At 34.6% G+C, this 72,089-nt stretch overlaps 2 protein-coding genes, 1 long non-coding RNA gene and 1 pseudogene across 3 annotated transcripts; 1 reads left to right on the top strand and 3 right to left on the bottom strand.

Moving 5' to 3' along the window:
- Nucleotides 1-4,988: 4,988 nt before the first annotated feature.
- LOC150025125 (uncharacterized) lies at nt 4,989-8,516 on the bottom strand (annotated as a pseudogene).
- A 553-nt stretch (nt 8,517-9,069) lies between these two features.
- Nucleotides 9,070-10,264, bottom strand: LOC137821505 (uncharacterized). Its single transcript, XR_011082820.2, has 3 exons — nt 10,130-10,264; nt 9,904-9,978; nt 9,070-9,127 (listed from the first exon to the last, which is right to left on the bottom strand). It is a non-coding gene; the product is annotated as an uncharacterized LOC137821505 (long non-coding RNA).
- Nucleotides 10,265-24,657: 14,393 nt separating this feature from the next.
- Nucleotides 24,658-25,563, bottom strand: LOC150025124 (RING/U-box superfamily protein). Its single transcript, XM_090295928.1, has one exon. The coding sequence runs from the start codon at nt 25,242-25,244 to the stop codon at nt 24,855-24,857; it is 390 nt and encodes a 129-aa protein (XP_090152054.1). The 5' UTR covers nt 25,245-25,563; the 3' UTR covers nt 24,658-24,854.
- A 21,969-nt stretch (nt 25,564-47,532) lies between these two features.
- LOC137822111 (uncharacterized) lies at nt 47,533-48,788 on the top strand. Its single transcript, XM_068627012.2, has 2 exons — nt 47,533-47,846; nt 47,975-48,788. The coding sequence occupies exons 1-2, from the start codon at nt 47,533-47,535 to the stop codon at nt 48,786-48,788; spliced, it is 1,128 nt and encodes a 375-aa protein (XP_068483113.2).
- Nucleotides 48,789-72,089: the final 23,301 nt, after the last annotated feature.

Raw genomic sequence — 72,089 nt, 5'->3', positions numbered from 1 at the left:
TATTGAGTACCTTTAATTGTTTGCTTTAATTTCTTGAATCTCTTTCTAAGTTGTCATATTATAAATCCTTTTGGTGGTACTGTTTTCTTTCAATTAAATTTGTTTCTTGCTTTTATTTCTTGACCTCTCATTTTGGGTGCTGGAATTTAATTCTCTCTTGGTGCTTATGTGCATGGAAATTGACTTGGTTTAAGGTTAAGCCCTTGTGAATAGGTGCTGGAAATTGGAGAATTAAAGCCAACTTTCTAAGGAGGAGTCAAAGCTAAGGCGAAACAAGCTTCTTGAAACAAACACTACAAACACCTAGAAGATCAACAATCAAGACAACAAAGAAAGTGCACTAACCAAAAAGAGGAACAACAAAGGGGGGTTTTCTTATCTCCTTTACAACTTGGTTTATTGTTAATTACCTCTTTCAAATTACGTTTTAGACGGTGAGTGTGTCTTCAAGGGATCAAAGTGTCCAAGAAGCCTCACCTAGGGCCGAATAGCATAGTCATTTTGCTTAGTAATTTGTTGCTTGTTTGAACTTGTATTTCTTTTGTTTTGGTAGAAACGTTTTGCATGTTTAGTATTGTTTAATTTTGTGCTATACCGACTAGTTTTGCTGCATATCTAGCTTACATAGTTTTCTTGCTTTTTGATTTCTCAACTTCTTGTGTTCTAAGTGTTCTACTAAGAGAAAATTCTGTGTGAAGTCATTGGAGGAAAAGTTTTTGGCAAGGAAAAGGCTTGGTACTTAAGTAGTCCATTGTGACTCACCTCCCTTACCTGGAAAACTCCCTTCTCTAACTTTCCTAAACTTTCTCCAAGTAAAACACCTATATACACAAAGTTCTAGCCATGTCTTCTTCTCCTCATTCTCCAAAGTCTATGGAAGTGAAGTAAAATCTTTGAAAACCCTTTTAAAAGAGGTATCCCAAGCGGTACAATTAATTTCCTTTAGACAATTGGAGAATGAAAACAAAATTAATGAGTTGGCTAGAGCTCAAGAAGAGAAATCCCAAAAATCTCAAAAATAAAAAAAAACAAATACTCATGCATCACAAAGTATTGCAACTCTAGGGGAGGGAAGCCTTAGAATTAATGATTACTATCAACCACCCCCTAGAAGAACTAGACAAAGGGAGCAAGAGAGCCCAAAGGAAGTAAGGGTAGACCTACCCTATTTCTATGGTAAGGAAGACGTAGAGGCCTACCTAGATTGGGAGATGAAAGTAGAGCAACTCTTTGCTTGCCATAGGGTGAGTGAAGAGAGGAAGGTACCCTTAGCAACCCTTAGTTTCCAAAGCAATGCCATGTATTGGTGGACCTCTCTAGAGAGAGACCGACGTCTTCATAGGGAGCCTTCCATAGAATATTGGAATGACCTTAGGGGAGCCCTAAGACGTCGCCACATACCTTCCTACTACCATAGGGAGTTGATGGACAAGCTCCAAAGACTCCAACAAAAGAACTTAAGTGTGGAAGAGTATAGGCAGAAAATGGAGCTCTACATGATGAGAGCATCCATTAGAGAGGAAGAAACCACCACCATATCTAGGTTTCTAAGTGGGCTCAATCTTGAAATAAGGGATAGAGTAGAACTATTACCCTACCAAGACTTGAATGATTTGGTTCAACTTTGCATTAAAGTTGAACAACAAAATTTGCGCAAAACTTCAAGTCAAAGGGTGGGTTCTTACTCCAACTCTTATCCCAAGAAAGACTTTAAAAGGGAGGGTAGTACACCTAGAGATGAACCCAAAGAGACTACCAAACCCTTAGTGAAAGATGCCTCCACCCCATACATCCGTGCTAGGGACACCAAATGTTTTAAATGTTTTGGAAGAGGGCATGTGCAGGCACAATGTCCAAACCAAAGAATTTTGTTTTTAAAAGGAAAAGATGAATACACAAGTGGTGAAGATGAACCTAGTACCCAAGAAAAAGGGGAAGGAGAAAGGATAAATCCTTTGGAGGGGGACTTATTGATGATTCAAAGAATCCTCCACAATCAACCTAGTGCACCCATTGAGACACAACGAGAGAACATTTTTCATACTAGATGCAATGTTTTAGAAAATATATGCTCTCTTATTGTGGATGGTGGGTCATGCTGCAATTGTTGTAGCACTAGATTGATTGAAAAATTACAACTACAAGTAGTTCCTCATCCACAACCTTACAATTTACAATGGATCAATGAGGATGGAGAACTACGTGTAGACAAACAAGTGGAAATCGAGTTTTCTATAGGCAACTACAAAGACAATGTTTTATGTGATGTAGTACCTATGGAAGCTTGCCACATCTTATTAGGTAGACCATGGCAATTTGATAAGAAAACCTCACATAATGGTCTAACTAACGAGATTTCTTTTATCCACAAGCATAAAAGGTTTGTACTTAGCCCTTTACCACATTCCCAAGTGGTAAAAGACCAAATACAAATGAAACACAAAAGGGATGAAGAAAAAATATAAAAAGAAAAAAAATTTGGGAAACAAAAGACGTGGGAGAATAGTGTTCCTTCCCACAAGGTCATTCAACAAGTCAAGCATATTAAAAATACCTTTACAAACATGCTTCTTGTTGAACAACCTAGCCTTTCCTTTTGTCAAGGAACACTTGCAAGCATGAACACAAAAGAAAAGTCCTTACAAGAAGCTTGCATAGATCAAGATGGAGAACTCATGGGACAAAAGAAAGTTGATCAAACGCTAGAGCTTTTAAGAGGAAAACTTTTGTCACCCATGAGAAAAGAAGTTCAAAGACATTACTTTAAGTACAACTCATGTTTTCAAACTACACCTAAAGTAAAGTCTCATGAACTCTATACTCCTTCACCTTTTGCAAATGATCCTTGGGAAGATACAAATTTCATTTTAAAACTCCCTAGGACAACAAAAGGTTTTAATTCAATCTTCATGGTTATGGATAAACTCTTCTCTAGAGAAGTGATACATCTTCATGGTTTATTTTCAAGCATAGTATTGAATAGAGCTCCAACTTTCGCAAACCATGATTTGAGGATTTCCTTTGGAAAACTTGCAACTAAGTTGCACATTTTAAATGCTTATCATCCTCAAACGCATGGTCAAAATATTTTTGAAAATATAGCTCTTTCTATTATGCCTAGAATAATCATGAAGTGCACACACAATTTTAGAGATGAGCAAACATACCATCAAGTAGTTCACAAAACTACTTCTACTTTTAAAGTTATGTGTGTGCTCAATCATCGTTCTTCTTTTAAGTTGTTACCATCTCCTATAGGATTTATGCCTCAAGAGAAGGTAACCACAAATGACCATTTTAAAATACAAAAGATGATTAGAGGCCACACACAACCCTTAAAAGAGAAATCTTGTCCAAGGTTGCCAACACCAAAAGACAAACAACAATGGCAACCTAGTAAAATTAATTTGCAAACTAACACCTATGCTTTATTTGATTATTTCTATGGGTGGACGTTTGATCCAGGAGGACAAGCTTTGAAGAAACAAGATGCTGCTATCCGAGATCAAGCCTGAAGATCTGAGGATAGATCTTCTCAAAAGAAGGAGGAGATGATGGACACCATCCAGCCACAACCATTCCCCTAAGCAAAAGCATTGGATTTGAGGACAAATCCTTTTCAAGAGGGAGGGGATGATGGAAGAGGGCCCAAGCTCACCACACTATGAAAGCCAAAAGACTAAGACTAGCTTCACAAAGGAGCGTCTAGCCTCTCAAAGGAGCGTCTAGTCTTCCAAATGGAGCGTCTAGCTTCACGAGGGAGCGTCTAGCCATGGCTACATAAGGAGCATCTATGAAGAGTCCTAGACCGTCTAGCTTCACACACACACATGAGCCAAGCTACGGTTTTAGGAAAAGAAGGCTTTGTTGCATAAAGGCCCATTAGGGGTACTTAGTAGATAGATAGTGTAGAAAGCACTTTGTGAAGGAAACATTCTAGAAACTAGGTTAGTGTGGCCGGTCATGGATTGGCACATGGCTTAGCATTTAGATTTAATTTTTGGTTTTCTTTTCTTGTAATTTAGCTTACAAGTTACGTCCACAAATAGCTTATAAATAGGAAGGCTATCCCATTGTATTTGACAAGTTTAATTGAGTATTGTTATGCTGCCCATTTTGTGCACTAGCTTTACTTCTCCTAGAAATCTAGGCTATAAACTTCACTCCTTTCACCTTTCTCCATAGAGCTGGCCGAACCTCTCTAACCCATACTCATCATGCACCTTCAAAGCCATCACAACTCCTAGGAGGGCTTTGTTTCACTCACCCATTGCTTCCGCCTCACTTTCACTACCTTGATTCAAGAAGAACACATGAAATGCCATCAGGAAAGGTCCCTCCCAGTTGGACGAGAACTTCCCTTCATTTTTTCTCGCATCATTGCGCATTCTCCAGATGAGGTCTCCCTTCTGGAAGCTCATCGGCCAGACTTTTGTGTTGTATCGCCTTGACGCTCAGATCTTGCAGGCGGCCTCCCGTATCCAGCTTTTGTCACGAAACTCGCTTACCAAATCGAGGTTGACCACTAGGTATTTCTCGTTTAGGGTGAGGTTGAACATCTGCCTTCATATGGTGGGCTTACCCAACTCGACCGGGATCATGGCCTCAGCCCCTTATGTCAAGTTGTACGGTGTCTCCTTCGTGGTGGTCTGGGGGGTGCATCTGTACGCCCAGAGTACTTCTATCAGCTCCTCGGTCCATCGACCTTTTGCCTTGCCCAGGCGCTTTTTCAGCTCATACAGTATGAACTTGTTGACGGCCTCGGCCTGCCCGTTGGTTTGCGGGTTTTCTACCGAGGCCATGACTGACTTGATACCTAGGTCGTCATAAAAGTTCTCTCTGATTGTCCATCAGTCTGAGGATGATATGCTGAACTAAGTCTGAGTTTAGTCCTCAAAGCTTCTTGAAGTGTTTGCCATAATCTGGAGGTGAATCTAGGATCTCTATCTGAAACTATGCTGGAAGGTACACCATGCAATCTGACTATTTCATCTATGTAAATCTGGGCCAACTTCCGCATAGAGATTCTCAGGTCTATAGGTAGGAAGTGTGTCGTCTTTGTCAACCTGTCCACTATGACCCAAACAGAGTCATGCTTCCTCAAAGTACGTGGTAAGTGGGTAACAAAATCCATTGAGATACTATCCCACTTCCACACTGGAATGTCTAACTGAGTTAACATGCCTCCAGGTTGTTGATGTTCAATCTTTGATTTCTGACAAGTCAAGCAAGTAGTTACAAACTTGGCCACATCATTCTTCATGTCATGCCACCAATAAGACTTCTTGAGATCTTGATACATCTTGGTCATCCCTGGGTGTAAACTGAGTTTGCTTTTATGACCTTCAGATAACACTGTTTGCTTTAGTTCATTATCCTCTGGTATGCATATTCTATTTCTGAATCTCAAAATACCATCCACTCCTAAAGAGAAGTATTTAGCTTTGTCAGTATTTAATAAGCCCATGAAATTCTTCAATTTTGAATCTTCCAACTGCTTCTCTTTCACCTTCTCCAGAAATTCATTAGTTATGACAAGTGTATTACAACTAAAGCAATTTGAAGACATGGAAACCTCCAAATTCATACTCCTGAAATCTTCGATCAATGCTAGCTCTCTAATCATAAGCGACGACATTTGTATCTTTTTACGACTCAACGCATCTGCAACAACATTTGCCTTCCCAGGATGATATATTAGCTGGAAATCATAGTCTTTTAAAAAATTCAATCCATCTCCTTTGCCTCATATTTAACTCCTTTTGATCAAACAAATACTTCAAACTTTTATGATCACTGAACACATTAAAACTAACTCCGTAAAGAAAATGTCTCCATATTTTTAAAGCAAAGACAACTGCTGCCAATTCTAGATCATGAGTTGGATAATTTCTTTCATGCACCTTTAACTGACGAGAAGCATAGGCAACAACTTTCTTATTCTGCATCAGAACACAACCCAATCCCTGATAGGAAGCATCACAGAAAACTTCAAAAGACTGATTGATATCAGGGATTGTCAATACAGGAGCATTAGTCAACCTTCTTTTCAACTCTTCAAAGCTTTTCTCACATTGTTCAGTCCATGCAAAAGGATAATCCTTTCTAGTCAATTGGGTCAAAGGAGCCACTATTTTAGAAAAGCCTTCTATAAATCTCCTGTAATATCCTGCTAACCCGACAAAACTTCTAATTTTTGTAACTGTTTTAGGACGTTCCCACTGAAGTACAACCTCCACTTTAGAAGGATCTACTGATATTCCCTGTGCAGAGATGATATGTCCTAAAAATTGTATTTCTGACATCCAGAAGTCACATTTTGAAAGTTTAGCATATAACTGTTTTTCTCTCAAAATGTTCAGGACGGTTCTAAGATGTTCTGCATGTTCTTCCCTTGTACGAGAATAGATCAAGATGTCATCGATGAACACTACCACAAACTTAACAAGAAAAGGTCTGAATATCCGATTCATATAATCCATGAAAATAGCTGGAGCATTAGTCACCCCAAATGGCATAACCAGAAATTCATAGTGACCATACCTTGATCTAAAAGCAGTCTTCTGAACATCTTCTGCTTTCACTGGAATTTGGTGATAACCTGAGCGCAGATCTATCTTAGAAAAGACAACTGCCCCATGCAACTGATCCATCAAGTCATCAATTCTAGGAAGAGGATATTTATTCTTTATTGTTAACTTGTTTAATTGTCTGTAATCTATGCATAGACGTGACGAACCATCTTTCTTCTTCACTAATAGCACTGGAGCTCCCCATGGAGAAACACTAGGTCGAATGAATTGCTTCTCCAATAAGTCTTCTAGTTGTTTCTTCAATTCACCTAACTCCGCTGGTGCCATCCGATATGGAGAAATTGACATGGGGCCTGCTCCGGGAATCAAGTCTATTGCAAACTCTATCTCTCTTTTACGTGGAAGTCCAGGAATCTCATCAGGAAATACATCCATAAACTCCTGAACTACAAACATATCTTTTTGTACTTTATCAGTAACTATAGAACAAGCCAAGAGCATAAAACATTCTGCACCTTCTCGTATCTCTCTCTCAAACTGATGAGCTGAGATAACCTGCATTCCTTCTAATTTAGGGAAAATTAACTTCTTCCGACCACAATCTATAAGGATATGATTAGCAGACAACCAATCCATTCCCAAGATAACCTCCAAATCTTTTAGAGGTATACGAATCATGTTGATCTTGTATCTCTGCCCATTTATAATTACTGGACACTCAGCACACATGGAAGAAGTTACTATAATACCTTTTGTTGGTGTAGATACCACCAACTCAAATTCTAATTCTCGGACTGGCAACTTAAGTTTCTTAGCACAATCAAAAGATATAAAAGAATGGGTTGCCCCAGAGTCAAACAATACAGATAATTGTGTTCCAAGGATAGAACAAATACCTCTAACAAGGCTATCAGACTGTGAAGCTTCAGCTCCACTAATAGCAAAAACTCTGCCAGCAGCTTTGGGTTTTTTATTACTATTTTGTTGTACTTGCTGCACTCCGCCAGAATTTGGAGCTCCCAATTGGACACGACAGTCTTTTGTTGCATGACCATACCTGTGACATCTATCACATGTCACATTTGACACTGGATGAGGGCAAAATCTAACAACATGTGGCCCACCGCATCGAAAACATCTGAAACTAGGTGGTGATTGAGAACTGAGTCTTCCACTGCTATAAGATTGAGGTCTGAAATAAGGTTTCTTTCTATCTTCCTATTTAGGTAAGCTTTTAGAAGGTCCTCCCACTTGAGGCTTAGCAAGTCTGCTACTATTCTTCAAACTCTCCACTAGTTTTGCTTTCTCCACTAGAGCAGGAAAATCTCTAATGGACATAGGAATCACCACTTCTTTAAGCTCTTGCTTCAACCCAAACTCAAATTTTCTACATCTCCAAGCCTCAGTCATGGTCTGGGTGTAGAATCTAGCTAGGTGTTTGAACCTAGTAGCATATTCAGTGACTGAAAGATTTCCTTGTTCCAGCTGCATGAATTCAATTTCTTTTGCATACCTGACACTATCAGGAAAATACTCCTCCAGGAATCTTACTTTGAAGTTCTCCCAAGTGGCATCTTCTCCTTTGTCTTCCATCATTTGCTTCATGCCTATCCACCAGAATTCAGCTTCTTCAGTTAGTACATAAATGGCATAGGATAACTTTCTCTCTTCCGGGCATTGAGTAGCTTCAAAGATTCTTTCTATGTCTCTCACCCACTGGTCTGCTCCATCTGGATTTACCTTGCCATTAAATTTGGGTGGATTGTGTCTCAGAAAATCCTCCAGACTAAAGGTATGGGGTTGTTGATGAAGCTGAGATGCTTCTGCTGCTAATCTAGCTGTTTCTAATTGATGAAGGGCGGCCTGATGCTGTTGTGCCATAGTAGCACTCTGTTGTTGCAAGGCTGTTGCCATCATCTCTATTGCCCGAGCTAAGTTGGGCATATCTACTGGTGGAGGAGGAGTAGGTGGTCTACGTGCCATCTACTAAGCACATAAAGAATTGAATTAGAAATTACTAAAAATTTTCAACTACATCTTTAAGCCAAATTAACTTCAAAGAAATAATCATACGAAACAAGTAAAAAACCAATCAAAACTTATCCCTAAAATGTACTCTAGCTACTTAGAATTAAGATAGAAAATAATCTTGATCTAGTCATGAGTATGCACCCTCACCACTCTATCAAGATTCTTTTCATTCTTAATACTTTCATCTTTATTCATAACAATTAACTTGACTCGAACACAACAAGATTTCAAGAAAAACAACTTTGTCAAACATCTTATTAGAAACTTTTAACTAAGTCTTGAGGCTAGACGTAACCAAAAATCTACACGCAGAAGAAACAAAATAAACCCACTACCCTCAGGTTATCCTAAGGATGAACCGCTCTGATACCATTAAATGTAACGCCCCATAATTTACATATAACTATTACAATAAAAGTTCTACCAGTTTCTATACAAACTTGGAGTTTTTCAAAACATTCCTAATACATGATTAGGATTTATAGAAATACAAATATTTACATATCCACAGCTCAAAATAAAACTTTGTAACCTCTAAGGCTCTCCTGCACCTGTATGGTCATCTGCTCGTGTACATAGTACAGTCATCGCAGTTCAAACACAGCAAGAAAAGCAAGGGTAAGCTACTGAAAATAGAATTTTATAATATACACACTTAAATCCAAAGAGAAAACCAAGTTACATGATCAATTTCTCAAAATTACACAATCTTCTTCAAATCCCAACATTAAAACAATCACATAGATCTCACATGGATCTACACCTCCAGAATATTCAACAAACAACGTCTTCCGGAAGACCCGTATTAAGTAAGTCCTACCAGAGACTAACACCTGATCCAAAGATTACCAGCGAATCCAACAGAAAGGATCAGGGTAAGTTCAATACAACCCAAGCCGTGCATCTCATATGTCACGGTGTGCATGAACTCCCCCATCAGCTTCTCACCACCTGATATCTTAGTCTATGTGACTTAGATCATCAGTGAAGCTCGGAGATCTCTGTTACCACATAGGCATCAATACTTAATACACAACAAACATCAGTCCATACATTATCCCAAATGTATGAATTCAATTTCATACCATTTCGTCATACAATATTATTTCAAAAGTTATCCACAATATTCAAAAGTTTATTTGACATAAAAAAAATACACTTTAATACTAAATCATCAAAACCCAATATTTCCACAAATTTAAATAATATATAAACAAACACACAATATATAAACAAATAACACCCCTGTAAGAGAAATTCAATATTGGGACCACGTCCCTTCCGCATTCAGATCTTCTATCCTAGGGTGCTATTAAAAATTAAATTTAGCTTCCCTTACCTCAATTGCTTGCTTTCCAAGCAACTTTTAGAATTTTATTCCCCACCGTTTGGATAAGCTTCAAGATTTACGGGCCTAATGCAAATTATCCAAACAGAACAAAATTTCAGTATATAATAGAATAAGTTGAGAGGATTAAACTTCTCAACTAACCCCACCAAAATTGATGACTAAATCCTAAGGAAAAACAGAGAACACAGGATATTTAGAGTAAAAATGAACTTACTCTGTTTGAAAATCTGATCGGGTAGAAATGTTCCTTAACTCCTCTGCTACAGCGTGGTATGATCAGATTCTAAAATAGATGAAGATTGGGAGAGAAATTAAGAGAGAGGGAGAGAAGAGAATTGGAGAGAGAGAGAGAAAGTGGTTTCGAAGAATGAAGAAGAAAGTGATAGTGGGCACACTGTTTCTGCTTTTTATAAAAAAAGTGTCGTTACATATATGAATGATGAAATTGGTATTGAAATTTTATATGACAACATTTAAAAAAATATTTATAAATGATTATTTTGTTTGGTTCTTTTTGCACAAATTAAATATGTTATCAAACACTACAAGAAAAAACAAATTTATTTACGGAAGAATTTCGTAGGTAACAACCAAAATCCGTAGATAATACTGATTTTTTGTAGTGAAATTTCTTTTCATTAGCTTACCCTTGTTTGTTTTTCTTATTGTGTTGTGAACTACGATAACTATACTATGTCCACGAGCATATGATCATACAGGTGTCGGAGAGTCTGGAGAGCTTTGGAATGTAGTTTTGAACCTTATATTAATATTTGTATTTCTATAAATCATTTTTTTATCAGCAAAAAATAGAATTTAATTAAAGGGGATACAAGGGGTATCCAACCCATTACACTATTTCTATAAATCATACTCTCTTTTAATAGAAATACTTTGAAAAACTCAAAGTTTATAGAAATTTAGAGAACTTATATTATAATAATAATTAGATGAGTTAGATGTATTTTTTAGAGTGATAATGAAAATATAAATGTGTTTAAATGTAATTTAATTTCTCTAACTTAAATGTCTAGTTCAAGTTTTGATGAATTTAATTAAAATTTAATGGTAATAATTAACCTTGTTTTTATAACATTAATCAAACATAAATTATTAATAGTATAATTTTGTAAGGTATTTTATACAGCAGTTAACGAACTAATCAAATCACACTTATGATTAAATTACATTGTAAAGTTATATATTAATATTACAACAAATCATTGAATTTTATATTAATCGACCAATTCACACTGGTATGTGTGTAATAAGACTAGTATGTGTTATAGGAGTTCGTCAAGTTTTTTTTCTTTTAAGTTTAATAATTTTAATATTTACATATAAAAGTTTTTCTATTAGTTTTTGTACAACTATATATATAAAAGTAATTTAATATCTTCTATTATTCTACAAATACTTTTAATTCATATTGTATTGCTTTATTTTCATTTATCTAAGTCTACATGTTTAATAAAATAACATTTCTTTCTACTTCTCTGAAAATTACCTAAAATTGTACTTTATATATATAATACACTTAAAAGATGGGTTTTTTTTTATATAAGATTAACTAAGATATGATGACTGTAAATTGTCATATTGCAATAATTTCTTCAATTCAATAACCAACCATAATGCAATCTTTCTTCAAATATGAAAAAAATATATTACCATTAAATGTCTGTACTACCATAAAAGCTAGTGTGAATATATAACTCGTAACTAACACATCTGATAAGTTTAATTATATTTTTATTTCTTTTGCTTATACATTAATCTGTCAAACATATGCCATTAAAAATATGTATAAATAATCACGAAAAATTATATATATATATATATATATATATATATATAAACTCATAATGTCTTATTATGTTATATGAACGTTTGGTTTACAAAATATTATTCTTTTAATCACTAAAATATCTTAAATTATGAGCTTAAATAAGTATATTTTTCTTATAAAATAGTTGAGTTTTGATTTTGATTTCTATAATTTTTTATTGTTTTCAAATTACTATATTTAATCTCTGAAAATAAGTGTTACTCCTTAAAGTTTACGTTAAATTATATGTAAAGAAGTGTTTATTTTCAAGTATGGACATAACAATTATTCTAAGAATCTATAATCTTTAGACATCACATGTCGACATGTTATTACAAATTCTAGTATAACTTGTCATTCAACCTTTCTTGTAAATCCATAAGCATAATGGATGTCAAATAATACAAAAAATAATGATCTTAATTTTTTATAAAATAAAATTCAATCTACTTTAGAAAGACCAAAATCACATTTCACTTAATCTATAAGGAGTATAAATATATATAGTCTTAAAATATAATCCATAATCATTAGTTTTTCATTTTAAAAAGTATATATATTGCTGAAAAGGAAAAAAAAAACTGTTGTTGCCATTTTGGAAAAATTACACTAGAAAACAAGAGACAAATATAACATCGTATTTGCATAATATTTTTGTTGATCTTATTTTGTTGTGATAAATAACAACCGAGAGAAAAATAAACTTATGTTCATGTCTAATACTATAGACATCAAAATGTTATGATCAAACTTATTAATTAATTTACTAATATTTTAATAAAATTCATAATTACTTTTTTACAAAACACTTATATCTTGATCATAAAACTAAAAATGAATGTAGTTTAAATGAGACATTATAATAGTCTTTGTAACCAAGTTTATGGCGTCATAAATTCATCCATAAATGTTTTATTATGAGGTAACGATTGGTTAATGGATAAACGGCTATTTATAAATTTTAATAACTATTTCAAATAACTGTCTTAAAGTCTTTCTAATGATCACCTTCCAAAGAATCTATAAATAAAATAAAAAACCCTTTAAGAATTACATTTTCATTATGAATTACATTTGACATATATATAAAATATATTTAGTGTTTTATTGACGTAAAAATTAAAGAGTTTTTTTTGTTAAGAATATCATATAAACATAAGGAAATTCATAGTTTGATAGTTTTTTGAAGTGGTATATGTACCGGGTGACCGAGCCAACCACAACCAATCCATGACGACGAGTCATGGATTTACCAAGTCAACATGATTAATCTACAAGTAAGGGTTGTTTAACACAACCCTAAACATGAACCAACCTCCTAATCCGACCCACCGATAAATGCCCATTAAGGTAATATAAATAACATAAATTACAAGAATCAGGTACGTCATTATCTACAGTGCTCTGACATCCGAGTGTCGACATCCTGACTGACTTGAGCGTTGGAGTGCCTTCTACAAGTATCATCCCCGCCTGTAAGACCAGACGACAAAGGAAGAAGGAAGAGCAAGAATCTTGGAGTGATAGCACCTGACCAAAGGAAGAAGCAGAAACAATTGTTCTCTGGACTCCAACACCCGTTCGAGAACAATATATAAGTCTTATGTAAGAGATTTAGAAATAAACATATATAATAAAGGATAAATTTATAATTAAATAATATAAAAAAATATTAAATAATAGTATTAAAAGTTGTAATGTGGTTGTATAAAAAATTAGGATATTATCTTAAACTTATTGTACATTAGTGATATAACGCAACAAAATGTTAAATAGAAAAATACATATGAATAATTAGTTGATGAGTAATTATTTATTTCTTTGCCTAATGTTCGGATCCTAAAAATATAAAATAGAAATTTTATTTTTATTGGAACATGAAAAGAGTATTCTTGTGTGATTTTCAAATATTTATTAAAATATCTCCCTTAATTTTTTAATAAGTATCTTTAAAATTAGTACAATATTTAGAGAGATATTTTTAATTAATCTCCATCATAGAACATATTATTTGTTACTTGTTGTTAACGTTTTACATTCGTTCCTCATGTGAATCATGGCAAACCATACACGACTCGGCTGCTTGAGGTCATGTTCTCATTAATTATTTTGTTGATGATTTTTAAAATTCAAAGAAGATGAATTTTTTCTATTTATATTTTTCAATTATCCCAAATATATGGACGAGAAGGACTGAAAATAAAATATAAGAAAGCAACATATTTAAATTTTCAATTATAGAAACTAGAAAGCAACCTTAACTACCAAGTGAGATATTTACTAAGAGTTGCGTCAAATCTTAAATGCGTGGGATATTTTTTTCTATCGCTTTATCTGAGGCAATCTAGATATACATCATTGAAAAATGTGAAATATTTATATTTATTTTAAAATATAAAATAATTTCATATAGTAAATGATGTCGTATTTTTAAAAATATAAAACAATTTGATATGGTAAACAATTTCTAAATACCAACTTAAAATTCAAACTCGAAATACTCAACAAATAGGAAAATAACTTTACCTGGATTTACGCATATAACAATCTCTATATGATCAACTGTAATATTACTAATAGATACTTATTGTAGCTTTCTACTTGATTTTATTACTTTTTATTATGTTTGGCATTCTACATTTTAGCTCAGTTTCAAGTTATTGGATTTTAATGTATTTTTTTTATAAAATTTTAGATTTTTTTTTCTTGTTTAAGTTATATTTTGGTAGCTAGTAATGTAAGGTGATATTGATGTGAATAGAAATATGATTATATCTAATTTATATCAGTCTATATAAATTTATTAAATTTGTACACCAATTTTGATTGATCAAGATTTTATACTATTAAATTGAGTTTATTCAGATAATAAAAAACTATAAAAAGGAATAAGAGTCTGAGGTGTTAAAACACACATAATCATACAAATAAAAAAGTTAAATTATTCTATATAAACAGGAAAAATTACACAAATCGATTTTTAGGTTGAAATAGACTTAATTTTTACTAATTAATATGGTACTAAAATTATTTAAAATTTACTATAATCAATATTATTAATAGAATAACCTAATATTATATTTATAATTATAAACATATTTTATTTTGAATTTTTATTTTTGAAATAATAGACAGGATAAATGACAATATGGTGGGATGGTATGAGTAATTCTCTCTACCCATGTTCTGTCTGAAAAAAAACCCACCTCATTATTTGGATATTTTTTGCTTGGATATTTTATTTTTTATTTTTTTTAAATAAAATTATTTAAAAAAAGTTATAGAGAATATAAAGTCAGATAAAAAAAATAATTTTAAAGTACAATTTAAATTACACATTAAAATATTAATGCACATTAATTAGTATTTCTAAAAATAAATTTAAATGAATTGCACCACAAAGTTTAAATTTAAAAAAAAAAAATTTTTAAAAAAATTTCAAATTTATATGTCTAAATAAAAAATATAAATATATTAAATCAATTTTTAATTTTTTTAAATTAATAATATTTCTCTTTTTAAGAAGTTTATTTTGACCACTTAATTTATAAAAAAAACTCAAATAAAATTTATTAGCACTGACTAGAGACATTCTCGTATTGAATATCATAATATTTGTATCCATTCATGGTAATTAAAATACACACATTCATTACTTGTAAATATTAATTTAATATCCACAATAGATTTTATTTACCTATATTATGATAATTACTCTTTTAGTCTATGTATTAAAGTTAGAAATTAATTTTATTTCTCAAATTTTTAAAAGTATAATTTGATCTCAACTTTTTTAAAGAATTCAATGTGATGATTTTAACTTTTTTTTTTAAATATTCAATATGATAATAATAATAAATATAATTCAATGTGTAATTTCATTATCATTGAGGTAGATCTATTTTAATGAGAATAGACTAATACAAGAAACCACAATAATCATTTTAAAATAATTTGAGACTATATTGAATATTTTAAATTTTTTGAAACTAAATAAACTTTTGATCCTTAATATTATGAACTAAAATTATCATTAAGTCTTATTTATAATGACAAGGAATATTTTTCACAAGGTTGTTGTCTTAGTTAATTTGTGTATATTTATATTGTAAAAAGAAAATAAATATTAATAAATTGATTTGTGTTTTTTGTTGTTGTTGTTTTGGGGTGTTAATAATTTACAGTAAGGGGAGCTCCACCTGTTGACAAGACTTTGGCGATCAAGTCAGTAAGAGCATATAACTATGAGTATCTGAATATAGAGTATTTGTATGGGTGTAGTATCACCAGATTGAAACTTACCTTTGTTCAGGGTCTTGAGGCCCTTTTATAGCATTTGTAGATCTCCCTTTAGGAGTTAATAAACATAAATATATTTTGTTAATATATCCCCTTTATTTTAGGAGTACATGTATAACATTATCTCTAACTGTTTATTTTCATTGAATCTCAAAGTTATATTTATGCCTAGCTAATTCAGTTATTCATTTTGTTGTTTTTAATTTAATTATTTTTTTAATATGAGCTACCAGTTGTTTGGACAGACTTCTTATCGATCATTGGGCTTACCATTATCTTGGCATGAGCTAAGTATTTTGCCCTTATAGACCTGACCAGCTAGGATAACACGCTTAACTGCCCGGGTCGAACTCGAACACGTCCGACTAGTATACAGTCCCCCAGCCTCGAGCCGAGCATGCAAGACGAAGAGGCTTACCTACACCTACTTTGACAAGATATTTGGCTCAGAGCGTATATGGTACACGACTTCCGAAGCGCCTCCTTGAGGGACGTCTTCACCATACTGATTATGGTGCATGCACATGTCATGCCATCAACGGTGGGGAGAACTTGTCATTTTAACTTCCCCTTTCGAAAAAATAAAAATATTCCCCTCTTCGAAACCTTACTTTCTAGTTTACGCAGGATTTATCAAGGCGAAAACAAACTCTTTCTTTCTTCCACCACGCCACCTTGCCCTGTCATGAATCACCGGAAAACAGGTATGTTTTCACCCACAAAACCTTTTTGAGTGATGGTAGTTATCATTTGCTATTGATTTTGATTGGACAATGTGTGTTACCAAGCTTCAATTAGCTTATATCGTATATGCGTTTTTTGAATTGTGCTTCGCATTTTATTTTTGTTCATGCCTTAGTTGCCTTCAAAGATGGACAATAGCTCTGCTTATCCTTGGACCAAAAATGAACTTCTTAAAGAAACCTCCATTTTTACCTCTCGTTTGAAAATTAGGGAGTTTAGGGAATCAGAGTCATTAAGCAAAAAAGACGAAAACTTAGTAAAAGTTGTAACATGTAGAGAGGGCAAGCCGATATGTAGTGATGAGTCGTCGAACCCTGATGGGCCATTTGTTTTTTCTATGCCACCCTTTTCACCAAAATCTTGTTGTGTCTCCCCCTTTCAATTTTTGAAAAAAAGTTGTTAATCGAGCTGAACGTGGCTCCCACCCAGCTGCATTCGAATAGTTGGGCATTCATCCGAGGTTTCATCATTTTATGTTCCCAACTCAGCATTTTGCGGACTGTGGAAGTTTTCTTTTATTTTTTTGAATTCAAACAATTCGGTCGACAACTATGAGATTCCTTAAACAACCTTCCTGGAAGGGGTCTACTTACCCTTTTTCAATCCTCCTACAAAAACTTTAAAGGCCGATTCATAAAGGTTTGTGCCTCGGTCGGAGACCCATCTTTGTTGGATGGCTTCCCTTTGTATTGATCACCCAACCCCCGATTCCAAAGTTCTCAGCGCCTGGACGACCTATTCCCAAAGGGACGAGGTATCTGCGAATTTCTGGAGAAGTTCAAGGTTGTCTTCGACACGCCAAAACTTTTGACCAAAGAATATCTTTCAGGTGCCCTCAAGACCTACATTGTTATACCCCTCTTTCAGCCTTACCTTTTAAAAGAACTTTTAACTCATAAATTCTGAAACTACGTTGTTTGTTTTGTAGCGAATATGCTTTCTACAATCAACAAGGTTGAGCTAACCAAGCGGACCAAGAAGATGAGAGCGGCTACGAACAAGGATTCTTTGCTGTAGAAGAACAAAATTTCAATTGGTGTTGTTCGCGTCCAATCCGAACAAGACGAGCACACAACCTTTGAGCTTGTCTTCAAGAGGAAGAGATCAAAAGCCACCCACCCCTACGAGCACTCACATTCAGACGACCATGCTCCCGACCAAAACATTCTAACCATCCAAGAGTGTGAAGTTGTGGAAAGCTCAAAAGGGAAGAACTTATGGGATCCAAATTTCGACATCTCGGAACATGGTGAATCATTCTTCTTGCTAGATGAGGATAGGGCTAGGCTGATGACTCACGGTGAAGATCAACTCCGTCTAGACTTTAAAAACTCCTTAGCCAGGCATTTTCCCTATCGTGTTTAGCTGATGTCAAGGCAGGGAATCAGAAAAAGACCGAGGAAAAGAAAGCCCAACAAACTGTTGAACTCCAACAAGAGGTTGAGTGCCTCCGTGCCAAGGTTGTCGCGGTGCGTTTGGAATTGGCCGACAAAACTCAATAGGGGCTTGTCCTGGCCAAAGAGAACATAAATCTATCTAGTAGGATTTAAAGTTTGAAGAAAAAGATGGGAGAGGAGATAATTCGTAAAGAGGGCGAGTTCTCCAAAATGGTAGATACCCTGAAGGATGACGCGGCCCAATCATTCATTGTTGGGTTTGAAAATGCCTTGAAGTAGGCAACTCTTGTCCATCCCAAGAAGAACTTCTCCGAGCTGAACCCATGTAAAAGTATAGTTGATGTGAAGCTTGTGGAGGACTCTTAAGCTTTAAGATTATGAACCGTATTTTTACTTTTATGCATGTATTTAATGTTGGAACTTCTTAACTGTTTTGTATATCCCTCTAAGTGTATATTTAATGTTTGAACTCAAATGAAATTTAGGTAGGTTAATCGTTTTAAGTATCTTAAGCTCGTTACTTCCCTTTAATTTGTGCCCTTTTATGGCATTGATAGCTTTTCCTATAACATATAAGTGTATGCTAAAAGTACCTTACTAAATAAATTTGCTTTGCACACTAAGCGTAGCATAGTTAAACAAATTGCGAATTGTTGACCTGATTGACAAGACTTTGACGATCAAGTCCGTAAGAACATATAACTATGAGTATCTGAATATAGAGTATTTGTATGGGTGTAGTATCCCCAAATTGAAACTTACCTTTGTCCAGGGTCTTAATGCGTTTTTATAGCATTCATAGATTCCCTTAAAGAGTTAATAAACATAAAGATATTTTGTTAAAATATCCTCTTTATTTTAGGGGTGCAAGTAGAACATTATCTCTAACTGTTCATCTTCACTGAATCTCAAAGTAATATTTGTGCCTAGGTAATTCAGTTATTCTTTCTATTGTTTTTACTTTAATTATCTTTTTAATATGGGATGTCAGTTGTTTGGTCGACTTCTTGACGTATCATTGGACTTACCATTATGTTGGGTCGAGCTAAGTATTTTGCCCTTATAGATCTGACTAGCCAGGATAGCACACTTAAGTGCTTGGGTCGGACCCCGACCAAAACAATTAGTAACAGTTCTACATAAATGCTCACAATTTTAATAATAGTAATTGTTTTTTAAAAAATAGATATTATTTTTTATATGTTATGAGAGAAAATAATGTTTTGTTGAAATAAATTATTCATCATAAAATATTAATATTTAAAGATGAAATCAGATAGAAAAGTGAAATCAAATGTTTATTAATTTAATTTTTTTTATGAACATAATTTTATTTATATTTTTTTTATATATTATTGAAATATAATAATAAATAAATTCATTATTTTTATTAAGATTCATATAATTGAATTTTATGCATGATTGATTTTTGGTATATGTATATATTTAAAATTTTGAAAAAAATATATTATTTTTGTAATAATAAAATGATGATGATGGAACTAGGGGTGTTACAATAATAATAGTTATTATTATTATTATGAAAATAGCACTTCTATTTTCTTTATTTTAATTTTTTTTTAAAGTTATAAAAAATACTATTTCGCCTTTTGCGCTATGCTTTCTAAAACTGTATAATATATAATTCAAATTTATTCATTTGATATGCATAAATTATCTTTATATTTTATTATCATATACTAAATATATTGTGTGAGATAAAAGATAGTAGAGTGAAATTGGATCATTTAAAAGTAAAATTATAATGAGTGAGACTGATTAACATGTTAATATATGATGTTATTTTGATTTTATTTTAAAATATAATTTTTTTGGATATATAATATTAAAATAATAAAATTATTAAATTTTAACTCTTGAAATAAAATAAAATGGTAGAATATCCAAAATATATATATATATATATATATATATATATATATATATATATATAGGAAGTAGAGTTAAAAGAAGTCCGAAAATAAAATAAAGGTGTCCAAGGATCCTACTTGTTCCATGCCGTTATTGATTAATTTAGTCTGATACAGGTGTGAATTATTGGTTTTAGTCCAATTAATAAGAAATTTTCGTTGATTTTATGGATTATTATAAATTCAAAGTAATAAATTCAACATTGATAAAATAATTAAAAGTGTCATGTATAAGAAAATGTGTGGGGATTTGAAGGGGTGGATGTATGAGAATTTGAGAGGAAAGGGTAAACAAAATATGGTGTTTGGATTGGGGTATGATAGAGTAGACTTATGAGAAAAATTTATACGAGTTTGTGAATAATGAGATGGTTGTGAAGAAATTTTGAATTTTTTTTAAAAGTATAAAATATTACTTTACAAATTTACCCTTATGTATTAAAAAAATTTAATAATAAAATGAGTTTTTTTTGTTTAAAACATATTCATAAGTTTAAAAATTATAATTAAAAAAAATGTATTAAATATAAATAGGTATAATTTAAAAATTACAAATAAAAAAAATGTGTATTCAACAAATTAAATCAAAACATGAAGTTCACGTAATTTCTTAAAATATTAAAAATGTATTATAAAATTCGAAAATAAATAAGATATTATATAAATAAATAAAAATATTATTTTTTAATAATAAAAAACTTATAGTAATGAAAAAAAATATAAAATAATTAACAATAGAAAAGAATTTCATAAAAACTATAATTAAATAAATTATAACTCATAAATATAATAATTATACACATATATAAATATAAAACTTTAGCTTCTATACATAAAATCTTTTATTTTAATTATGTAAATGAATTATTTTTCTTATTTTATGTTATTACTGGTTGACTTTCTCACCGGTTGACTTGTGTGGAAAGCTCCGCTTCTAACCTGTCTCCTCTAAATTATGTTTTGCGTCTTCTTGTTGCACTGAAACATGGCTCTGTTAGGATTGAGGGGGCTCTATCTGTTAGAACGTGGCTCCGCTTAACGGTCCTTCCGCGATCCCTTGCTCGAAAGGGGTGACCATCACAACTTCATCATGGGTTTGAGGTTTTACTATAAGTGCCTAGAATTTGTTCAAGTAATCCTTCAACGACTCCCCCTCCCTTTGTCTCACATTGAAGAAGTCATACAACATTGGAAGCTTGACCTGGTTGATAGAGAACTGTTCTCTAAATAGTATGGAGAACTGCTTAAAAGAGGTGATATGACTATTGGGAAGCCTACTGAACCACTGTAGGGTTGTACTTGTGAATGTGCTCATGAACATCTTGCACTAAATAGTTCCTCCGAAAATAATCATATGGGCATTGAATTCCGTGAGATGATTTTTAGGGTCTTCCACTCTTGTAAAAACAATCTTGGGCGTGATGTAGTGCGGTGACACAAGCTCATCCATTGCAAAAATGGCTTGGGACGATCTCTCAAGGGCAAATTCAACCTTCGCTCCCTTGTACAACGTCGGTCACGCTGATGTAGATTCTTGCGCAAGTCCTCGTTGGTCTTGCGCATATCCTCATTGGCTGTCCGGGAAACCTCTATCTCTGTCATTAGTTGATCCTGCATAAGCACTTGCTCAACTCGGGCTTCTGCTTGTAGCTTCTCTTGCTCGGCTTTAGCTTCTTGCTAGATTCGTTCCTGCTCTTGTTTGTATATTGCTCATTGGCTTCCTAGAGAGCCCTCATGGTCTCCATGAGTTGCTATAAAGTGGGGGCATCACTTCCTTCGGATCCCAACAATCCATGTCTATTATCACGTTGGAAGGCTTTAAACAAGAACGTGGGTGGGATCAGGTTTTATTGGGCCCCACGGTGGGCGCCAAATGTTCTCGCCGGTTAACTTTCTCGTCGGTCGACTTGAGTGGAAAACTCAGCTTCTAACTTGTCTACTCTATATTTTGTTATGCGTTTTCTCGTTGCACTGAAACGTGGCTCTGTTGGGATAAAAATGGCTCTACTTGTTGATCATACTTCGACGATCAAGTCAGTGAGAACATACAAAATAAGATAAATATTCAATTTCAATCTAGTATTCAAAAACAACGTACCTTTAGTGAGGGTCTCAAGCCCTTTTTATAACTATCTCTTTAACAACTTCCTCTTAGGAGAATATAATCTCAACTGAAAGCATAACAAAAATAATATTATGCCTACGGACACCTTTACTCACGGTGCTAACTGGTAGAAAAGAATCTTGTGTTCCCTTATTCTTCTCGGGTGCTCACCATTTAACTAATATCATCATATATTCAATTAATAATTTTACATACATATTTATTTAACAACAATTTTACGTATATTCACATATATTTTATTCTAACAAGTTAATAAATATATTTACGTATGTATTTAACTAATAATTTTATATCAACATATGACCAACTTGTTATTTTCTCTATTTAAATTATTCTCAATCGGGCTTATTAATATAACTGGAACAAACTCATGACCCACCCTTTGAGTCCAAAAGCCGAGCTGACCATACCCATATGTCTAGACCGAGATCCTAAGCACTTGAGCACGGCGGTACATTTTAGTTTGTGGTATGTTATATCCTCACGTATTACTTTTTCTTGACGACCTTGTACTTACTAAATTGATAATTTTCCTTATTTGTCGTCTAATGATATATTGTAATATTATTGTTATATAATCATGATTAAGTTTATTAGAAAGAGTTGATAAACAAAAATTAACATATAAACTAAAACTAAAATAGATATTATGATGTTTAAAATATAATTAAATTAAAATTAAAACTGGACATTTACCACTCGAGATCAGAGAATTGAGACAAGCTTCTCTGATGGATGAATGAATGAACGATATGTACATATAATTTTTTTTATTATTATAGACCTCTAACATAATCAATTTATTTAATATAATTTTCTTATTGACATTTTTTTACATAAGATCATATCTAATAAAATAAAAAATAAATATTAAAACTATAAAAAATCATCAATTAACTATTAATCGTGTACAAAGCTTAAGATATCTCAGCTGTTGTGTCCTTCCTTTCTTTCTTTCCCAACCTCAAAGTCAAAAGGTTTATGAAATTATGAACAAAAACCATAATAGTAGCCACCAATGCAGCTTCTGGTGGGACCACTCTACCATTTCTTTGGCAACGTATTTACTCATGAAACTCCTCACATTCATTAATTACTCTCATTAATTCTTGTTGAGGACGTAGCATGCAAATAATGCAAAAAATTAATATTAGGAATATATTCTTTCAAATTTCCATTTAGGTAAAAGAGTTAAATTAATATTTATATTGTTTTTAAAAAAATACTGAGTTGCCTATTTAATCTTAATAATAAATATTTAATTTCCATATGTAAATTAAAAATATTAAGTGATATCTTTATAACTCAGCGTATATATATTCTCGTTAAAAGCCCTATAACAAATATAAACATATTTAATAAAAACAAATTAGTATGAAGTGTTATAGGCCAGTTGTATCATTATAATGCCGTGCAAAACTTATAGAATGCGACTTGTAAAGTGTTACTGTTTATTAAAAGTTACTATAAAACTTCATGTCTTATATTTTATTGAAGGGATTCTTTATGATTTTAAAGAAATTTAATCAGTAAAAAATGTGCATTAAAAGAATAGGACAAAAAAAAATTATTATTACTTTTCTAGCACAGTAATAACCAATGAAGAAGGTTTATTATGATATAAAATTACCTGATAAATTAAAACTTGACAAATTAGTAGAATAAATTAAAAGCATTCAACAAAAGTATTTGTTGAGTTGATTCTACTTTTAATTTATTTTGTTGAGGTTAGGCATTTCTTTTAAACTTAACGCTACACGTTAACAAGAAACTTTACTAAACTTGTTTATCTTTGCTTAAAGGGACATGCTAACTGAAAAATATTGTGAAATACAATTTTAATACTCTATCTCCATTACCCCCCAATAATATATACTCTTGCTTTTATTTGGAATGGTTCTTCTTTCTTACGCACTCTCCAATTATTAACCGTGTGAAAACTCAAAACCAGACTGAGAGCGATTGACAGGGATGATGGTGCAGTGTTATTATTAATTCAAATTAGAATTTAATGTAGGTAAATTATAAAAAAAAAAAAGTTCAGATTTTGAATTAGAAAAAATTAAAAAAGTAGTAATTAAATTACATTTTAAGTTTTACGAAAACGAAACGTGTATTTGCGGTGATAAGATCAAAATCATAATCGCCCTGCGCATTCTCTGTGACTCCCATGGAAAAAGCAAACGAAACCGTTCAGTTCACGACCCATTCATTCATCATTCATCGCTTTCATCGAACCTTCACCTACCTGTCTGGGATTTACGTGATGGAATCAATTCTCCGCTCTTTTCCCTTCCCTTCGCACCTTCTTAATCTTTTCACGTACACCAGGCAACTCTTTACGAGACAGACTGAAAAATTCTAAACTGTCTTCACAAACACATCTCTTCCAAATCCCACAATAACAACGACAGAAACTTAAACAAGAGATTAACATGTCAATTAAAGATAGATTCATGAAGGCCCTCACGACACGCACATTTATAGGAAACGGTAACGGTGGTAGCTAAAACCTAAAAAGGTACTACTACTGCTACTATGACCGAAGAAAATAACAGCAATAATCATAAAATTCCCTTATTTATTGGTTGAATAATAATGAAGGATTGGATTGCTCAGCAGGGGCTATGGGAAGTGAAAAGCTGGGGGTCGAGTTTGGTTCTACAAACGGGGCAGAGTGGGTGGTTAGAGAGCCAGGTGTCGGCGCAATGGACATGGAAGCCGTGGTTGCAACCGGGGACCACTCTGGCCGGTTGCTCTCCCTCGATCTCGTCCAGGCAGACGGCGCATTCGGTGCCCAAGACCAGTTCTTTACCGGTGATTCTGGGAAGCTTCTCCAACTCCAAAGCAGACAGACCCTTGTCAGCGACCTGCTTCACCGGCACCCCGTTACGGAGGGGTTGGTGTCTGGTGGTGGCGTACCAAAGAAGGCACATGTAGACGATGAAAACCGCGCTCATGCCGAGGCACGGCAAGAAAAGCGCGAGAAGAACCGAATCAAGCATTTCGCTTTCTCTGGTTTTGGCCTTTCGAGTCACTCACTCGAACCTTTGTCCGATTCCAAAAGAGAATTTAACTAATGCGGTGGAGGGGGTTGGTAGAGTAGCACCCAAGGGATTGGGTATTCACGCCAAGTACCCTGCATATCGCAATTTCTTCCCACAGGCTTATGCCCTGTTTGGATTACAAGAAAACAAAGATCCAATCAAAGATTGCGGTGTGACCGGGTGATTAAACCGCGAGTGGAGACAGAAGAAACAAAGAAAGGAGTTATGAATGGTGTTGGGCTTTGTTTGTGTGATGAATGGTGTGAGTGAATGCGTTGTGTATATATATTATGAGAAGAGTGGCCAACAAGATTTTTATTTCCAAACGGATGGGCTCTTCACAGCTGTCTATGAGTTAATATCTCCACACCCCTTCTCAAATCTTTAACCCAAATCCCTGTTACTTTTTCTTTCACTCTATTTATTCTTCATATATCAAATATTCTCTTCAGCATTTAATACTTCCTCTGCTTAAATCTTCAATATTTATTATCTCATTATTCGTATTTATTCAAATTCAAACTGATTCTAAAATAATACATTCACTCAATATTGCTAACATGTTTCTCATGTGTTCTACCGTGACATTAAATCAAAGGTCTAATTATGTATGATCTTTTCTATAATAGTATATCATTCCATGTTTTAATCTTTTCGCTGCTATACGTCTTCTTATACATTTGTATTTTAATAATTTAAGCACAAATTTTATTTTTACGGAAAAAACTTAACTATTTTTTTTAAAAAAAAAATTTGATAGATTTGGGAATTTTTAGTTTGATTTTTGCTAAAAAATTATTTTATTGAGTACTTAAATTTTTTATATTGTTTAATTGTGTTGGTAATTGAGGTTACTTTGTATTGTCATTTCTTATGAGTGAAAAATTAGTTTAATTAAGTTTAAGTTTTTTTGTTTTTTTTTTATAAATGTGAGTATTTTAGGTTCAGTTTATGTCAAAAAACATTATTTTATAAGTGTTTTATATTTTTCTATTTTTATTTTAAGTTTTTGTCGTTATTTTAGTGATTTTACTATTTGTATTTAATTAAAATGATATTGTCATTAATTATATTTTAAAAATTAGTGTAATTAAATTTAAAGTTTGTTATAAATTTGAGTATTCTTCGTAATAAAAAACAAACATTATTTAATTAAGTATTCGTATCAATTTTGTTGAAATAATCATTTAGTTTTACAATCTTAAATAAAATATCATTAAAAAAATAAAAGAAATAAAATTATAGAATTCTAACTATCTTTATTAAATGTTTTTTTTTGTGTATTTTTATTTTAACATCTAATTTAAAAATAAAACAATATTGTTTTTAATCTAGAAAATAACCTTAGAATGAATGTGGTATACTTTAAATGACACCTGAATATTTTATTATTGAAATAAATAAAAAACATATAAATAGAAAATTCAGTTATTTAGATTTCATTTTAAAAGAACCACTATCTCTCTAGCGCTTGTGTTTGTTTTTGGGTGTTTACTGTTACCTAAGATAGAAAGATAGAAATGCGGGAGAAATCATGTTTGTATTTATCAATTTACATTGATTTAGGGGCATGGAAAGACACGATATCTGGAAAATAGTTTCTACTCATATATGCAAAGAAAACCAAAGAAAGACACGTAAGCATGACGAATTTTCCATTTTATCCTTAACAAAAGCCAAAGTAAATGCAAGTTGTATTTTCATAGTTTAACTGTGAATTCATTTTTTAACTTTTAAAATATAACAAATTTTTAAAGATAAATAATTGTTTTTTAATAATAATATAAATGTATTTATATATAATAGTAAAAGAAAATAAATTAGTAATATAAATGTAAATACAATGAAATAATAGTAATATATTTAAAATTTAAAATAGGAATAATATATAAAAAAGTAATAAAATTATAAATATACTAGTAACTAAAATAATTTTTTAAAATAATAATAATAATAAATTATAAACAATAATAAAAAAAATACATATTTAATAATAATTAAAATAAATTTATTAAATAATAATATTAACAGTAATAAAAATTAATTTTAATTTTTATTTGATTTGATTTTATGAAAATATTTTTTATATATATTTATAAAATTTTAATTAACTAAAATTTATACAAAAATATCTCATATTTTATTATTTAAATATTTTTTAAAGAAAGGGTAAATTTGTAAACTTACATTTTACACATTTAAAAAAATTAAAAATCTCTTTACAACCATCATATCACTCACAAACTTCAATAAACTTTCCTCACAAATCCACTCTATTATACCCTAATCCAAACAACCTCACTTTCTTTACATTTTCCTCTTAAATCACTCCAAATTCACTCTCTCAAATCCTCTCTCCAATCAAAACATACCCTAGAAGTTCCTTTTTTTCCCTTTTTCTTCTCTCTAAGATTCTGACATCCTCGCTCATCAATTTAACGATCGGAGTCTACCATTGAACTCCTGGTAGTGAACTTTACAAGATTGCCCAATCAAAATCTCATATAGAGTAAGTTCGTTCTTAACTCATTTTCCTTTGAGTTAGTTAATTTGGTTAGGTTTGCTTTAGTTTAATCTTGTATGTGATGCTTTTATCTTCGGAAGTAGTCTCTACTAGCTCAGGGTCCTAATGGTATAGTTAGATTTTTTATCAGACTCTGTGGTGCAGGTTAGGCTACCCTTGAACTTTTGGTAGTTTGGAGCTCTTAGGGAGCATCTGCTCAAGTTCAAGTAAGGAAAGCTAGTTTTAAATTTTCAATAAAACCTTAGGCTAAAAATTCTAAATGTGGGGGTGACGTGGTCACCAATCTCAAAGTTTTTTTTGCAGAATTGTCTCTTTTAAGAGTAAAGTAATGTATTAAATGAAACGATTGATTTGGATTATTATGTAGTGATTTTTAAGGTGACTCAGATGATGTAGGTGTTGGTTGAATGGTAATATTAATAAGTTGAATTGTATTTGTATAGTTTGTTGAGAATTGGTTGTTTGACTTTAGATGATGTTTGATTTAGAAAGCTTATATGAGTAAGAATTGTCATTTTTAATGTGTAGATTATTAAAATTATGAGTTGAACGATAATTGATTCAGGAATATAAGAGGCTTATGCAGATTTCTTTGCATATCTCGCACAGGCGAGCTAATTCTCGCTCAAGCGAGAATATATTGGAAAGATGGGGTGCTCTCGGGCCCATTCTCGCTCAAGCAAGAAGGAATATCACTCAGGCAAGGCCTAAGATGAAATTTTGGGTGCGCTCGGGTTGAATCTCGCTCAAGCGAGAGAATTTTCGCTTAGGCGAGACCCATTCTCACTCAAGCTAGACTCTCTGTAAAAAAATAATAAACAAACTTATAATTTTTGTTTTTGCTTTTGAAAGCCTAGTTTATTATTGCATATTGTTTTTAAGTGAAAATTCTATTTTTTATTTAAAAATATGGCTAAAGGAACTTAGTTATGTGTTTTAGTGAATTTTGAGATATGTTTGGATTGTTTAGAAAGTTTAAAATATGTTGTGATTGAATGGTGTATTGATGTGTTAAATGAAGTTTGAAATGATGTGAAAGGGTGATTAAAACATAGTATTCTCAAGAAAGGAAATACTGTGTTGAGATTGTTATTATGGTGTATTGATCTCTCATGTCTCGATCCAATGAGACGATCCTGACTCTATTGATATAATGGAATCACATGATGAAGTTATTCAGTTAGTGAGAGTAGATGGAGGTTCATATGACTTTGTCTGCGGTTTGAAATATAATATGATCTTTCAGGTCATATGAATTTACCCTGTCATACGAGATGATAAGATATTGAGATGTCTATTTGCATGACTGTGTGGATTCACAGCGAGTAGTATGATAGGTGCAGGTCTCAGGATTCTAATTTCAATACATGAGTCTCTCGGAAGTAGAGTCAAGTGTTTATGTGTTGTGAGTTAGTAGAAGTCTGACATGAGAAATATGAATTGTAAATTTTTTATAGACACTTGATGGTTATGTGAAATGCATGAGAATTGATGGCTTTATATGGATGTTTAAAGTTATATTTATATTATGAGTTTTAAAAATAGCTAGCTTCCCCTTTACTTTTGTAAAAATAGAATAATATTATTTTTGTAAGGATCTAGAAAATAACCTCAAAATGAAAGTGGTATATTTTAAATGACACCTGAATATTTTATTATTGAAATGAAAAGAATATATAAATAGAAAAGTCAGTTATTCATATTTCATTTTAAAAGAACCACCATCTCTCTAGAAGTTCCTTTTTTTTTTCTTTTTCTTCTTTCTAAGATTCTAACCTCCTCGCTCATCAATTTGACGATCGGAGTCTGCCATTGAACTCCTGACAGTGAACTTTACAAGATTGCCCAATCAAAATCTCATATAGAGTAAGTTCATTCTTGAACCCTTTTCCTTTGAGTTAGTTAATTTGGTTTGGTCTGCTTTAGTTTAATCTTGTATGTGATGCTTTTATCTTCGGAAGTAGTCTCTACTAGTTGAGGGTCCTAGTGGTATAGTTAGATTTTTTATCAAACTCTATGGTGCAAGTTAGGCTTCCCTTGAGCTTTTGGTAGTTTGGAGCTCTTAGGGAGCATCTGCTCAAGTTCGGGTAAGGGAAGCTAGTTTTAAATTTTCAATAGAACCTTAGGCTAAAAATTCTGAATGTGGGGGTGACGTGGTCACCAATCTCAATGTTTTTTGCAGGATTGTCTCTTTTAAGAGTAAAGTAATGTATTAAATGAAACGATTGATTTTTGAATATTATGTAGTGATTTTTAAGGTGAATAAGTTGATGAAGGTGTTGTGATTGAGAATTTAAAGTGGTTGAATGGTACTTAAAATGTGACATTTGATGAGAATTGGTTGTTTGACTTTAGATGATGTTTGATTTAGAAAACATATATGAGTAAGAATTGTCATTTTTAATGTGTAGATTATTAAAATTATGAGTTGAATGATAATTGATTCAGGAATATAATAGGATTATCTAGATTTCTTTGCATATGTCGCGCAGGCGAGCTAATTCTCGCTCAAGCGAGAATATAATGAAAAGATGGGTTGCTCTCGGGCACATTCTCGCTCAAGTGAGAAGGAATCTCACTCAGGCAAGGCCTAGGATGAAATTCTGGGTGCGCTCGGGTTGAATCTCGCTCAAGCGAGAGAATTTTCGTTTTGGCAAGACTCATTCTCGCTTAAGCTAGACTCTATGTAAAAAAAATAATAAACAAACTTATAATTTTTCTTTTTGCTTTTGAAAGCTTAGTTTATTATTGCATATTGTTTTTAAGTGAAAATTCTAATTTTTATTTAAAAATATGGCTAAAGGAACTTAGTTATGTGTTTTAGTGAATTTTGAGATATGTTTGGATTGTTCAGAGAGTTTAAAATATGTTGTGATTGAATGATGTATTGATGTGTTAAATGAAGTTTGAAATGATGTGAAAGGGTGATTAAAACATAGTATTTTCAAGAAAGGAAATACCGTATTGAGATTGTTATTATGGTGTATTGATCTCTCAGGTCTCGATCCAATGAGACGATCCTAACTCTACTGATATAATGGAATCACATAGATGAAGTTATTCAGTTGGTGAGAGTAGATGGAGGTTCGTATGACTTTGTCTGCGGTTTGAAATATAATATGATCTTTCAGGTCATATGAATTTACCCTGTCATACGAGATGATGAGATATTGAGATGTCTATGCGCATGACTGTGTGAATTCACAGTGAGTAGTATGACAGGTGCAGGTCTCAGGATTCTAATTTCAATACACGAGTCTTCCGGAAGTAGAGTCAAGTGTTTATGTGTTGTGAGTTAGTAGAAGTCTGACATGAGAAAGATGAATTGTAATTTTTTTATCGACACTTGATGGTTATGGTCAATGCATGAGAATTGATAGCTTTATATGGATGTTTAAAGTTATATTTATATTATAAGTTTTAAAAATAGCTAGCTTACCTTTGCTTTATTTTGTGATTGTTTGCTTTAATCTGTGATGATCGTGTATTTACACGGGAGCAAATGATGTTATAGGTGATAGAGCTCCTCAGTGAGAAGTTGGATGATGAAAATATTTTATTTTCTTTTGAATATTTGTTTTAATTTTAGGTAAATATTTTAAGTCTAATTAGGAGAAATATGTTTTGAAACATTATATGAAAAAATTGTAAACATATTTGTATTATGTTTATATATTTATTTTAATATTTCATACAAATTATGGTTATTAGATGTGAGAAAATATAGAGATGTTACATTTGGTATCAGAGCAGGTCGAACCTTAGGTGACCTGAGGGTTATGGGGTGGATTGTGTGTTCTTTAGATTGCATGTTTGAAGAATTTTTTTCAAATCTTGTTTGTGCTTGAGTTAAAGGTGTGTTCTAAATGAAAATTTTAGTATTAAGAATGAAAGGGTCTTGATAAAGTGGTGAGGGTGCATATATTTAATTCTTGTGTGATATATTTCATTTTATTAAGTGTTTGTGTATTTAATTGGAAGTTGATGTGATTCCAATAGCCACATAGAACAAGATTCTTGACACTTTGAGGAATCACCTTGAGCTGGAAAATATAGAGGCACTTTCTTAGAAGTTGGATCATGGTTCTAAGTCAAGAACTCACCAATAACAAGTACCAATTCCCAAACTCATTTGGTTGAACCAAATATTGTCAAATTGAATCAACAAAGGAAACATAAAATGAATTGACCGAACAGAATTATGCAAGAACACATAAGAATCGAACATAAAAGGAATTGAAAACAAAAACAGAACACATGTGCTGGAAAATGGAATAGCCGAACCAAAACATGCTCAAGAACACAAGACAACAAGAGTAATTGAAAGAGAAGAAAGGAAGGAGAAGAGAATGCTCATGAAGATGGAAGATAGGTTGGATGTTCACGCCACTAGAAGTATGGATGCTCCTAGATGAGTGTGGAAGCCGCCACTTGAGGAAACCATGGTCCTTCAAGATAAGACTAGAGTAGAAGCTCAAAAGCTCTCCAAATGCTCACTCCAATTTTGAGTATAGTTTCTTTAGATGAATTCAAATCTGAAATTTACAAGGAAGGCACCTCTATTTATAGCCTAAGGTGCTGAAAAATTGAAAGCTAAAACAAATCAAAATTCCCTCCAAAACAAGCTAGAACCGGCGCTCAAAAAGCAAAGCAAGGAAGGTGTGATCCTTTCCTTCACTTTGGCACCCCCTATTCTACTCCTACACCTATCTACTAATACACCCCCCTAAAGCTCCTAACTAAAGCCTAAAAGATGCTATAACAAAAGAGGTTTCTAAGGTTTCCCTCTAAGCACCTTCAACTAAAGACACTAAAAAAAGAGAAAATAAATGTCCTCTAGCTCCCAAGGCTTTGAACATGCTTCTTGTAATCCTTTGAGGTGGACTTTGACCTCCATGGACGTCCTCCATTTGTGCCTCCACCTCTTCTTGAGCTTGATGAGTGGCCTCCATGTTCTCTTGGGCTTGATCTCCATCATACTCCCCGAGTTGGAGAGAATTCGACCACGAATTCTGGAGACCTACAGAAAAAGGAGTTAGATCGCTGACATTAAAAGTATGACTACCTAAGAATGTATCAGGCATATCTAACTCATAAGCATTGTCATTAATCCTCTTGAGGACTTGGAAAGGTCCATCCCCTCGAGGCATTAGTTTGGACTTCCTTTGAGTAGGAAAACGATCCTTCCTCAAGTGAAGCCAAACCCAATCGCCCTCATCAAACAACAATGCTTTTCTCCTCTTATTGGCAAGTTCAGCATACTTGCCAACCTTCTTCTCAATTCTCTTCTTGATGTCTTTATGCAAAGTTTTCACAAAAGAAGCCTTTTCATCCCCATCTTTGCACAAGACATCGTCAAGAAGGGGAATAGGAAGAAGATCAAGAGGTGTTAGGGGATTAAACCCATAGACCACCTCAAAAGGAGAATGGGAGGTGGTAGAATTTACTACTCGGTTATATGCAAACTCAACATGGGGTAGTAAATTCTCCCACACTCTAGGATTCCCCGAAATAAAGCATCTCAATAGTTGTCCCAAAGTTCTATTCACCACCTCGGTTTGACCATCGGTTTGTGGGTGGCAAGTGGTAGAAAATAAAAGCTTAGTTCCAAGCTTGCCCCACAAGGTCTTCCAAAAGTGACTCAAGAACTTAGGATCTCTATCGGACACTATAGACCTAGGAATCCCATGCAAGCGAACCACTTCTTGGAAGAAGAGGTTTGCAATGTGGCATGCATCATCCACTTTGTGGCAAGGAATAAAGTGAGCCATCTTTGAAAAACGATCCACTACCACAAAAATGGAGTCCTTTCCCTTTTATGTCTTGGGTAAGCCTAAGATGAAATCCATAGATATATCTACCCAAGGCATTGAAGGGATAGGAAGAGGAGTATAAAGACCATGGGGATGCATTTTAGATTTAGCTTTGCGGCAAGCTATGCATTTATCACACAAACTATGAACATGTTTATGCATATGAGGCCAAAAGAAATGTTCATGCAACACATCCAAAGTTTTAGCAACCCCAAAATGTCCCATTAAGCCCCCCTCATGAGCTTCTCTAACAAGAGATAATCTAATAGAGCATTGGGGAACACAAAGACGTTTTCCTTTAAAAAGAAAGCCATCTTGAATAAAAAAGTCTTTGTGTCCTCCCTTAAGACACTCTTGATAGAGGAGAGAAAAATCAAGGTCATCATGATAAAGTTCCTTAATGTGATCAAAACCAAGATATTGAGAGGTTAAAAGATTTAGCAAGGTGTATCTTCTAGAAAGAGCATCCGCCACAATATTTATTTTGCCTTGCTTGTGTTTGATCACATAAGGAAATTGCTCAATGAATTCCACCCACTTAGCATGCCTCTTGTTAAGTTTGTTTTGGCTTTTCAAATATTTAAGAGATTCATGATCACTATGTATCACAAACTCTTTGGGAAAAAGATAGTGTTGCCAAGTAAACAAAGCCCTAACAAGTGCATATAATTCCTTATCATAGGTGGAATAGTTGAGATGACTTCCCTTCAATTTCTCACTAAAATAGGCTATGGGGTGGCCCTCTTGTAGGAGAACAGCCCCAATGCCTATGCTTGAAGCATCACACTCAATCTCAAATGTCTTAGTGAAATTAGGAAGGGCCAAGATGGGAGCATTAGTCAATTTTTCTTTCAAAGTATCAAAAGCATTTTGTTGTGCTTCTCCCCAATGAAAGACCACATCCTTTTTCACTATGTCATTGAGTGGTGCGGCAATGGTACCAAAGTTTGGGACAAATCTTCTATAGAAAGAAGCAAGCCCATGAAAACTTCGGACCTCATTCAAAGATTTCGGTGTAGGCCAATTTTGAATGGCCACCACCTTTGTTTTGTCCACATGGACCCCTTTACAACTCACAACAAACCCTAGGAATTCTATATGATCAAGAGCAAACATACATTTAGCAAGGTTAGCATACAAATGTTCCTTCCTAAGGGTTTCCAAAACTTGCCTAACATGCAACCTATGGTCATTCAAAGATAAGCTATAAATGAGAATGTCATCAAAGTAAACCACAACAAACTTACCAATGAAAGGTCTAAGAACATGATGCATGAGGCGCATGAAGGTACTTGGTGCATTAGTTAAACCAAAAGGCATAACTAACCACTCATATAAACCAAAGTTGGTCTTAAAAGCCGTCTTCCATTCATCACCCGGTTTGATACGGATTTGATTGTAGCCGCTTTTAAGATCAATCTTTGAAAAGATTTTAGAACCATGTAATTCATCCAACAAATCATCTAGTCTAGGTATGGGATGCCTATACTTAATGGTGATGTTATTTATGGCCCTACAATCCGAACACATTCGCCATGTGCCATCCTTTTTTGGCACTAAGATGATAGGCATAGCACAAGGACTCATGCTATCTTGTACCCACCCTTTCTCAATCAAAGCCTCAACTTGTTGGCGAATTTCCTTGGTTTCACTTGGATTGGTCCTATATGCGGGACGATTTGGTAAAGAAGAGCCCGGTATCAAATCAATTTGGTGCTCAATCCCTCTCAAAGGTGGAAGTCCATTTGGAGGATCTTGAAACACATCTTTGAACTCTTCTACCAAATTTCCCAAGCAATGAGGACTATCAACAAGTGATTCTATGCTAAGAGTTCTAGGGATGGCTAAAAAAAGAGGATGATGAGCCACTATTTCCCTTTCAATGTCACGCCTAGACACAAGGAGTGTAGACTTAGAACTCTTATCTTTTTTATCTTTTTTATCTTTTTCACTCTCCCTCTTTTTCTTCATGATAACTTGGTCCTCATGGACTTCTCTTGGAGAGAGAGATTTTAAAGTAACCTTGTGACCATGGATTTCAAAAGATAATTTGTTGGTAAAGCCATCATGTAAAACTTTTCTATCAAATTGCCAAGGCCTTCCCAAAAGAACATGAGTGGCTTCCATGGGCACAACATCACATAATACCTCATCTTTGTATTTTCCAATGGAGAAATGGATGAGGACTTGTTTATTAACAATTATTTCTCCTACTTCACTAAGCCATTGTAACTTGTAGGGCTTTGTATGAGAGATAGTAGGCAATCCAAGCTTATCTACTACTCTTGTACTAGCCACATTTGCACAACTACCCCCATCCACTATCAAGGAACAAATGTTGTTTTGAATAAGACATCTTGTATGGAAAATATTTTCCCTTTGACTTTCATCAAAAGGTTGTGAAACTTGTCCAAGAAGTCTTCTCACAACTAACAAGTCCCCTTCAAGTGGACATTCGCTCTCTTCCTCACTAGATGCATGAGAATGCAATGAATGCTTTGAAGAATCCGAATCATGCTCACTAACTACAATGCCCTCATGCATGTACATACTTCGTTTGGAAGGACAATTTGCAGCAATATGACCATAACCCATACATTTAAAGCATTTAGTGTTAGATGTTCTAGTGGGAGACTTAGGTCTAGATGTTGATGGCTTAGATTCCTTGGGTTTGAAAGAAGAATCTTTGGAAGGATGTTTAGAAAAAGAAGTTTTGTTTCTCCAAGACTTGGAGTAGTATCCATTATTGGAAGCATTTTTAAAAGAGTTTTTCTTAGCAAGTTGGGCTTCCACCTTCATTGCAAGATGAACTAAAGAGCCCAATGATGAATACTCTTGTAACTCAACAATGTCTTGGATATCCTTCCTAAGACCACTCACAAACCTAGCAACCATGGCTTCTTCACTTTCTTCTAATTCAATTTTAAGCACAAGCGTCTCAAGCTCCTTATAATATTCATCCACATTTAGCGTGCCTTGTTGAAACCGTTGGAGTCTCAACATGAGGTCTTTCCTAAAATGTGGGGGCACAAACCTTGCGCGCATATGATCCTTTAAAGAGTTCCAAGAGTCCACGGGAGGACCCTTGTGATAGATAATGTCCTTTACAATTCCATGCCACCATTTCATGGCATAATCACTAAACTCTAGGGTGGCTAGCTTGAGCTTATGCTCATCTTGGATCTCATGGATCTCAAAAATTTGTTCACACTTAGCCTCCCAATCTAAATACACATTTGGATCACTAGAACCATTAAAACAAGGTAGTTTGACCGAAGGAAGCTTGGACTTTGCATCATGGTAGAAGCCATTGCCGTAGTGAATTCTTTCCCCTTGATGATGATGTCTTTGTCCATGGACTTGGGGTGGAGGTCTCCTTCTCCTATGCTCATCTTCACGGCCAACATCATTTGAAGAAGCTCTTGAAGATGGTCTATGAGAATGATGTCCATCATGGATAGAAGGAGATGGTCTAGATTGTTGGACCTCCATCTTTTGCATTTTTTCCTCCAACCTTCTAATTGTTCTTTGAGCTTCATGTAATTCACCAAGAATGGAAGCTTTGGAAGGAGAATTCTGCTTGTAGGAAGCATCACTTGAAGATCCAGCCATTTGTAAAAAAAAAAAAAAAAAAAAAACAGCAAACACACAAAACAGCAAACAATTTAAAAATTAGCAAAAACAGTGAGCTTTGCAATTGAAACTGCCGAAGTGAATTTAAGGCTGAAAAAGATATCACTCTCAAAGAAATAATGTTCTTGCTCCAATCTGATCTTGAGGCCTTGGAATCCTCAAATGAAATATGTCAAAGCAAGCACACCAATCTTAAGAGCAAACCACCACAAAACCAAAGAAACAATAAAGACAAACAAGAAAAGGTATAAGCAAGGAAAGGTAATTGCAAAAGGAAAACTATATGTAAGACAAACTCAAAGAGTAAGAATGAAAGACAATCAAGAAAATAAAGAACTCAATGAGAAAAGTAGGCACACAAAAGAATACCTAAGGAAAAGCACTAGAGTAGATGAAGAAAACAAAAAATTTAGCTACTGGAAATTTTTTTTTTTTTTTTATGCAAACTGTGTTTGATATTCACTGATTTAACTGGAACGTTGTAGAGCGAACTGGATTATGAAATTTATACCACAGAAACTTCAAGATGTTAACTCAAAAATGGCACTGGAAACAATTAAAAAAAGTAAGCCAATTGAGAGAAATAAATTTTTAAAAATCACTGCCAGATTACCGTATTTTTTTCGGCAGGAATGTACACTTTTTTTATTTTATTTATCATTTTTTGTGTACTTCATATTTTTGAATGATTCTTTTTTCTATTCTTTTCTAACACTTTGAATATCTCAAATCCAGAATTTCAGAATTTTACAGTACGTAAATCAGTTGCAATAAGGAAAAACAGTAAGCACTCTTTTCAGAAACAGAGGAATCCTAATAGGAATAAAAAAAAACAGAATGATGAACTAGCAAAGACATAATAGAAAATGATGTATTGGAACTTGTATAGGTCTAGAATACAAGTATGAACTCAATTCTAAAAAGAAAATGCACAAAGGATCAACATCAATTCAGAATATTATATGACACCAAAGCAAGAAACAATCAAAACAATAAAAGTACTACTAGAAGTAATGACATATATGGAATAACATGACTAAGACAAAACTTGACATGATTCAAAAATTAAAAGACACAACACAAATTGTAACAAGTGAAAGGAAGCTTAAGGTAAACTCTAGGAAGGATAATGCCATTCCAAAAGAGCAACCATACTCATAAGAATTATGAGTGCCATAAACCTTTCCACAAACACTTGGAGCAAAAGAAAAACAGCAATAATACTCAATTAAAATTCTAAAACAGAAACTTAAATTGCAAGAAATTAAAAAGAGCTCTTGAAATAAAGTGCACACAACTCAACAATTAAACAAGAATGAACCTAAGACTCATGATACCACATGATGTGATTCCAATAGCCACATAGAACAAGATTCTTGACACTTTGAGGAATCACCTTGAGCTGGAAAATATAGAGGCACTTTCTTAGAAGTTGGATCATGGTTCTAAGTCAAGAACTCACCAATAACAAGTACCAATTCCCAAACTCATTTGGTTGAACCAAATATTGTCAAATTGAATCAACAAAGGAAACATAAAATGAATTGACCGAACAGAATTATGCAAGAACACATAAGAATCGAACATAAAAGGAATTGAAAACAAAAACAGAACACATGTGCTGGAAAATGGAATAGCCGAACCAAAACATGCTCAAGAACACAAGACAACAAGAGTAATTGAAAGAGAAGAAAGGAAGGAGAAGAGAATGCTCATGAAGATGGAAGATAGGTTGGATGTTCACGCCACTAGAAGTATGGATGCTCCTAGATGAGTGTGGAAGCCGCCACTTGAGGAAACCATGGTCCTTCAAGATAAGACTAGAGTAGAAGCTCAAAAGCTCTCCAAATGCTCACTCCAATTTTGAGTATAGTTTCTTTAGATGAATTCAAATCTGAAATTTACAAGGAAGGCACCTCTATTTATAGCCTAAGGTGCTGAAAAATTGAAAGCTAAAGCAAATCAAAATTCCCTCCAAAACAAGCTAGAACCGGCGCTCAAAAAGCAAAGCAAGGAAGGTGTGATCCTTTCCTTCACTTTGGCACCCCCTATTCTACTCCTACACCTATCTACTAATACACCCCCCTAAAGCTCCTAACTAAAGCCTAAAAGATGCTATAACAAAAGAGGTTTCTAAGGTTTCCCTCTAAGCACCTTCAACTAAAGACACTAAAAAAAGAGAAAATAAATGTCCTCTAGCTCCCAAGGCTTTGAACATGCTTCTTGTAATCCTTTGAGGTGGACTTTGACCTCCATGGACGTCCTCCATTTGTGCCTCCACCTCTTCTTGAGCTTGATGAGTGGCCTCCATGTTCTCTTGGGCTTGATCTCCATCAGAAGTTGTCTTTTAAATTAATAGTTTTACACCAATAAGTATTTTGGTGTAATACTTTATATTATGTGTTATTATTTTGGTAATAGACTCAAATTCTAGATGAATTTGAGATGCTAGTATTTGAAAGATCTAGATGTTATCTTCTGAATGAATTGATTCTTTATCGATTTCATTCTTATAGCTTGAGGAATAGAAACCAATATTTTCAAAATCTCTAGAACATAAAAGGGATAGTTACCAACCAGTGTAGAACAAGTTGCAAGTTAGATTTAGTTGTGTCATGGTTCAGTTTCAAATAGATATAAATTATGGAGAGTAAATAAACAGTATATGGAAGGATTAAAAGTTAAAACATGTGTTTTCATAGAGAGTAACAGAGTTATTTTCCAAGATGAAAGTAGGAATTTTCTTCTTTGATCCATAGTTTGGAAGATGTTAGTGTCGATAACGCAATATAAGATGGCTCTAACTAAACAACAAAGCTTAAAAGGAAATTTGAGATTTGGTGAGAAAAAAGTTTACAAGTTGATTTTTTCACCCTTAGAAGTATCAATGACATTGGTAAAGAGGAAAGATGAGACATCTTAGTTGTGCATATGTTTTAGTTAGACAAAGAAAACTATTGAAAGGCAACAGACAGAGAAATTACTTGGATAGGAGCAAAATTTTCATGCAGAATGGATGTTGTTTAGTTTATATAGATTTGAAAGCATTGTATGATTCAGAATTGACACACTCCTTTATGTTAAGTATGTAAGTGATGAATTTGAATTTTAATCTAGGGATGGATTGGCTATCTGCAAATCACATTCTCAAAGGTTGTGCTCAACAGAAGATAGTGTTTCCAAATTCCAATGAGTTAGAATCTATGTTTACTCAATAAATATGGTCTGAATTGAAGGAAGGATCAAGCTGTTTTATAATCTTAACTTAGATGGGAGTTAAGAATGAAGATGAGATGAGTAGTATACCTGTGGTGAAGGAATTCGTGGACGTATTTCCAAAAGAAATACATGGATTACCTCCTAAGAGAGAAGTGGCATTCTCCATTGATCCAGTCCTTGGAGTTGGACCAATGCCAATGGGACCTTACACAATGGCTCCAACCGAGTTGATTGAACTGAAAAAGCAAGTTGAGGATTTGTTGGAGAAATAGTTCATCAGGCCCAATGTAACTCCATGGGAGGGCTCTGATGCTTCTAGTTAAAAAGAAAGATGGAAGGTCTTAGTTGTGTGTAGATTACAGACACTTGAATAAGTTGACCATCAAGAACAAGAATCCTCTGCCCAAAATTGATGACTTGATGGATTAGTTACATGGAGCCTCAGTGTTCTCAAAGATTGATTTGAGATCTGGATACCACAAGATTTTGGCAAAGGCTGAAGATGTTCAGAAGACAACCTTTAGGTCTTGCAATGGACAATATGAATATGTGGTTATGCAGTTTGGAGTAACAAAATGCTCCATCTCTGTTCATGGATTACATTAATAGAAATTTCCGTCCTTTCTTGGATAAGTTTGTTGTAGTCTTTATAAACGACATACTTATTTATTCAAGGACCAAGGAAGAACATGAAGAGCATTTGAAGATAGTGTTGGGGATTCTGAGGCAGAAGCATTTATATGCTAAGTTCTCTAAGCGTGAGTTCAGGATGAAGGAAGTTAACTTCTTAGAGTATGTGATATCAGCTCAGGGGATCTCAGCGGGTCTAGCCAAGGTGGAGGTAGTGCTTCAAGGGGAAACAAACTAAGACAGTCTCAAAGATAAGAAGTTTTATGAGTCTAACTGGCTACTATCGGAGGTTTGTTGCATATTGTTCCAAGGTAGTAACACTTTGACACAACTAACTCACAAAGATCAATTTTTTTTACTTGGACTGACAAATGTGATCAGAGTTTCATCGAGTTAAAGAAAAGGTTTACTAGTGCTTCAGTGTTAGTGATTTATGATACAGGAAAATCTTTTGAGGTTTACTATGATGCTTCACATCAGGGATTATGTTGTGACTTGATGCAAGCGAAGAGAGCAATTCAATATGCTTAAAGGCAACTCAAGTTTCATGAGAGAAACTCTCCTACGCATAACTTAGAGTTGGCAGCTATGGTGTTTGTTTTGAAGATTTGGAGACATTATTTGTGTGGAGCTCAATTTCAGGTGTTCATTGACCATAAAAGTCTTAAATACTTGTTTGATTAAAAGGAGTTGAACATGAGGCAGAGAAGATGGATGGAGTTTTTGAAAGAATTTGATTTCCAAATGATGTATCATCAAAGGAAGGCTAATGTAGTTGCAGGTGTTTGAACAGGAAGTCATACAAGTGTCAATAATGAAGATTGAAGATTAGAAGTTGATAAAAAAAATCCATGTTAATCATATTAGTTGTAGTAAGTTAACTATAACTAATGATTTCCTTGGAATTATCAAGGAAAAGCAGTTAGAGGATCCTAATTTGAAGTGTACTGTGGATTGGCTAGGTATAGATCAGGCTAAGGATTTTGTGATGGGAGAAGATGAGATTGTGAGATTCAATAACAAAATTTGCATACCTACAAATGAAGAGTTGAAGAGAATTATCTTAGAAGAGGGTTAGAAGAGTCATCTTAGTCTACATCCTGGTATGAATAAGATATACCGAGATGTGAAGGAGTCCATTTGGTGGTCAGGCATGAAGAAAGAAATAGCTTGGTATGTTGTTGCATGCTTGACACGTCAGAAGACAGAGGTAGAGCATCAGAGACCTGGTGGTTTGTTGCAACAATTGGATATTCCTGAGTGGAAATGAGATAACATTGTTATGGATTTTTTTACTCATTTACCAAGATCAGTAAGAGGTCATGATGCAGTATGGGTGATAGTTGATCGAGTAACGAAGAATGCTTAATTTTTTCTAGTTAATTTGAGCATATATATGGAGTGCATGGAGTTGGCACAGTCGTACAGAGGAGAAATTGTGAGATTTCATGGAGTGCCTTCTAGTATTGTTTCGGATAGAGATCCCAGGTTTACTTCACGGGTTTGGTAGACTCTACAAGATTCTTTGCGAACTAGATTGAGAATGAGCTCAGCATATCATCCTCAAACAGATGGGCAGTCTGATGAGGACCTAGGAGAGAGTGCGCCTACTGACTAGGCCCAATCTTTGAGGAGGAAGACTAGGAGCATGCCTCAAGACATAAGGCCAGGTCAGGATTCTCCAGCCACTACCTCAGCACCTAGTTTTCCCTAGAGGATCACGAGGAGCAGAGCACAGACCTTAGGTGTTGAGCATCAGTTGGTTTCATTATTTTTAATTTCAGTAGAATAGGTGTCATTTAGCATAAAAGGAGGGGGTGAGCTATCATTTTGAGCTTGTTTTGACCTACCTTCTAGAATGTTAGGATGATGGTGCGGCATTGACCAAGGTCAATACCCTAGTCGCACCATATTTTCCCTTTTCCCAACATACCCCTCTTGTTTGTTTTCCAAGGCTTCTTCACTTATAAATAGGAGGCCTCTCTTATTGTATTTCCATGTTGAATTTTGAGAAGTAAAGAAACTATGCATAATTTGTGTGAGCTTATAATGAGACTTGTTTCCTCTTTACATGGTCTTATCTTGAAGAGTGTGAGACTCTCAAGTGGCGGCCCTTCGACTCATCTTGGTGGCCTCCACACCCCAAGTGGCGTGATCATCCTCACCATCCCTTCCCTAAGTTTCTTCTTCCAGTTTCCTTTCCATTTTCCATTCCATTTATGCTTTTAATTTCATATATTGTTCCTTGAATTGTGCTTTCGGGTTTTAGCTCATTTATTGAGTATGGATCATCATTTGGTTTGGCAATGACCACCATTGAGGCTTACCATGTTCCCATTTCATTTTCGCAATTGCATTCCATATTCACCATATCTTGTTTTTCCATCTTTGCCTTTGTGAAGTGAACTTTCACACTTACTTAACCAATTGATTAAGTTCGTGTCCAGTGTGAATCGTCCTTAGGTCCTCACCATTAATTGCTAAAATCTCAATCCTAAGTAAAGTGTTAAAAATGACTAAATCTAAAATTAACTCACATCATAGTCCGAGAGAACGATCCATTCCTTAGAAGATCTATTGAGGATCATGTATTTTGGATCATTTGGGAAGTTGGGATGAGATGTTGTCTCTGGTGGAGTTCACTTATAATAATAGTTATCATGCCAGTATTGGGATGATACCATATGAAGCTTTGTATGGGAGGAAGTGCAGAACTCCTTTATGTTGGTATCAGAATGGTGTTAATTCAACAGACCACTGAGAAGGTGAAGCAGATACAAGACATAATGAAAGCTTCTCAAGTATGAAGAAATCCTATGCAGATAAAAGGAGAAAACCTTTGGAATTTGCAGTTGGAGACCATGTATTCATGAGAGTGACACCAACCAAGGGTGTAGAACGAGCTATCAGATCAAGGAAATTATCTCCTAAGTTTGTTGGACCATATCAAATCTTAAGAAAGATAGGTCCAGTGGCTTATGAGATTGCTCTACCTCCTCAATTAGCAAATTTGCATAATGTCTTTCATGTATCATAGTTAAGGAAGTATATCTTAGACCATAGTCATTGGAAGTGGATGATGTGCAAATCAAGGATAATATGTTTTTTAAAGTAAAACCATTTATGATTGAAGATCGTCAGCGTACACAACTTAGAGGCAAGATCATCACTATGGCATAGGTAGTGTGGGTTGATAGGTTTGATGATTCATCTTGGGAAATAGAAGAAACCATGAGAGAAACTCATCCATAACTCTTTTATGGTAAGTCAATTTTCAGGGACGAAAATTTTCTTGTAGGGGAGAATGTAAGGATCTAGAAAATAACCTTAGAGTGGAAGTGGTATATTTTAAATGGCAACTAAATATTTTATTATTAAAATGAAAAGAACATATAAATAGAAAAATCAGTTATTCAGGTTTCATTTTAAAAGAACCACCATTTTGACCTCCTCGATCATCAACTTGACGATTGGAGTTTGTAATTAGACTCCTGGCAGTGAACTCTACAAGATTGCCCGATAAAATAAGTTCATTCTAGGCTCCTTTTCCTTTGAGTTAGTTTTGATTTGGTTAGGTTTTTCTTTAGTTTAAACTTGCATGTGATGCTTTTATCTTCAAAAGTAGTCTCTGTTAGCTCAGGGTCCTAGTGGTATAGTTAGAATTTTTATCAAGACTTTGTGGTGCAGGTTAGGCTAACCTTGAGCTTTTGGTAGTTTGGAACTCTTACGGAGCATCTGCTCAAGTTCAAGTAAGGGAAGCTAGTTTTAAATTTTCAATAGAACCTTAGGCTAAAAGATCTGAATGTGGAGGTGACGTGGTCACCAATCTCAATTTTTTTTTAAGGATTGTCTCTTTTAAGTAAAGTAATAAATTAAATGAAAGGGTTGATTTTGATTATATAATGATTTGTAAGGTGAATAAGTTGATGAAAGTGTTGTGACTGAGAATTGAAAGTGGTTGAATGGTAATATAAATGAGTTGAATAGTATTTGTATAGTTTGTTGAATTACTTAAAATGTGATGTTTGATGAGAATTGGTTGTTTGACTTTAGATGATGTTTGATTTAGAAAGCATATATAAGTAAGAATTTTCATTTTTAACGTGTAGATTATTAAAATTATGAGTTGAATGATAATTGATTCAGGAATATAATAGGATTATGTAGATTTCTCTGCATATCTTGCTCAGGCGAGCTAATTCTTGCTCAAGCGGGAATAGAATGGAAAGATGGGGAGCTCTTGGGTCCATTCTCGCTCAATCGAGAAGGAATCTTGCTCAGGCAAGGCCTAGGATGAAATTTTGTGTGCGCTCTGCTTGAATCTCGCTCAAGCGAGGGAATTTTCGCTTGGCAGAACCCATTCTCGCTCAAGCTAGACTCTCTATAAAATAAACAAACATAATTTTTTTTGTTTGCTTTTGAAAGCCTAGTTTATTATTGCATATTATTTTTATGTGAAAAATCTAATTTTTATTTAAAAATATGGCTAAAGGAACTTAATTATGTGTTTTAGTGAATTTTGATATATGTTTGGATTGTTCAGAAAGTTTAAAATATGTTGTGATTGAATGGTGTATTGATGTGTTAAATGAAGTGTGAAATGATGCGAAAGGGTGATCAAAACATAGTATTTTCAAGAAAGGAAATACCATGTTGAGATTGTTATTATGGTGTATTGATCTGTTAGGTCCCGATCCAATGAGACAATCCTAACTCTACTAATATAATGAAATCACATATATGAAGTTATTTAGTTGGTGAGAGTCGATGGAGGTTCATATGACTTTGTCTACGGTTTGAAATATAATCTATTTTTCAGGTCATATGAATTTACCCTGTCATACGAGATGATGAGATATTGAGATGTTTATGCACACGGCTGTGTGGATTCACAACGAGTAGTATGACAAGTGCTGATCTCAGGATTCTAATTTCAATACATGAGTCTTCTAGAAGTAGAGTCAAGTTTCTATATGTTGTGAGTCCATAAAAGTCTGACATGAGAAAAATGAATTGTAAATTTTTTATAAACACTTGATGGTATGTGTAATGCATGAGAATTGATGTCTTTATATGGATGTTAAAATTTATATTTATATTATCAGTTTTAAAAATAGCTAGTGTACTGGCCAGACCTCGAACATCGGCTGAAGAAGAGGTCGGCATCAGACGTCAAAATCGGACTTCGGTGGTCCGATAATAATAATGGGTCACGTAAGCTGGGCCCCACAAAAAGTATGAGTTAACATGAGTAAACACCCATATACTAGAAAGTCCTAAATCACGAGATGATCATGCATGGCGTGTGTATAGTACATTCGGGTACGACTTAAGCAAGTGTTCCCTAGAGGCACTAAGGCCCGTAAGGGTTAGGGTTTTCGGGGAAAGACTGCATGCATGACACATGAATAATTAGGGCACTCACAGAACAGATGACGCTGTAGCGCTGGTACAAAAGTTGTGTCGCGGTTGCGCTAAGCTTGTGCAACGCGTCACAAGATGCCTCACCAGCGAACCCTAATTCCACTTAAGGAAAGATCCTTGAGGGATAGGGAAGTTGACCTAATTACAGCCTATATAAAGAGTGGTAAGAATCCTAGAAAAGGTACGTCGTTTCTAAGACTGAAATTGCTTTACATACTTACTGTTTCTTAGCCCAGTACTGACTTGATTGTCGGAGTCCAAACAACAGGTAGGGCCCCAAGGAGAGAGCGGAAACCACCAGGAGATAGGAGGAGCCACCATCTGCCTTTGATGTCAATGGCGGCTGAGTCAACCGGTGAAAACTAGGTCCCATTCACAATCATGTTGAGAGCCAAATAGCAACAACTCATGGAGACCAAACGTGTCCTTCAGCAGGTGGTAGCAGCGTTCAGGGTTGATCAGGATCGTTTCCAGGTCGACCTGGCCGCGTCACAAGCAAGCAATGAAGAGTTGCGCAAAATTAACGAGGAACTGCGCAGGAGTTTGCAGCATGTAGGAGAACGTACGGTGGATGAGCGAGTCCCGCCCATGCCAGTTAGGGCTCGCCCCATGCCATTCTCTCAGACGATCATGGACACTGTGATACCAACAACATTCATGGGCCTGAAGGTCACCTTCACAGGTGTAGAGGCCCACATGCCCATATCACAGCTTTCCACACCTAGATGATGCTTTCAGGAGGCTCCGACGCCATGCACTATAAGTTGTTCATGAGTACGCTGTCAGGCACAACATTGGACTGGTTCGTCAGTCTTCCTGATGAACACATTACTTCGTTCCATCAATTCTCAACGTTGTTCAAAGAACAGTACATTGTCAACTTGCCTCCCCCTCAGTGTCTTACGATCTTTTTGACGTAAAGCAATACCAGGGAGAGTCATTGAAAGATTTCTTAAAAAGATTCGGGGCACAGGTGGTGAAGCTGCACACCAAGGACGAAGACATGACAGTGCATGCCTTCAGGAAGGGAGTGCTGCCAGGACCCTTCAGTGATTCACTAATAAGATGTCGCCCCAAGACGTTTTGCGAGATCAAACGTCGAACTGTGGCCCACATTGTCACAGAAGGAGAAGTCACAGAAAAGCGCGGTAGCGTTGGCCCTATTCGACCTCGGGGAACCGCTCGTCCTCAGCCTATGAGGGTACATGAGGCCACAATGGAGAAGAATGCCCCGGGAGCACAACCACTGTATGAAGCAAGGAAGCCCCAAATCAGGGCACGTACGAGAGAAAACGCCCCACCAGACACAGTTTTCAGGTGGACCTTAAGGAGCTTATCGCCATCCCCGAAGTGGCCGGCAGATTAAAGTCTCCACCGAAGACCGATAAGAGGCTAGGGCCCAGCAAAAACGCTTGGTGCGAGTTCCATCAAACTTTTGGCCACAGCCTGCGCAACTGTCTGACATTGGGATTTCAGTTAGATGAACTGATAAGGAACGGTTTCTTAAAGGACTACCTGCAAGAGCCGCAGGGGGCCCTGACGTCAGCGGCCCCAACAGGAGATCAGGGGCACGAGGTGCCCATTCATGGAGAGATCAGCACCATCGTTGGAGGATTCTCAAAAGGAGTGTGTACCGCCTCCCAGCGTAAGAAATATGCCAGGGGAGTGATGACAATAGAAGCACAGGAGTCAGACCAGACACCCAAGCCCGACCTTGTCTTCACCAAGACTGACTTGCAGGATGTGGTCCCACACAACAATGACCCAGTGGTGATCTTTGTGGTGACAGTGGGCAGAAAGGTACATTGCGTCCTTGTTGACCAGCGAAGCTCGAACGACATGATGTTCAGGTCGACCTTCAACAAACTACATCTATCTCCTGACCAGTTGAGGCCTTACGACTACTGCCTGTATGGTTTCGTGGGAGACCAGGTAGAAGTGCGGGGGCACGTAGAGTTGAGGACAACCTTCACTGACGACACGACTTCCCGCACTACTAACATTAGGTACCTTGTTGTTAATGCTCCCTCAGCCTATAACATACTTTTGGGCAGGCCTGCTTTGAACAGGATTGGAGCAGTAGCCTCTTCGAGGCATATGAAGATGAAGTTGCCTTCCCTTGAAGGAGAAGTGATCACCATGAAGTCTGATCAAAAGGAGGCTAAAAGGTGTTACAAGAACAACCTCAAGACCAAGAGAGGAGTGTGTGCAGTCACCACCCAACCTCCAAAGGAAGAAAGGGTCCCCCGAGAGAGATGACCCGAGCCTGCAAAAGAAGTATTGGAGAGGGAGATCGGGGGAAAGAAGTTCAAGCTTGGCAATTCTTTAGGCCAAGAGACGCAAAACCAAATTGTTGAGGTCATAGCACGACACATGGATGATTTTGCATGGTCAGCCTCAGATATGCTTGTGCAGGACCTTTCAAGTTCAAAAACAACAACACAAACAAACTAGGGATTTGTCTTCATCAAATAGGGAGAGATTGTTGAACAAGATGCTTTGATGTCTCCAAATCAAAGAGGAAAGCTTGAAGACCTTGCTGTTGGGTGTGTGTGTGTTGTCTAATTGTTTGGAACTTGTTAATTCACTCCTTAAGATGATCCAAGTTCATTTGAATCCTTAACCTTTTGAAAAGATGAGTTTTTTAAAATGTTGTTAAAATTTCAACAAGTTGTTTCAAATAACAGGTTGTTTTACCTTAGCAGGTTTTGAAAAGCTTGACTTTGTTGTCAAGTCAATTCAACCTGTTTCGACAAAACAATCGATTGTTTTCCTGAAAACCTTAACAGAATTTTGTTAAGTGGTTTTAATATGTTTTAAATGATCCTAACTAACTTGGCTCCTTTATTAAATGGTTTTGACCACTTGGTGGGTCGATATAAAGGTAGTCTCAGATATGCTTGTGCAGGACCTTTCAAGTTCAAAAGCAACAACACAAACAAACTAGGGATTTGTCTTCATCAAATAGGGGGAGATTGTTGAACAAGATGCTTTGATGTCTCCAAATCCAAGAGGAAAGCTTGAAGACCTTGCTGCTCGGTGTGTGTGTGTGTTGTCTAATTGTTTGGAACTTGTTAATTCACTCCTTAAGATGATCCAAGTTCATTTGAATCCTTGACCTTTTGAAAAGATGAGTTTTTTAAAATGCTGTTAAAATTTCAACAGGTTGTTTGAAATAACAGGTTGTTTTACCTTAGTAGGTTTTGAAAAGCTTGACTTTGTTGTCAAGTCAATTCAACCGATTGTTTCGACAAAACAATCGATTGTTTTCCTGAAAACCTTAACAGAATTTTGTTAAGTGGTTTTAATATGTTTTAAATGATCCTAACTAACTTGGCTCCTTTATTAAATGGTTTTGACCACTTGGTGGGTCGATATAAAGGTAGTCTTAGATATGCTTGTGCAGGACCTTTCAAGTTCAAAAACAACAACACAAACAAACTAGGGATTTGTCTTCATCAAATAGGGAGAGATTGTTGAACAAGATGCTTTGATGTCTCCAAATCCAAGAGGAAAGCTTGAAGACCTTGCTGCTGGGTGTGTGTGTGTTGTCTAATTGTTTGGAACTTGTTAATTCACTCCTTAAGATGATTCAAGTTCATTTGAATCCTTAACCTTTTGAAAAGATGAGTTTTTTAAAATGCTGTTAAAATTTCAACAGGTTGTTTGAGATAACAGGTTGTTTTACCTTAGTAGGTTTTGAAAAGCTTGACTTTGTTGTCAAGTCAATTCAACCGATTGTTTCGACAAAACAATCGATTGTTTTCCTGAAAACCTTAACAGAATTTTGTTAAGTGGTTTTAATATGTTTTAAATGATCCTAACTAACTTGGCTCCTTTATTAAATGGTTTTGACCACTTGGTGAGTCGATATAAAGGTAGTTTTACGCTCCTAATCTTGGAGTAAGAGAAAGAGTTTATCAAAACATTTTTTCCAAGATTTAAAAGAGCTTTGGATCATTCTTAAGTGTGTGGAATAGGATTGGGTTGTAATTCTGATCTTTAAACTTTGTAATACCCATGTGTATTCTATTCCCTTCTTCCTTGATTACTGTATTTCTGTAGTTGTGTTGCCAAGGAGTGTTGTGTGTTCTTGAGGTGTTCAAGATCAACATTCTTGGTGTGGTTTGCCAAAGGTAGTGTGTTTCTTGAGGGGTTCAAGGTCACTACTTTTGTGTGTGATGTTTGTAATCTGGTTTTGATTGCATAGTGGATTACCTAGTGGTTTCTGGGGACTGGATGTAGCTCTTGGTGTAAGAGTGAACCAGTATAAATATATTTGTGTGATTCTCTCTTTCCCTGATCTCACATATATCTGTTTTAAGTTGTTTTCATTAATTGCTGATAAAAACAACCGATTGTTTCGACAAAACAACCGATTGTTTTTCTGATATCATCTTAAAACAGTTTTGGGTATTTGTTTCCTTGATTCTTTTCTTTGTAATTCAGCATTGATTTTCATTATACCTACAAAGTTTGAGAAAATCCCTCTTAAGCAATTCACCCCCCTCTCGTTTAAGGCCATATTCTAACATATCATTGATAAGTAAGTACATTATAAACTTATGTATGTTACTAATTAAGCATCTACTAACGTGGTTTTTTGTATTAATTAGCTCATGGCATGGATATAATATCCTAAAAGGTCGATCCAGTTAAAATTTTCAAAATTTGAACTCGATAAAACTAAAGGTTTGTAATTTTTTTTTCTTTCTCTTTTCATTGTTTATCAATATTAACTTTTACTTTTTATTGAATTATAGTGTAATAAACAACTATGAAGCTATGAGTGATGGAAGAGGGCCAAGCACAACCTCATATAAAAAGACAAGAGCCAAGACGTGAGCATTCAAAGCCAAACCAAGAGCGTCTAGGCCAAAGGAAGGAGCGTCTAGGCCAAAGTGAAGAGCGTCTAGCACAAGGTGGAGAGCGTCTAAAGGGAGAGCGTCTAGAAGGAAGGGTAGACCGTCTAGGACCTATTACTAGGTCCATCACCAAGCTACGGATGTGAGACTTGGGCCAAGCTATGGATGGGAGAAGAAGCAACTTGTATATGCTACATGAAGGCCCATTAAGGATAGCTTAGTATTAGTTGTGGTGTAAATAGCATAAACTTGATTCCATGAGACTTGACCTAGATTTGCTAAAGATTTGGTCACTTTCTAGAAGGATTCTCCACATGGCCATTTGCTCCATGTGATGTAAATTTGCATTTCATTTTGATTAGCATTAGGGTTGCATTATGGTCGTCCTTAGCCTATAAAAGGAGGAGCCTACACCTTGTATTTTCAAGATTGAATAGAGTATTGTTATGCTGCCAATTTAGTGCCATACATTACTCCTTGCCTAGCTTCTAGGTTTTAATCTTCATTTCACCACCTTCAAAGGGGCTGGCCGAACCTCCCCATTTCCACACTCTTCATGCACCTTCAAGGTCACCACACCTCTTAGGAGGACCTTGTTCATCTCTTCCATTAAGCTTTCGCACCATCTTTCACAAACATCCAAGAAGAGCTCATAGGAAATCCATCATTTGGTATCATGAGCTATGGTTCTTCAAAGATGAGTATCTCTTTGTCTTTTCTTTTGAGTTCTTCTTATTTCCTAGTTGTTCATCTTGTTTCCATATTGTCTTGCTGTTTTAATTTTCATTTTTGAATTGGTGTGCTGTTTGGAATTTCCAATCGGTGCATCTTGTTCAATTGTTCTTGAGCAATCTTTGTGCAATTTTTGGTAGGATTCCATATAGTTTGTGTTGCTGTTTTATTTTAGGTATTTGAGTCCTTATTGCAATTTTAATTGGTTCATATTGTGTTCATTTGAGTCTTTTAATTTCTGAATCTATATGTGTTTTGTCTAGTCATGTTTCTTCCAAAAATGTCATCAAATCCTAGTAGTACTTTTTTTGGCTTATTTGTTTCTTGTTTTTGGTATAAATGCTTGATCTGAATCTGCTGTGTTTTTTATCCTTTGGTGCTTTTTATTTTTAGCTTGAGTTCATATTTGTGCTTAGATCTACACAAATTCCATTTCACCAATTCCATTGTGTTTTTCTTTTGGTATATCTTGTTGTTTTTTCCAGATTTACAGAATTTCCTGTTTTGCATAACTCTGTGTTGGTTGTTTTGCTTAAGAAAATTATTTTCCCACATAATAAAATTCTGAGCCTCTGGATTTTGCAAGATTGAGGTGTTAGAGAAAGGACAAAAAAAGAATCAGTTCAAAAAAATCAATAGAAAAAAAATGATAAATATTATAAAAACAGTGTGCAATCCTGATGCTACAATTGGCGTAACTGGGCACTGATTTTAGAAAATTTATTAAAACAAAATGGTGCATGCGTTTGGAGTGAAACCAACGCCAGAATTTTGTTAAGATCTTAATTTGTTTGCATATAAATTTTCAGAAGCAAATTTTAAAAGGCCAACTCAGCATAAATCAGTGAAAATCACGCTCTCTGGACCACAACAATTATTTCAGTGGTGCTGTTTTTTATTTTGAAATCAAATCTAGTGTTATTCCTTAGGTTCCATTTTGTGTGCCATCCTTTCTTTGAGTACCTTTTTATTTGCTTGTCTAATTTCTTTGGAACTCTTTCTAGTTGTCACATTAAATTCCTTTTGTGTGGTACTGTTTTTCAAATTAATTTGTTTCTTGCTTTAATTCTTTGACCCCTAAGCTTGGTGGTGGATTAATTATCAATTGGTACTTGATTGAGTGGGATTTGACTTGAGGGGAGTCTAGTTGCTTAATAGGTGCTGGATTGAAGAATTAATTACCTAATTCCAAGAGGAACAAAGGCAAGGGGCAAAAACAAACACCTTCTAAATACACCACATACATTGGAAGGCCCAACAAAGAAGAGACAACAAAAAGAAGTGCAAATAGAAAAATCAACAAAAGGGAGTTCATCTAATTTCTTTCAACTTAACTCTTGTTAATTACTTGTTTAATTACGCAATTAGACGGTGAGTGTGTCTTCAAGGGCTCCAAGTGTCCAAGAAGCCTCACCTAGGGCCGACTAGTTTAGAACTATCTAGTTTAGCAATTGTTAATTGTTTTAATTGCATCTCTTTGCTTTAATTAGCTACGCTTATTAATTGTCTTTGTATTGTTTAAAGCTTAGTTAAATTTGCTTGGTTGATTAGATAGTTTGCATTGTTCCTTACATTCAAAATTTGATTTCTCCAACTTGATTGTGTTTTAAGTGGTTTACTAAGAGAAAGATTTGTGTGAAGATTTGGAGGGATAGTTTTTGGCTAAGGCAAGACTTGGTATTTAAGTAGTCCATTGTGACTCACCTCTCTTACTTGGAAAACTACCTTCTTTAACTTCCCTAATTTTTCTCAAAGTAAAACACTTCTATACACAAAACTCTAGTCATGTCTTCTCATTCTGCAAAGTCTATGGAAAGTGATATGAAGTCCATAAAATCCCTTTTGAAACAACTTGCAAAGGATGTTCAACTCATTTCATCTAAACAATTGGAGAATGAGGCCAAAACTAATAAATTGACTAAAGCAAAGGATGAGAAGTCTCAAATTTCAAAAAAATTACATTCTCATGCATATAGCTCTCAAGTTTATGATTCTTTTGGGGAAGAAAGTCTTGGGATAAATGAACCACCCCCTAGGAGAGCTAGAAAAGAGAGACAAGAAGACCTAAAGGAGGTTAAGGTAGAGCTACCTCATTTCTATGGAAAAGAAGATGTAGAAACATATCTATATTGGGAGATGAGGGTAGAGCAATTGTTTGCTTACAACCATGTGAGTGAAGAAAAGAAAGTACCCTTAGCTACCTTAAGTTTTCAATGTGATGCTATGTATTGGTGGAATGCCCTAAAAAGAGAGAGACATCTCCACAAGGACCCTCCCATTACATCTTGGAATGACCTTAGGGGAGCCTTGAAATGTCGCCATATTCCCTCACATTACAATAGGAAGTTGATGGACAAGCTCCAAAGACTTCATCAAAAAGATATGAGTGTAGAAGAATATTGGCAAAAGATGATATCATATATTGAGAGGGAAAGGATTAACAAGGACAACCATACCACCATAGCTAGGTTTCTAAGTGGTCTCAAACTTGAGATAAGAAACAAAGTTGAACTTTTACCTTATAGAGATTTAAATGACTTGATTCAACTTAGCATTAAAGTTGAAAAACAAATTTTGAGAAAACAATCAAGTCAAAAACAAAGTTCATACTATGTATCTTATGAAAAGGAAGAGTTCCATAGAGGGGAAGAACATATACAAGAACCATCTCTAGAAATTTCCCAAAACCTAACCAAGCATATCTCTCACACTCAAGCTAGAGAAATTCCATGTTTAGAATACCTTGGCAATGATCAATTAGCATCTCAATGTTCCAATGAAAGATCTATGATCTTAAGGGACAAAGATGAGAATAGTAGCCAAGAAAAAGAAGCTAGTGAGAGTGATGAAAATGTAAAAATAGAAAAGAAAGAGAACCTTGTGAAACAAAAGGCGTGGGAGAAGAGTGTTCCTTCCCACAAGGTCATTCAACAAGGCAAGCACATTGAAAATACCCTTGAAAACATGCTTCTTGTTGAACAACCTAGCCTTACCTCTTGTAAAGGAACACTTGCAAGCATGAGCAAAAAAGAAGAGTCTTTAAAAGAAGCTTGCATAGATAAAGATAAAGTAGATTATTTCTCATATGTGCTAGGATATCACCAAGTGAATGTCAAGTTATCTATAAGCATCTACAAAAACAAATTTTTATGTGAAGTAGTGCCTAAAGAAACTTGTCATGTCTTATTGAGACAACCATTGCAAAGTGTACAAATTCTCATAAACAATGGTTGTAACAACGAGACTATCTTTACACATAAGAGAAAAAGTCTTCATGAAGGAGAACTCATGGGCCAAATTAAAGTTGATAAAACTCTAGAGCTTTTAAAAGGAAAACTTTTGTCACCCATGAGAAAAGAGGTTCAAAGACATTACCTTAGGTACAATTCTTGTTTTCAAACTACACCTAAGGCAATGTCTCAAGAACTCTATACTCCTTCACCTTTTGTAAATGATCCTTGGGAAGACACAAACTTCATATTAGAGCTTCCTAGGACAACAAAAGGTTTTAATTCGATTTTCATGGATAAACTCTTCTCTAGAGAAGTGCTACATCTTCATGGTTTATCCTCAAGCATAGTGTTGGATAGAGCTCCAAATTTCGCAAACCATGATTTGAGGATTCTCTTTGGAAAACTTGCAACTAAGTTGTACACTTTAAATTCTTATCATCCTCAAAGGCATGGTCAAAATACATTTGAAAATCTAGCTCTTTCTACTATGCCTAGAATAATCATAAAGGACAAACACAACTCTAGAGATGAGCATACATACCATAAAGTAGTTCACAAAACTACTTGTATTTCTACTTTTGAGGTTATATGTGGGCTAAATCATCTTTCTCCTTTTAAGTTGTTACCATCTCCTATAGGATTTATGCCTAAAGAGAAAGTAACCACAAATGAACATTTCAAAATGCATAAGATGATTAGAGAACACGTACAACAATCAAAAGAGAAACATTGTCCAAAGTTGCCAAAACCAAAAGAAAAACAAAAATGGCAACATAGTAAAATTGATTTTCAAACTAACACCTATGCTTTATTTGATGATTTCTATAGGTGGACGTTTGATCCAGGAGGACAAGCTTTGGCGAAACAAGAGGCTACTAATTCGAGATCAAGTTTGTAGATCCGAGGATAGATCTTCTCAAGAAGGAGGAGATGATGGACACCATCCAGCCACATCCATCCCCCTAGTTGAAGAAAAAGTGTTGGATTTGAGGACAAATCCTTTTCAAGAGGGAGGGGATGATGGAAGAGGGCCAAGCACAACCTCATATAAAAAGACAAGAGCCAAGACGTGAGCATCCAAAGCCAAACCAAGAGCGTCTAGGCCAAAGGAAGGAGCGTCTAGGCCAAAGTGAAGAGCGTCTAGCACAAGGTGGAGAGCGTCTAAAGGGAGAGCGTCTAGAAGGAAGGGTAGACCGTCTAGGACCTATTACTAGGTCCATCACCAAGCTACGGATGTGAGACTTGGGCCAAGCTATGGATGGGAGAAGAAGCAACTTGTATATGCTACATGAAGGCCCATTAAGGATAGCTTAGTATTAGTTGTGGTGTAAATAGCATAAACTTGATTCCATGAGACTTGACCTAGATTTGCTAAAGATTTGGTCACTTTCTAGAAGGATTCTCCACATGGCCATGTGCTCCATGTGATGTAAATTTTCATTTCATTTTGATTAGCATTAGGGTTGCATTATGGTCGTCCTTAGCCTATAAAAGGAGGAGCCTACACCTTGTATTTTCAAAATTGAATAGAGTATTGTTATGCTGCCAATTTAGTGCCATACATTACTCCTTGCCTAGCTTCTAGGTTTTAATCTTCATTTCACCACCTTCAAAGAGGCTGGCCGAACCTCCCCATTTCCACACTCTTCATGCACCTTCAAGGTCACCACACCTCTTAGGAGGACCTTGTTCATCTCTTCCATTAAGCTTCCGCACCATCTTCCACAAACATCCAAGAAGAGCTCATAGGAAATCCATCAATGAGTGTGGCTATTACATTATGCAATGGATGATTACCATTGTAAAACTAGGCCTTGAAAGAGATTGGCATGAGGTAACATGATGGTTAATTATATTTATAATTCTTTAACATATATGTACATCTTAAAACTAATTTATGTCAACCGTATATTGTAATGCAGTTCTTCACGGATGAGCAACCAATGTCTTCGGAAGACATTCTTGGTCCACATATTTCCTAAATTTTTATAACTCTAGGATAGCTGATGATCAATAGTGTAGTGTAGGAATTAGATATATATATATATATATATATATATATATATATATATATATATATTAGTATTTGTAATACAATTTTATGGATATATAAAATTTGATTCTCTCAATTTATGTCTTTGTCTGGTTGGGTTATAATTGAATAGGTTAATTTATATGGGAATTTGCATTAAACAGATTGAACTAAAAAAAACAACGATTTACAACGGTCGCTATTTACATAGCCGCATTTATAAATCCAGCGCAAGATTTATAAATGCGGCTCTTTACCATAGCCGCATTCGTAAATACGTTACTCCTCCCTGTATAAAATCATTCATAAGCATATACGAATGCGGCTATTTACCATAGCCGCATTTATAACTGGCATTTACGAATGCGGCTATTTAGTTGCTTTCTTATATCTTCAATTTAAAACTACGTGTACAACAAATGCAGCTATATAACTGTCGTTTTAAATATAAATTAGTCATCATTGTTTTTCCTTTCTGCATCAGTGATAGGAGAGAGGGTTGAACATTTTGGAGCCAAAATTTGAAAATTCAAAATAAAACTCTCCAATGAGAAGGTGTCATATGGAGGCATACTTTCCATGTTTAGCTCACACCTTCAATGCTAAATCTTCTCCATTCCTAGGCTGCCATGTGGACGTCCATGTGCTCCATGCCAAGGTAATTATCGTCCTCTAACATACCCTAGACGTTTTAGGGTTACATTAGGCTCAAAGAAGCCCAATTGTTACCCTAACTATCACTTTTAACCCTAACTATACCTATTTTACTATTGTTCCAAATACAAGCCCAAAAGCCTATGCTACTTGGTCCAATTATTTTATGCTACTAGACCCAATACATGGCCCATGAAATCCTAAACACCTTTATACAATTTATTTAAGCTAAAGCTTGACCCAAAAATAATGTTCATTAGTCAGCCGAAACTCAGTCTTCTTGTGTTCTTCTGACCAAAGCTCTAGTTTATGTTTTGATGACTTGGAGGCCTTCTTGGATATGTTTGTACATTCCTTCACCCTAGAGTTATCCTCTTGATTGGGCCTACAAAAATAAACAAAAGCCCAATTAGACCCATATGTGCAAATAAATTCATAAATAACCTCTAGGTCTTCATCCTCCTTATTATGTGGTTATGTGTGTTTAGGGGCTCTGCCATCAGAAAGCCTCTCCGCCTTCGAGCATTGGTGTCTGTCTAGTCCTCATGGTGATGGTTTCTGAGTTTCCTTTGCAGTGAAAGTGGTTGTGGGAACAATTTTTTTTGGGCCCCACGGTAGGCACCAAATGTTATCGTTGGCTCGAGGTCAGTTGGAATCTGGATGTGCTCCGGATAGTCTCCCTTCAAGATCTAGTGATTCATCCTTCGAGGAAAGAGGGGGGACTCCACCTGTAGAAAATACTCTGACGCTCAAGTCAGTAAAAGCATAAAATTTTGTGTATATAGTGAATATAGTACTAAGATTCGAGTTCAGGTACTTCCTATGAGTGGTCATCTATTTATAAGTCTTCATGGGCTTGGATATTTGACACTGTTTCTTCAGGTTTTAATGTGGCATATTATAGTATCTTTTCATAAAATTTGAATGTCATGTATATAAATCGGAGTATTCTGTAATATATTTGGAGAGCATTTATGTAATATAATAAGGAAGATTGCGTAAGTAAATCAGAGCATTTATGCAACATAATCAAGGACGTTGTTCAGGTAAATCAGAGTATTTATATGGAGTAATCATGGATGTTTTAAGTATTAGATTATTACGTTTGGTTTTAGTAGTGTCAGATTTTCTCATTCCTTTAGGTCAAAAAGTAACGAGTTGGGATTGTTGATTTGTCCATTGGTCTGGACGAAGCCCTAATGTTTTTAACCCCTGGCCCAGGTGTTGTTGGGCCAGCTTCCCCGACCTGACTACTCGACTCATAGCCGAGCTAGGTCGGGATGGTAAAAAACCTTTTCTTTTTCTTTTCATGGAACTATAATTAAATATCAATGTATAGATTTAAGTTTGAGAAATCATAGTTTGATTTCTGAAAGTTTGAAGTTTTGTTAGTAGATATGCTATCATCATATATAATGGAGAATTGGTTTTAATATCTAATGAATTAGATATATGAAAAAACATATGATATTGTAATTCTAAGGGGTCAAAGGTATTATATGAGTGAAATAGGTAAATGACATTTTCTTATTCCACTAATAATAAATCATATAGATTGAAATATTATGTGGTTATAAATTGATGATATAAATTATTATTAAATTTTTCTATTGAATATACCAGAATAAATGAGTTTTTAATTCTAAAGAAATGAATTTTCAATTTTTATACTTTTAATTTTAAATAAATGAGTTTTCAATTTTCACATGCGGTATAAATGTTTTGAACTCGTGATCTGATTTTGTTCTTACAAATATTTTAGATGATTAAATATTATCATTCATCTCTACTTCTAAATTATGTGATTATTCTATCATATCATTATAACGACTTTTATCATTTAAAAATTAAAGTAGTATATGTCTAATTTAGAGTAAGGTCATGTTTTATTTAAGAGGTTTGTATTGAATTAAAAAAATGGAGTTTGAAATAATTTGAAATAAAATCTAGGTTTTACTTTATAACTGTGTGTATGAAAGGGGAGTTGAAAAACGTCAAATTTATTTAACTATTTTAGATTTAAAAGAAATTTCTCGCGGAATAGTTCCATTAAAAAAATTAGATTTTTGATTTAAACATATTGTTTTTATAAGATTTTTAAATATTAAATTTGCATACGTATAGCAGCGGTTCCTTAAAAGCAAGGCTAACATTGGGCTAATAAAGAAAATGCAGAAGAAGACAAAGAACCCTGAAAAAAACATTGATTGATTATTTGAAAAATGAAACAGTGTTTGAAGCAGCGGGTATAGAGTGGAGCCCAATTGACTGAATTTAGGGGGAATGCTTCTGCACCTTAAAATATGCTATCTGAGTCAGCTCAGTCTCTAACACCATATTTATTTTTCGATTGGAACAATTTAAATTTAATTTAATTCAATTGAATAATTAAAACATAAATTTTGAGTTTAATTCGAATTTGATATGAAGTTCTGAAACTTCTCTTAAATGGTGTGTCGATGTTCGATACTCGTATCGAACACCGAAACTCATATGACACCTGTAGGATACGTAACCGTGAAATGTCTAATTCAAAAAGTATTTGTTAGATTTCTGACAATTCTAGTACGGTTGTAACATAAATTTAAAAAAGAAAAATATATTAATTTTCTAAAAATTCAAACTTATGATTATAAAAATAAGAAATAAATTCTTGTGAACCAGTCATGAAAAACATCTTTCTGCTCCAAAAAATAATATGGATGATATATGTGCACATAAATCTTATTGTCAATTTATATAATTCATAATTATATAATATATAGATATGTGTCTTTATGTCCTATATTTTAGAAATTTTATATATCTATTATCCGTGTCTGTGTCGTATCATTACCCGTGTAAGTGTATGTGCTAGATAGGTTGCAACTAAAGATTAAATTGTTATTTTAAAATAATTTGTTTGTTTAATTTTGAAGATAATACATATACTTATAATAATAATTAATATAGTATAATTCAAATTTAACAGTAATGTAAATTGTTATAAATTGTTATAAATTAAAACTAAACATCATTTAATATAAATTCTGTTGCGGAGATAACAACATATTTTCAATAACAATAGCTTACATTTATTTAGTTTCATTCTCAAAAGTATGTGAAAATTTCTATGCCTGAAAAGAGAAAATAATTAAAAATTGATTTAATTACCAAAACAAAGTTTGGAGAGTAAACTCTTTAAAATGAATACTCAAAATTATAACATGTGAATAGATCATATCAGTGATAAAAAAATACTGAAATATTTTTTAAAAATTCAATTGTATATTTATTGATTTCCTTCTTTTTCGTTTTTCTTAAACTAAAGACTCTTATCCTCCTCAATTTATATTTCACTTCGGTCTTTTCATTGTTTATTTATCTTTTTTTCTATCATAATTATGTTTTAACTTTTATCTATTTTTGCCATCCTATTAAACAAATATAAATGGAAGAAAGGGCATTGTTGTACTTCACTCATTTCAATGTCATTGACGCACGATAAATGCATCGGATGTACTTCATTGTCAATCAGAAACAAACATGTAATGATACGACACCTTCATGGCGGCTACAATGAATATTTAGATGGGAATGAGACCTTGAAAAAAATTATTTAAATTAAAATAATTGTAAAAAGAAATAGAATTAATTTGATTGGTATGATAGAATTAAAAAAACCTATATTAATTTAGCAATATAATAAATATATAAAACTAAATTTGAAAGATGAATTAAAACTAATTTGATGTAAAACTATTTTTTAAGTATATAAATTAAAATAACATCAGAAAATATTGATAAAAGAATAATTATATTTTACGATAATGATATTAAAATTAAAAAATATTATAAAAATTTAAATAAAAAATATATTTAGAATTATAGTTATGAGTATTATAAGTAATATTAGAGTATTATGATCATGAGTATATTAAATATTGATAAAATTTGTCTTTTCTTCGTTCGCATTCGTCTTAGTACTCACAGTTTTAAATTATTAAAATATTTTTAATTTATTAAGTAACCTAAAAAATAGTATTAACCTTTTTTATCTTAGTTTTGTAACTTATTTATAGGTTATATATTTGATTATTTTTATGTTTTATAATTATTTGATGTAAGAATCGAGAAAAATAGTCTTAAAGTAGAAGATGTACAATTAAAATAGCACCTAAATATTTTATCATTAAAGTTAAAAGAGTATATAAATAGAAATTTTCAGTTATTTAGCTTTCATTCTAAAATAATCATCATCTCTTTAAGAACTATTTTTTCCTTTCCTCTACCTTCTCTTGAAGATTCCGATCTCCTCGCTCATCAGTTTGACAATTAGAGTCCGCCATTTGACTTCTAACAGTGAATACTACAAGACTGTCCGATCATAATCTCTGATAGAATAAATTCATTTTTGTTTTTCTCTTTGAGTCAAATTTTGAAATTGTTAGGTTGTCTCTGTCTATACTTTCCATGTGACCCTTTTTAGCTTCAGGGTTAATCTCTATTAGCTCAGGGTCCTACTGATATAGTTAGATTTTTTATCAAGACTCTCTGGTGAAAGTTAAGCTATCATTGAGCTTTTGGTAGGTTTGGAGCTCTTAATGAGCATATTCTAAAGTTCGAGTAAGGGAAGCTAGTCTGATTCTTTTCAATAGAACCATAGGTTAAAAGATCTGGATGTGAGGGTGATCTGGTCACCAATTCCAATTTTTGCTTGCAGGATTGTTGCTTTTAAGAGTAGAGTAATATATGAGCTGAAATGGTTCATTTTGAATGTTATATATTGATTTTAAGACAAATAAGTTATTGAAAGTGTTAGGATGGTAATACAAATGAGTTTAATTGAATTTGAATAGTTTGTTAAATTACTTAAATTGTGATGTTTGATGAGAATTGGTTGCTTGATCTTAGATGATGATTGGCATAGAAAGCTTATATGAGCAAGAACTGTCAATTTAATGTGTAGATTGGTAAAATTATGAGTTGAATGACATTTGGTTCAGCAATATAGCAATAACAATATAACATTTTTATGCAGATGTTTCTACATATCTCGCTGAAGCGAGTATAGAGTGAAAAATGAGGTGCTCTCGGGTCCCTTCTCGCTCAGATGAGGTCTAGGATGAAATTTTGGGTGCTCTCGGGTTGAATCTCTCTCAAGTGAGAGAATTTTTGCTTAAGCAAGAATGGGTATCGCTCAAGCGAGAAATTTTCTTTCAATCTAGACTCTCTGTAGAAATTTTTTTAAAAAAAAACTTAAAAAATTTATTTTTGCTTTTGACCTAGTTTATTATTGCTTATTGTTTTTCAATGAAAATTCTAGATTTTATTTTAAAATATGACTAAAGGAACTTAGTTATGTGTTTTAGTGGATTTTGAGATATATTTGGATTGTTTAGAAAAGTTTTAAATATGATGTGATTGAATAGTGCATTGATGTGTTACATGAGATATGGAAAGGTGTGAAAGTGTGATCAAAACATAGTATTTTCAGGAAAAGAAATATCGTGTTCAGATTGTTATTAGGGTGTATTGATCTATCATGTCTCAATCCAATGAGACGATCCTGACTCTACTGATATAATGGAATCACATATATGAACTTATTCAGTTGGTGAAAGTCGATGGAGGTTCATGTCACTTTGTCTGCAATTCGAAATATAATATGGTCTTTCGAGTCATATGAATTTACCTTGTCATACGAGATGATGAGATATTGATATGTTTATGCGCATGGCTGTGTGGATTCACAACAAGTAGTATGACAGGTGCAGGTCTCAGGATTCTAATTTCAATACACTAGTCTTCCAAAAGTAGATTCAAGTGTCTATGTGTAGTGAGTCAGTAGAAGTCTGACATGAGAAAGATGAATTGTGAATTTTTTATAGACACTTATGATTATGTGAAATGCATGAGAATTGATGGCTTTATGTGGATGATTATTATAAGTTTTAAAAATAGTTAGCTTACCCTTTGCTTTGTTTTGTGGTTGTTTTCTTTAATTTGTGATGATCGTGTATTTACACGGGAGCAGATGATATTACAGGTGATAGAGCTCCTCAATGAGAAGCTGGATGATGAAAGTGTTTCATTTTCTTTGGAATATTTGTTTAAATTTTATGTAAATATTTAAAGTCTTATGAAGAGAGATATGTTTTGAAACATTATATGAAAGAGTTGTAAACATATTTGTATTATGTTTATATATTTATTTTAATATTTCATATAGATTATTGTTATTAAATGTGGAAAAATATAGGGATGTTACATTATTTGACATTTATTCAATTATTATTTGATATTCTCATTTGATATTTATATAATTATCATTTATTTATTGATACTTGATGGGGAAAAAACATGTATCCACTTAACATTAAATACTTGATAATAACATGTTTCATCTGCTATATTTTTATTTTTTATAAAAAACTTTTTTATTTTTAGTATAAAATAGTACGGAGTGATTATGAACGTGAAAATTCTTCGATGGGATGTGACAATGATGAGGATAAATTTTTATTTTGTTAATAAAAAGAGAAATGAGATAGTCAAATCCATACACACCCCCATTATCTTGTCATCCTATTATCAATCCTTTAAATTTGACATATTATTTTAGAAAGTTTCTAAACTTTTTTTTGTCCTTAATAAAATAAATGTTTGATTTTATTAGTAAAGCTTAAGAAACAAATTATTTTAGTAGGTAGTAATTTTAAAATTCTACTTAAATTAGTATTTTTTTTAAAATTGTAATTTTTTATATTTATCTCTTTAGCTTTAATACTGTTGATATTTTAGACGATTTGAACGATTTGTCCAGATAGTCCGTCAAGGCTCCTATATAGTCTATTGACTTATGCTAATGACAAATGGTCAGATAGATTAGATTATTCGTAGTAAACAACCTGATTAACAAATTAAGTTTGTAATAGATTTTGTTTAAAATAGATAATTGTGAAAAAGAAAATATTCATAATACACATATTTGCTAAAAACAAGTTTAATCAATGCACTACAAGAAAAACGCGAATTACATACAGATTATTACATACGGATCAAAATCCGTATATAAAATCAACATTACATACGGATTTTTACATACGGATTAAATTCCATATGTAAACAGGTATTACATACGGATTTTTTCCGTATGTAATTACATACGGATATAATCCGTATGTAAATATTAGCACCATAAAATAAAATTAGCAGTGAATGGGATTCAAAGCCAAGTTCCTTCAGCAATCTTTCAGCAACCAAGTAAAATTTAACCACTACACTAAGCAAATTCTTTAGTTTTATTATGATTTTTATTATACTTATTATTATTAATAATATTAATAATACTAACAATACTAACAATATTAATAATACTAACAATACTAACAATATTAATAATACTAACAATACTAACAATACTAACAATATTAATAATACTAACAATATTAACAATATTAATAATACTAACAATATTAATAATACTAACAATATTAACAATATTAATAATACTAATAATATTAATAATACTAACAATATTAATAATACTAATAATATTAATAATACTAACAATATTAATAATACTAAAAATATTAATAATACTAATAATAATAATAATACTAACAATATTAATGATACTAACAATATTAACATATGAATCACATTTAATTTATCTATAATCTACTTGAATCTAAACATAATTTATTATATTATCTATTAGTATGAATCAAATTTAATATATGTCATACTCATAGTCATCATATTACCTATTACATTAAAATCAACTATCATATTAATTATTATTTTACGATCATATTGACTTAATTAAGTTCATTATAGGTAGTTGGTTTTACTTGTGTGTTATATATAGTAAAGAATATTGTCAACAAACAATATTATCTTTTAACATAAAATGATGACTTTTAAATTAACTATTAATTAAATCTCTAATACAGATTACTAGTTAGCATATCATTATAGTTTAAACTATATTAATTATTCCATAAATCTATGTAAACAGTTGTTACTAAATAACCCTTTCTACTAATATATAAATCATAATGACAAAGTGATTAAATAATTTATAATTTAAAATATTTTAAAAATTATACATTATATCAATTTTAATCTATGTAAGTAAATATTTGAAAATAAGATTTTTTTTATCGACAAAGAATAAAAAAAATTAAACAAAACATTTTAAGGATATTTCAATCCTTATACAAGAATCTCAAATCAGAAAAGAAGTGTAAGATACAAGCACCTATATAGCCATCTAACAAAAACTTCACAACTACCTATAATAACCTATATTTGAAAATAAGATATCAAATAATTTTATATTAATATATATATATATATATATAATATGAAAGTAAATTTAAATTTAACCATGAGTTTTAAAAAATTAATGATTAAATAAAGAAATATATTAATCAATATATATATATATATATATGTATTTATAGTATTAAAGTTATATTAATATTATATAATTTCTTCCTTTTTCTCTCTATCTATCTATATCCGGATAAAAGTAATATTACTCAAGTCAAATAAAACTACTATACACACACAATAAATATCTAAATGTATATTTATATCAAAATTAATATTAATAATATGAATATAATATTGATAATATGAATATAATATTAATAATATGAATATTAATACTAATAATAATAATATTAATAAATATTAATAATAATATGAATATTAATACTAATAATAATAATATTAATAAATATTAATAATAATATGAATATTAATACTAATAATAATATTATTAATAATAATGTTAATAATAATATTAATAATAATATTAATAAATATTTATAATAATAATAATATAAATATAATTTATTTTATTATTATTATTAATAATAATTATATTAATATGTATAAATTATATTAACATGTATAAATTATATTAATATGTATAAGTATAATAAAAATGATAATATGACCAAAGAACTTGTCTGTTCTAGTGGTCAATGCTTTCTCGGGTCACTGGAAAGGCTTGGGTTCGAATCCTGGCTGGCTGCAGTTTGCTTAATAACATTATTTGGGGCTTGGTCCCAAATCCTTTGGGCTTGGGTTCGAGTTCCCCAGCTAGTGCTATATGTAAATATTAATAATTTACATACGGATTTTGATGTAAATATTTTATTTTATTTTAAATAAACTTTAAATATTCAAGAAATATTTAATATATTCATAATAAAAATAAATATATTAAATATGTTTTTAATAAAATGAAAATACCTATATACCTAAAAATATATTTATATATTTATAATAATAAAAATTATTATATTTTAAATTATATATTATAATAATCTAGATTTTGATTTATTAATGTGAATACAAAATTCATTTAAATATTTAACTTCTAACAAGGATTAAAATGTTATTAGTGAGGATGTCTTTTCTTTTTCTAATTAACATTATTATGTTTTTGATCCTGCCTGTTGACTAGAACGCTGGAAACTGCCTCGTCAAAGGATCGACGTGTGCACCGCTTCACACCTCCGTTCCTCTTCGAGATCCACCTCAAGAACCTGCAAAGAAACAGAGCGACGCCGCTGCGGCCGATCGCACTCCAACGCCCAAGTCAGTGACCGAATCACCAAATACTAAGAAAACAAGAACCGTGCAAATCCTCTCTCACAGTCAGCTCTATAACTCGCAAGCGTAAAGAGTATATTCTGAACGTGCGTACCTTAGAAAGTTCGTTGAGAACTCTTATATACCTGGTTACTTTCTCTCTCCTGGCAGTTACAGACTTGGACACGTGGCTCGTATCCAACTGTACACGTGCCATCATCTGGAGCCTCCTTGACTTGGGCGCTGCTTCTACTCTTGTTTTACTAAGTTACCTATGCATGGTACTGCCCAGTACATAGCCAACTTGGGAGTGCGATCTCTACTGGAACTGGCGAGTTAGGGTGCCCTCATACACCTTCCCTGTGGTCTCGCCGGCCGCCTTCATAATCTGCTTCTCCTTCATCTTCGGCGATGTGCTTTCTCTGGCGATCTCCAATCGCTTGGTCGCCTGAGTTTACATCTGGCGACTTCATCTTTAACCTGGTGATCGCCGATTCTGGTATGCTGGAGATCGGAACACACCAACTTAATAACTGGCGACTTCACGAGCCCCCCGACTTCCTTTCCTTCTGCCAACCTGGCGCCTTGCCAACACGCCTATACTGTAGCGGGATGCCACGTCATCTCTCCCGACTACCAGGACGGTACACAAGCCCCCCAGTCTTAAGCGAAGACTCGTCTAGCGAAAAGACTGAAAGAGTCACGTCAACACCGATCTACGTGGCACTGATGCAGAATTCCAAGCGGTTGTACTTTCTGCTGCTCTGACGCTCCATCAAACCCCTCGTTCATCACTCGACACGTGGCTTCATCAACGGTTACCTTCAGTTATCGTTTGCGCTTCCCAAACCCATTTTCGAAAAAACTCTTAAACCCATTTTCACTCAATATTGTTCCATCACTTTCCCTCGCATTCACGAACGCTCTAACCTTCTTCTGCAAAAAACTCTCAGCGCTCTCCAACATTCTGAATCACCATCAACCTTCATCGTCTTCCTGATCATCAAAAGGTACCTACTTTCCTTCTTCTGCTGGTTTTTCTTGCATTTTAACCGATTCGCATCATCTTGTAACTGCCTGGTGCATACGCTGTGGGTTGTTTTTTTCATTTCTCCTTCTATGTAACTTAGGGCTTCGTCAATCATCGCAACGAACCTACGTTCGTTCGTTTTTCACCTTCCTTCCATGATCGAGTCAGCCTTTGTAACCCCTGATCATTTTTCCTTTTCTTCTTCCTTTGCAGCTGCAACAATGACTCGCACAAAGATCACCCCGAATCCTGCCCCTTCATCAAGAAACCCCCCTTCTCAAGCACACGACCCACCACGAGTTCGTGGCGCTTCATCTTCCCAGGCTGAGAGGCCTGCGTCTTCCCGCCCTAACCTGGCCCAGGCGACTCCACCTATCGCCGGAGGAGCCCCCGTTCCCTTGCCAGACTTCAAAACCTTGTATCCCTGGGCCAACTCGACCCTTCTGAGGGGGACATCTTCTGTGAACACTGCGGGAGCAATTTTGCGGCTGACTAAGGGGGATGAGCTTCATCAATCGTTTCACAAGGAGCACGACGAAAAGATGATAGTGTTGCCTTGTCCCCCCGATCTGCCTGTTTGTGCTGATGACAAAGTGAGCGCCGACGGGCCCTTCTGCTTCGTCTACACGACCTTATTCAAGAAGGTGAAGCTCAAGTTCCCTTTCACCCGATTCGAGAGGGAACTCCTTACCGAGCTCAACATTGCCGCCGCCCAACTTCACCCCAACAGCTGGGCGTTTGTTCGAGCTTTCCAAGTGATGTGCGACCATCTGGGGTTGCCCGCATCCGTGGACATTTTTTTATTTCTCTTCGAAGCCAAGCACCCAGGAGATCGCCTGTGGGTTAGCTTGAACGCGATTGCTGGGAGGTCCATCTTTGCTATCTTCCAACAATCCTACAAGGACTGGAAGGGGAAGTTCGTCCAAGTGCGCCCCAACGACAAGGACGACTCCCTACTCGACGGCTTCCCCTTGTACTGGGTGGACAAGGGGAAGAAAGAGTCCAAAAGCTGCTTCAGGAGACCCAGGAGTCCTGACAGCATGGGAGCGTTGGACCGAGATCTCTGCCTTTTCTGGAAAAGGGTCGCGGATGCCAACATCACCTTCCTTACCACCACCCTGATCTGCTTCGAATTCTACGAGGACCAACTCGAAATTCGAATAGGTTAGAACATTCACTGTTGTTTTAACACTGCTTCTATTTGACTGTTTCTGGGCGTCTTGTGCGTTATGCGCAAGACTTTGGTTTTATTTTTCCTGCACCGATTATCTGCTATGCTGCATACCGCCTTGTGCACTTGTTTTCTCCTTGAGTTAACCCATGCATTTTCATTTCGTGCAGATAACATGTTGGGCAAAGGCATGCTTGCTGAACTGAGGGCGCTCGCCCGAACCCACGGGTTGGCGACGGGTTCTCAAACGGTGCCCAACTCGGTGGTGGAGACAGCCATTGTCCACGGGCGATCGCCACCTAAGGAACCTGCCCAACGCAAGAAACTGGTCCTTAAGAGACCCAAGAGGAAGGCTCCCCAGGTAGTCCAAGAGGATGAGGAAGAAGATGACGAGGTCACTGAGGATGGCCTCGTTACAAAGAGGAAGAGGGTGGCACCTTCTTCACCACCTGCACCACCCCCTCTTCCCTCGTCAACGCCACCATCCACACCTGCTCCTCCTCCATCATCGCCACCCCCACAAGCTCCTGTTTCACCAGTCCAAGCTATCCCGCTAGCCACTGCGCTGCCTGCGGTTGAGGCCCAAGAGCCAAACTTCATGGAGGACCCCCCGAGCGCCTCCACGCCACATATATCAGCGGGAGGGGGTCCCCCTTCAAATGCCTCAGCCGCAGAGGTTGCTCCAATCGGGGATGAGGTCGCTCATACCTCACCGATTCTGATCACCGAATCCCCGATTCCGTCGCCACGCCAACAAGCGCCCACTGAAGAACCTGCTAAGGAAGGTGGCGACGAAAACCCACAACCGGCCCCCACAGCGCCTCTGGTGCCTCTACAAGCAGCAAACCCCCCCTTGAGGTCACCAGGATGTGGGAGCCTCTATCTGCTAAACTAAAGACGATAGCAGAGGACATCCCAGCCATCATCACCAGAGCTGTGGAAAGCTCTACTAGGAGGCTCCAAGACGACCTCTTCAACCTCAAGACCGAAAACAGCACCATGAGGGTTGAGGTGGAGAAGTTGTCTTTCAACTTGACGCTGGCGGAGATTGAACACTCCCGAGTGGAGGACGCAATGAGCACCGAGCTCAGGTTGGCGCGCAAAGAGGCCACTGATCTCCGCCACAAAGTGCAACAGCTTGCTCAAGAAAAGATCGAACTAGAGAGCAAGATTGTGCCTTACTGCGTCAAGGTGGCTGACCTGGAGGCTCTCATGAAGGCCGACGCCGTCAAGGTGCAAAAACTAGAGAAAAGGTCAGCCGACCGAGAGACCCTCCGTGGGCAGGTGGAAAAGGCAAGGGACGACGCCATAGCTAATCTCGCCAAAGCCAATGAAGAGAAGGGAAAGGCAGTTGCTGAATTGGCCCAAGTGCAAGCGGAATCCAAGAAGGTTGCTGAAGACCTTCTCCAGGCTCAAGAGACCAATGAACAACTCAAGAAGCAGGTCGAAGAGCTGGAGCACCAGAACAAGGAGCTGAAAGAGCAAACTGAAGATCTCAAGAAGCGGATTGAGGAACTTCAGAAGCAAATTGAAGAACTCAAGCTAAACTCTGCTCAAATTCTGGCCGCTGGATTCGAAGCTGCACGGGAACAATTCGCCTGCTTGTTCCCCGACCTGGATCTCAGCATGGTGTCGCTGGATAATGAAGTGGTGGATGGAAAAGTGGTGCCCGCCGAAGACTGATCAATTTAATTCATCCATTGCTTTCATACTCTCCCTTGCATTATGACTTGTAATAATCTTTATGTCCTTTCGTATATATGTTTTGAACTGTTATACACCGTTAATGACAAAGTCTGCGTTTTTCCTCTTATGACTTCTTTAACTGCTTCAACTTTCCTTGCTTGCTTAACTTTCAACGAAATAACTCAGTAACCTCGTAGGCACAACCTTGTTCTTGGCTGTTTCGAACCATCTCATCCTCGAATAATAACCACATTTATCAACTCGTAACTTAAGGCAATAACCCTTAGCGTAAAATGATACCTTAAGCAACAAGCTTTGACTCAACTACTGGCTTAAACACTGCTTCACCCGATCTGCTCCATCAAAACGGGTCCTTTAACATTCTCGCCATCGTTTGAACTTTTCCTGGTCACCAGAAACTCTTGGCGATCAGCTTCTCTCTGGCTTCACGCCTTGACCCTTGCTCTTTGATCTGGGGTAGAGATGCCTTTCGGATCCTTCTCTGCCTCCTTGTGCTTCAGAGCGAGAGACCGGGTGGCTAGGCGTTCTCTTCGAACCTACCTTAG

The sequence above is a fragment of the Phaseolus vulgaris genome, chromosome 9 (genome assembly GCF_051622355.1).
Source record: "Phaseolus vulgaris cultivar YP4 chromosome 9, ASM5162235v1, whole genome shotgun sequence".
In the NCBI taxonomy this organism is placed as follows: domain Eukaryota; kingdom Viridiplantae; phylum Streptophyta; class Magnoliopsida; order Fabales; family Fabaceae; genus Phaseolus; species Phaseolus vulgaris.
Note: the sequence above shows the minus strand (reverse complement) of the source record. Positions and strands in the feature narration are given on the sequence as shown.

Coding starts and splice junctions, on each gene's coding strand:
- LOC150025124 (XM_090295928.1), bottom strand. CDS start 25,244: ATGCTTGATTCGGTTCTTCTCGCGCTTTTCTTGCCGTGCCTCGGCATG.
- LOC137822111 (XM_068627012.2), top strand. CDS start 47,533: ATGACAGTGCATGCCTTCAGGAAGGGAGTGCTGCCAGGACCCTTCAGT. Junction 47,847..47,974: donor CCACCAGACACAGTTTTCAG/GTGGACCTTAAG, acceptor TTTTGGCCACAG/CCTGCGCAACTGTCTGACAT.